This window comes from Aulonocara sp. 'chitande type north' Nkhata Bay, linkage group LG3 (genome assembly GCF_057382095.1).
Source record: "Aulonocara sp. 'chitande type north' Nkhata Bay isolate Kocher_YH1m ecotype deep benthic linkage group LG3, A_spYH_male_GT1.1, whole genome shotgun sequence".
NCBI classification, from domain to species: Eukaryota; Metazoa; Chordata; class Actinopteri; order Cichliformes; family Cichlidae; genus Aulonocara; species Aulonocara sp. 'chitande type north' Nkhata Bay.
The window spans coordinates 57920317-57992405 of record NC_141346.1 but is presented as its reverse complement, the minus strand read 5'-3'; the positions used below and the strand labels follow the sequence as shown (position 1 = coordinate 57992405).

Sequence of the window (72089 nt, the reverse complement as noted above, 5' to 3'; positions counted from 1 at the left end):
CTGAGTTCCAGCCACCTCATCAAAGTGACCAATCACATTAGAATCCTGTCCTGCTTTGGGCTCCGCCTCCAAACCATCCAAAGCGGGTTTATTTGCACCATGTATGCAGGTAAACTTAAACATCCATTCAGCTGCTTCAGAAGGAAAATGTCAGCTTGTGGTTTCAGTCACAGGAAACTCACAGGTTAGAGTCCAGCCAGAGGGCTGCTGTTGTTTATCTGTAAAGTCTTTACATTTACAGAAATAAATAATTATGTGGACACATCTGGATCATCAGCAAACATGAAACCAGGTGACCACCAGGACCAAGCTGACTGCTGACACAGAGTTCATACTCTAACTGCTAGCTGCTCTGCTAGCTAAGTTAACTGATGTTAAAGGTCAGAGTAAAGAAATGACGTGATGCTGCTGGGAGTGACACCACAGACTAGCAGCATTTAGTTACTCAGCATATAATGCAGTTAATCTGAAATCTCTTTTTCTCTCTGAAACAAAGTGACAGCAGACTGAGTCAAAGACAGAAACCTTATTGAAACACCAAATATTCCCCGGCTTCACTTCCTGATCCAGGATTCAAAGAGGACGTTGCACTTACTCAGCTTCTTCCCATGAACGTCTTCCCTCTGCAGCTCTGCTGTCTGGACCAGGTCTGTGTAGAAACAGAGACAATCTTCTGCTTCATCAGTCCTCTGTGTCTGCAGGCTGAAGTCACATTAAACACTTCACACCAGCAAAGAGTCTGAAGCTCAAAGGTCAAAGGTCAGCTGCTGCACCTTGTGTGATATTGTTTGATCAATAATTAACCTGCAGCAGGTTTCTGCTCCAACTCCGACACACTGAACAACCCTGAGAACAAATCAGAGGATGTGGGTGTGTCTGCAAGCTTCAATAGTATTAAACACCTCACACCAGCAATGAGTCTGAAGCTCGCAGGTCAAAGGTCAGCTGCCACACTGTATATAATATTTCAATATGTATACAACCTGACTGTGGGCGTGTGTGCAGCCATAAACAGTTTAAACATTAAACACTGAACCATAAAAGAAGCTTAAGCTGCAGCTCACAGGTCAAAGCTCAGCTGCTGCAGCCAGTTATGACTTTACATAAATCATCATGTTTTCCCTCTCAGCACTTGGGCTGTTTTGACTCAGCTACACTATGGCAAATGGCCAATGGTTCCACAGCTGTTCTTGTTGTGTTAGGGCTGAAAAGCCCGACTTGTTCTCCTCTGCAGGTCATCAAATGCACCACAGAAGTTTGTATTTGCAGAAGCCTGTGTATGTTTGATGGCTTTATTATTCTCTGTTCAAAGACAATAAATGTGGAAAATGTCTCATGTAGTATCAGCGTCATTTAAAAATGACTGCAAACATTTAGAGAACATGTGCTGCTGTTTGTCCTTGTAACAGGGCGGCCCTTAGCGGCTGGAAACACAGTGAGACAGACCAAGGCAAGTGTAGTGGAACAAAGTATTTATTTGCTATATGGCTCTCCTTACAACAATTAACTTGTCGAGCTTCTTCACAGCACAAAAAATCCACCTCTAATGACAACTGGCAGCCTTAAATATGTTCAGCTGTCACAGACTTAACCATTATTCCACTCTCAGGTAAATTCTTAAATCCCAACCTTCCACCACAGTATACAATATATTAATTAGAATAAATAAATACATAAATACATTTCCACATTTACATATTAATAAATATTTCACACTTAATGTTACACCAAACCCAATATTATAAAAACCCAGAAACCCAAGCACAAAAAGATTCACCACACTCTCTTTACCAATGGTCTCTCCCGGAACCTTTAAATGGTGTCTGGACCCCAGGGGAAACATTTGCCCAAACACCTTGAAGAGGACACAGGCAAGAAAGGTGAGTAATCATTAACTTACAAACACTTATTTGCACCACTTTTATCCCTAGATTTCACACACACGTTTGCATTAGTTTTCCTTACTGGTAAACCTTAATCACAATCTCAATCACCATTCTTCTCTCCTGACAGACAACCACCACATTCCTTGATGAGGAGCAGCTGTGCAGGATCTGAAATAAGGCTACCAACTGATTTTAAAATTCCCAATAAATAGTCAATAAATATTTAAACTTCTTGTGTGCAAATCCATGCTTAAAGTGCAATGCTCATAAATTGCTTGATAAGGTGCTTTTAATAAAGTGAAAGGTGTGCTCTAAAGTGCTATACATATAATATAAATAAATACAGTCAAGTCTGTCCCGTATTCAGTAAGTGAAAATGAAATGAACAATAAAAGGTGAATCAAATGGACCATTACGGCAAGGCTGGGATGGTCAATTTGGTAAAGTAAATCCGTTGGGCATCTTTCTTTGCCTTTAGACAATAATTCTGATGGCAAAAGAGCCAAACGGGACAGGCACAAAAAAAAAAAAAAAAAATACAGTAAGGGAGTCCTCTTCCTTACATTTCCTCCTCCCTCTCTTGAGCGCGAAGTGCTTCAGTCCTCTGTCATCCTAGATAAACAATCAGCAACCACATTTGACTTCCCTGGCCTATACTGGACCGTAAAGTCATAAAGCTGCAAAGACAAGTACCATCCTGCAATGCGGGCATTTGCATCCCTCATGCGGTTCAACCACTGGAGGGGACGATGATCAGTCTCCAGAGTGAAGTGACGTCCCAGAAGATAATACCTCAAGGCCTCAATAGCCCATTTCATGGCCAAGCACTCTTTCTCCACCGTCGAATACCTCGTCTTCCTGTCGAGTAGTTTCCGACTCAGAAACACCACAGGCCTTCTTTCACCATCCACCTCTTGCTGAAGGACAGCACCAAGGCCAACTCCTGAAGCATCAGTTTGCAAGATGAATGGCTTGTTGAAGTCTGGACTGTGTAGAACTGGATGTGTGCAAACTGCTTCCTTGAGGTCTCTGAATGCTTGCTCACAGTCTTCTGTCCAACGCACTTTGTTGGGGGCTGAGCCTTTTGTGAGGTCATTCAGTACAGTGGATCGCTCTGCAAAAGAAGGTATGAATTTCCGGTACCAGCCTACTAGACCCAGAAAACCTCTCACCTTCCTTTTCGTTGTCGGAACTGGGAAGGACTGAATTGCTTCAATCTTTCCAACCTGCGGCTTTATCTTCCCAGAGCCAACTACAAAGCCCAAGTACTCCACTTCTCTCTTGGCTATGGAGCACTTCTTGGGATTGATAGTCAGTCCAGCCATTCTGATGGAGTGTAGCACCTTCTGTAGGTGAATGACATGCTCTTCCCAGGACTGGCTGTTCACCACCATGTCATCCAGATATGCTGCAGAGAATGCTGACACATCTCTCAGTACATGGTCCATTAATCGTTGGAATGTCGCTGGTGCACCTTGAAGCCCAAATGGCATGACTTTAAATTGGTACATACCAAAAGGAGTTTTGAAGGCTGTCAGCTCTCTCGCTTCTGGTGCCAAAGCCACTTGCCAGTATCCTTTACACATTGCTCAAACTCTTATAGCCTCTGGTGCCTCCACCTTATCATAAAAGCCTAAACATTCACATCCTTTCTCTCACACGGCGCCTAAGCTACGACCTTGGCTCCCCGTTTATCTGCTCCTGCTGAGATGGGGCAGAAAACTCCAGTATGTTCTGTTCTCTTCTAATCAGACCAATAAGGTGATGACTTTCTGCAAACAGTATTTCTTATAACTCAGCAGTATAATGCATCATGAAACAATATCATTCATCCACAATAAATCAGCAGTCTAATGTAATGCAAATCAGTTTAACAAATGCAATAGTTATCATCTTCTTCTAATTCAGGAGAATGATGCAAACTAAAACTACATAATAATTCACAATCTTTAATTAGGGGTATAACATGGCATAAAATAATATTATAATCTAACAATTCCCCCTGATGAGCTCGTTAGAATAATGAGCTCACCAACACCCTATAATCCAGTGTGGCCGGGTTCATCTCTTCTCACTCCTGAGGCCCTTTGTCCCCCTGAGGGGCGAACCATATGTGAGATGACCTCTGTGTTTGCGCAGTTCAGATGCAAGAAAAACTATTATTCCAACAATAGCAGGTACAGATGACACTCCCCAGTTCTCCCACAGCTTTATTTTGGTGCTACCTTATACCCTTCCGACGTACTCAGACTAGAACCTCTGTCCAAGGAGCTTTTAGCCTTTATTTTATTGCTGCAGCTACCAGTGTCTTCCAGTTGGGTGATCCTCTGCTCTTCATTCTTCAACCTCAGGGGTTAGACAACCCTTCAGTCGTGGCACAGATCAGGGGATTATTCTGCCCCGATTTCAAACAACGATCTGTGTATCCTCCAGAAAAAGATCAGGAACGCGTCCCCCTTTTTGCCCAAGAGCCTCTCGAACTTCGTTGGTCTGGTGTTCCTGGATTTCCGCCAACCCCTTCATGGTTATTGCTGTGTTTATGGGATCCATCCTTTTGTGGTGACTAGCTGGAGCCCAAACGCCATGACACTTGGACCCAGTTGATGTCTCGGCAGTCACTGTGTCTGTCTCTGCTGCGGAGGATCCTCGCATATCTGTGACCTCGTCTGGTGTCTGTCCCTTTCTCTGTAAGAGACAGAAAACCAAAACACCTCTCTTCCTAACCCTAATAATCTAATGTTGTTATCTACTGACCTTCTAGTGATTCAGAATTGGTCTAAAACATTCAGAATATCCCAGGGACTTATTCTAATCATATCCTATGTGTGTGTAAGCGTGTTTGCATTTAGCCCTCTGCACTCAAGGCATTTCCTACACTTTATCAGTCCGGACCATCACGCCGAACGAAGCTTATGACCTTCAAAAGGCCGAGTGCCAACTCATCATAAGCACATTTGCAAGGTGTGTCTGAAACTTATTGAAACCACTCTTTTTAACAAAAGATAAACAAATTAACAAATCTTCTAAACGCTATTCAGTTCATTTCAATGATTGATGCTTACACATGGAAATAATGATTTATGCTTCTCACTGATTCTCTACAAAAGACCGGAAACTTCTCGGGCCGCTATTAGCTTAAGCTTTACCATCCCTAAGTTATTAAAGACACAAATGAAGTTATAAAAATGTTCAAATAATCCTTGTTTGATGTTAAAACTCAACTCCCCCCCCCCCCCCTTTTTTTTTGACACATTCCAATGTGTCAAATCAACGGAGCTAGAACATTCAAAGAAAAGGTTAGGCAGCTACAAGGTTTCCCAGATTGTTAAGTTGATCTGCGTATGATGCTCTGACTCAAGTATATAATCTTAAATGAATGTCATTTAATTAACTGCCACTATTTAAAACTTAGCTTAAAGACATAATTGAATAAAAATCACAAAGAATAACATGATATCAATGTTATGTAAGCGCGTGCGGCCCTCTATGCTCGAAGTCACTCCACACCATAGATCAGCCAAACATCGCGTTGACTGTAGCTTTTAACCCTTATTAACTTGAGCACAACTCTATAATGAGCAACAAACTGCAATATGTCTGAAAATGATCATGGTTACACCTGCAATAGAAGATCGTATGATTATCCTGACACCTGTAAATAGAAAATTAACCTGCGGTTATAACAATCACTGGCACAACTGTTAGTACAATGTCAAAAACTTCAATAAATGTTTAATGCAATGCTAGTTATATGATTCTGATGCAATAATAAAGCTGATGCCAAAATAAGAGTAAAACACCCCCTTTTATCCCGTTTCACTTGACACATAAACGTTTATAAATGCCTCTTTTAAATCTTATTTCCCCCTGATCTCCCCTTACTGACCACAGCAGGGGAAACTCCGCTATGAGTCAACCATGAATGCAGCTCACCTGATTCATCACTGAGCTCCACCGTCACTGGCGTCTGACAGGGTGGCGCTGCATACTCTTCCTTTAATGTCACTATTTTCAACCTGTTGATTAGAGTGCTTAAACCTGAAGTCGACTACGTCCACAACAAGTCAATACAGCTGTAAATGTGGCCAATTATCAATCTATTACCAATCAATAACAACAGATCAATTTTATTTTATGCATGCTTTCAGTCAACCACTCACCCAGAGGATCTCCAATCCCAGAAAATTCCTTCTCCTCAGTCAATGAGTCTGTCCTCCTTCCATGGCCTGGTAACTGGTCCATCCAGAGCCATATGATCTCAAAATATACATACAACAAGCCAAACCACACCTTGGTCACACCAACCCTTTTCCGCCCTGAAGATGTTCAACGCCATCTTAGTCTGGACTGTCAAAGGTGACTTTAACGCTGGCTGTTCCGACAATCCATTTTATAACATTTCCTGGTCAGATTCGCCAATCTCTGCACCAGGGTTTTAAACGTTTTGCCATCTTCATTAGTTTTTATTTTTATTTAGCTTCGACTCCAGATTTTCAATTTTTACCAGTTGTAATCAGTTTTTACCAATCAGTCGCTAGTTTAGTCTAGTTTTTATTTTCTGAACATCCTTAATTTCAGTTTAGTTTTGATTAGTTTCAGTTATAGTTTTAGTTGTGTTTTGCAAAAATTAAGTGTAACCAAATCTCAGTTCCATCATATCAATCATGCTCTTCTGCTTATCCTTGGGTATTGAGACTATTAACTCTTGCAGCACCGGGTGTTCCTAATTTTGGTTCAAGTGAATTGATAAACTTTTTGAAGGCGATTGACTCACACAATTATTTAGATGTCCCAGTCCTGTTGTCTCGGGACGCATCACGCTGCCTTATCTGGGGTTAGCTGTTTTCTGGGGATGCTGGTTAAGTGGGGGAGCTCTTCAAGGAGGGGGGGGGGGGGGGGGGGTGTGCTCCCCCTGATGAGCTCTTCAAGGTAAGCTAGGTTAACCTTCTTGTGTGAGCTTTTCAAGTGCACTTCAAGGTTTGTGGGATTTTTAGTTTTATAAATGTCCCTCATAACCCCCTGATGACCCAGTAATTCATTTTTGCACACTGTAGTACACATTTAGTTTTTTTCTTGTAGCTCTCATACTCTACTTGCCACTCCTCTAAGTCCTGATGTTTCTTAGAGAGGACAACAGTACCTTTAAAATTATATCACATGTGTGGGGGTGTGGCCTTGCCAATTGTTTTCCCACCTTTTCAAAATGGCTGGCATGCCCACCAGCACATTTTAAGGAAGAAAGAAAGGTAAGCTTGATATTTACATTTAAAATGTTTTGTTAAACTCAGATTTTTATTAATTTTCAAAAAATAAACATCTAGTAAATAATTTGAGGGGTCTTTAAGAATTAGGCTTATTGAGTTTCACAGAGAACATGACTAATTTATTAATGTGTACTCTAGTGCACGTCGGGACTTTGTACTTATATTTATTTCACTTTTTCCTAGTAGACAACTCTTTGACAAAGGCAGAGAGAATTCTTAACAGAATAATTGAGCGAGATTCAAACAGAGATTTTTCAGAAGATGAGAGTCATGTGAGCCAGATAGGAGAGGGTGAGAACCCAGGAGGAGCCACACAAAGATTATCGAGATGCAGTGGCAGATGTGATAGAGAAAAACACAGGGCCACCTGAAATCTGTCGTCCTATCCGGTCCAAAACCAACATGTAGGAGAATCTGGAATTTTTGCTTTGAGTTAAAAATAAAATATGGGTAAAATGCAGGAATGATTTCCAGTATAGTAAAAAATAAGAGTCGCATTTATAGCTGAATCCATGACACCTGATTGTTTCTACACGATCACGTCTTTGCTGAAAGTTATCAATGATCTCAATGTGCAAAAAGAACTCCCAGTATCTGGAGTTCAAGCTCCTCTTGGCTGAGAAACCAGGGACAAACATGTGAACAAGACCTGAATAATACCAGTAATGAAGAGTTCTCTCCAAAAATCAAGAAAAGGAGGCCCCAATCAGATGAGAGTGTAGCAAAATATGGTTCCCTCCACTTGCCTGAGATGGTTAACAGTCCAAGGCATTTCAGTTGTAGAATGGTTGGGTGCAACAGTAAAACATATGTGAGATGTGGGAAGTGCCAAATGTTCCTTTGTGTCTCCAAATAAAAAAATCACAGTACTTCCTCAGATATCATAAATGAATTGATTTTTGTGAAATAGAAAGCCCAGTGCAATCACTTGTTCCTGAACCAATGGCTTACAGCTAGTGAAGTGTCAGTGACTTCTAAGTTGGTCCCTGATCTACATTTTTATTATTATATTGTTATATAAATAAGTTTTAATATCCTGCTTACAACAAATTCAGTGGAGCTTTTAATTTTCTTAAATAGCTCTTGAATTTTGTTAGTTTCACATTCGTGATCAATGAACTCCCCTTGTGCACTGTAGTGCACATGTTGTAAAATTTAAATAAAATTGGTTAAAAACAATTTTGTTTTTGTAATGTGTTTTTTTTACCGTCCCAACACTTGATTTATCTGAAAAAGAAAAAAAGAAAAAGAAAAAAGGAAAATGCTTTTCCTTTTTTTCTTTTTTCTTCCTCCCTGGGTCTCAGGAGGACATTGTGTCTATCTTACTTTTAAATTGCTGACTATTTCAAGAAAGCACCCAAAAGACGGGGACCAGTGTTTATCATTACATATCTCCATTTTGAGTGTGGCAAGTCTATCATTCCCCTGTTATTCATAGACCTCAGTGGAGGTTTTTGTTTTTTTGTTTTTTTTACCTCTATAAAAGTTAATTGACTCTTTACAGTGACCTGCTATGGTTAATAATAACCTGCTCCGTCATGAGTGGAATCAAACCTTTTCTTCACTTTAGCATTTAACATTCCCAACCATATAATATGATACATTAATCGAACTACAGCTACTAAAAACACAATTTTCTTAATGCAAACATCAGTAACTCAAAATTAGCAACCAAAGGGTTCAGTCTGCAGTTCACACTCATGTGAAGCTACAGCCTCCCCCCTTAGTCTCTATCATCCTTCTGTTCTTGCAAAAACAAAACAAAGCAAGACAAAACATCCACCCTTCTTTTACAGGCTGGGTGAATTGTTGTGGACATTCACTAATCCTAAAGTCGGTACCGTTTTTGTCTCAATATCAAGTCAGTTAAACTTTTAGTCGTCAGTCCGTCACAGTCCAGTCACATGCATACATCCACACACATTCATACCAGATATTGCTGATAATGGAGTCTCACGCGCAACCTATTCGAGCCTCCATCACCAGCAAGATGACGTCATCATTTTGAAGGAAACAGTTCCTTGTTTTTGGACTGGATTGACTCGCTGCAATCCTTTTAGGCTCGGGACTTCTCATTCGATCAGTGTCCCATATAAGTGAATTTCTCCCAAGCTCATTATAATCATGGAGAAAAATACTTTGCGACTGTTTTCAGTAAGAATATTTTATAGCGCTTTAAAGTTCAATCTCTCAGGCCTGGATTAAAGAGCTGATTTGTTAAATCAGGAACTCACAAAATACCAAAATATCACCACCGGTGGATCATACAGTGGGGCAAAAAAGTATTTAGTCAGCCACCGATTGTGCAAGTTCCCCCACTTAAAATGATGACAGAGGTCAGTAATTTGCACCAGAGGTACACTTCAACTGTGAGAGACAGAATGTGAAAAAAATATCCATGAATTCACATGGTAGGATTTGTAAAGAATTTATTCGTAAATCAGGGTGGAAAATAAGTATTTGGTCAATAACAAAAATACAACTCAATACTCACCAAATACCAAACAGGTAAGGTGTAATTGAGCCATAGTGCTTGGTCTCTTTGTCCGATGTAAATCAATTGCAGTTAGAGGCTACATTAATTTTCTTTCTGTAAGCACTTATTGAAATCATCTGAGCACATTACAAGTACATATTTGCTTACTCTGTATGCTCAAATGTGACCCGTTATGGCCACTAGAAAAAAAGAGGAGGCCCGAAAAACAGGTGGGGGTCCTCCACCACCACCACTCACAGAGCCTGGCCACTTGGCTTCCACATTTGTGATAATGTTGGCAGCATCACATATGATCTTCACAGTGCAGAGAACACAAATTAGCATCCATTACTATAATGAAATGATTTGTTAGTTTGAAATGCTACAGGGAACTATGTACCTGTACATTAATGCTGTGGAACGACTTCCTGTTCACATAGTCTCCTTCATTTACTGAAGGAGCAATGATTGGAATGTGAGTGCCATCTATACAGCCAATCACGCCTGGGAACCGTGAAAATAAATGTAAAATTTAAGTAGTAGTTCAAGTATCACCACACCATGAATTAAATTTTGTTCATCCTGCTACCTGCAATTTTGTGGCATCCCTCTTTGATAAATCTTGTGGGTCTATGACCGGGGAACACCACAGACGAGTACAGGAGACGTTTCAGTGCAACTGTAACATTCCTGACTGCCCGACAGATGGTAGCCTTGAAAACGTGCTCAGCGTCACCAATATTATACAGAAAGCTCCCGTTTGCAAAAAACCGAAGTGCAATACAAATAATATGTACAGAACTGAGAGAATGTCCACGATGTGTCACATGAGCAATATTAGGCCTGAGGATGTTATTCAAATAAATTATAGATTGTGCTGAAAAACGGTAACGTTCACACAGGAAATCATCAGGAAATGATAAAATGTCCGAACGCGCTCTAATCACTCTCTCCCGGCGGAGAGCTCTGCGGAGAATTTGGGCTTCAACATCTACTGGCTCTTCAAGGAAGGAGCACGCCATGTCTGACACTTCCTACAGTCAGGTTTCCGACACAGAGGCGGAGAACGTCAGGGTTAGTTGAAGTAAACCTGCTAGGGAGCAGGTTAGCTTCACGGAGTGTGTCGTCATAGTAACTCACTCAGGATTAATCTAAACTCGCTTTGTGAAACCGAAAACCCAGAGTTTTCGTTAACTCAGGGTATACTTACTCAGAGTTTGCACTAAACCGGCTTCCTGAAATAGGGCCCAGATCTAAATCCAATCAAGAATCTGTGGCAAAATCTGAAAACTGCTGTTCACAAACGCTGCCCATCTAATCTGACTGAGCTGGAGCTGTTTTGCAAAGAAGAATGGGCAAAGATTTCAGTCTGTAGATGTGCAAAGCTGGTAGAGACATAAGGCAAACCGGATTATAAGGAGCACTGTCGATTTCCAGAAAAATCAAAGGACTGATTTTTAGAGTGCCTTATTTTCCGAAAAGCACAGTAATAACATAATAACAACGGCCCGCTAGCATGCTCTTGGTTGCTGAGGGCTATGCTGTGGCTGAGCTGCAAGATTAACTCTGCAAAACCAACTTTCATCAAGTAACAGGGCTCTAGAGTGCAACCAATTTGGTCGCAAATGCGAATCCGTGTAAATGAGAGCAGGTACACTGATTCCACACAAAGACGTAAACACAGAACGGACCGACGCATCAGAATCAGCTTTGTCTTTCTCGGCTTTCTCACCCGACGGCTCGTAGACGGACACGCTGTCGGAGCTTAGCGATCCTGATGCGTCCGGTCCGCGCTGCGATTACGTCTTCTTGCGCTGATTCTGAGCTGCAGGTTTTGTCTCTCCAACCAAAATTCACAGAGCCAGCAGCAAAAGAAGCAGCAAACTGCGCTTCACATTTGATCAATGTCATTAATTTTGCTGTTTTGCTTCCACGACTATTAAAATCACACTCCATGCACAGCTAGCTCTCTCTCTATCTGTCTCTGTACTTCAAGAACAGTTTCCCGTCTCCAATCTCTGTTTTCTGTATTATTCATGCGCTTATTACCCACCAGTCTACCGTTGTTTTTTCCCTGCTAATATTAGCATCACACGGCACAGCTTCTGTATCACGTGGTATAAGGCTCCGCCCTTGTCATTTGTTGAGCAGGAAGAGTGAGCACTTGGTTTCATGCAGAGTACGTCCCGGATCAAAATGCAGTACAATCGTCGTCGTCTTTTTCTTTTTCTTTCTTTTAAATCGTCATTTGGAAATGAGATCGCAAATAAGTTTGAATCGAGATCGCGATTTTCTAACGATTAATCGTGCAGCCCTAATCCTATTACTCGACTAATCGCAAAAATAATCGGTGACTAGTCGACTATCAAAATAATCGTTTGTGGCAGCCCTAATGCACACAGGGAAAAGTTAGAGAGGAAAAGAGAGAGCAGGAAATTACTCTTACTCTTAGGACGTATATGGCCCAACAGGCCTCGTGATACAGATGAGCTACATCCTCCTGGAAAGCAGCTGCCAATACAGTCTCCCCCATCTGCTGGAAGGCAGATGCTTCAAAACAGAGTGAGAAGTAAAGAGAGAGGGAAGGAACTCAAACAAATTAACACTATATTTTATCTTTAATAATCATATATATTGCTTTACCAAAACAGCTTGTTTTTGTGTTTTTTAAACTACCATCTCTCTTAAACCAACTTGAATTGAACAGTGAGCACAGCCACTAAGTTCTATGTAACAAAAATACAGGGATGGGAGGGAGGGAGACGGTACCTGCACTGACGTTTAAAAAGAAGGAATAGGAGGAGGAGGGGTGGAGGTGGTGGAGCTCTCCGACAGGGGGAAAACTGAGATTTCAGTAAAGCTCAGTCCAAAGCACTTTCCTAATGATTTCCCTGTAACATTAGTCCTCGAGGTCCCCGTCACAGCAGACTACTGTGAGCGCCACCAGACAGTTAATGAGACAAAAACGAGACGCTCTTACAGCCAGGAGGATGCTTCCAGATGACGCTTGATTAATTTGATTGATTATCTGTGAATAAGTCTTGAGCCTCTCCTCAGTTCTTTATATTTTGCCTGTACTGAGCCAGATGTTCTTCTTCTTCCTTTCTTTAGACTTTCTGAAGGTCATTTAAAGTTTTTCTTTGGACATTAACTGCTTTTTCACCCATTTTCAGTCCAGTCTTTGTACCTGATCGCTTTCAGAGCGATATTTTTGTTTTTTGGGGGGGTTAAACCACTTAACCTAACTCAAGGGGACAAACCCGAGTTGTCAAATACAATACAAAACACACAACTTAGCAAAGAACCAATTTTAAATTTTATCTTTAGGGACTTTGTTACTAGCAACCTGTCACAGAAACACACTATTTAATTTCTTTGGATTGGGAAAGTAGAAGACAGAAAAAAAGGGGACAAGCTGAAAAATCTATCTACAGTGGAGGAACAGTACCTGAAAATCATGTCAAAAAAATATTCAGCAAACACCTGACACAGGACCTGAAAGATGCACTTGGTCCTTCAGTTGATCCATCTAGTGTTCACCAAAGCCTCATCTCATGGTGTCAGTGAAGGGTGGCTGTCAAGAAGCCATTATTAAGGAAGGGAACAGGGAGAAAAGGCTGAGGGATGCCAAATTACACAAGAACTGGACTGAAAATCAGTAGCAGCAGGTCTGATGGAGTGATGAACCAAAATTTGACAGTTCTGGTTCAAATTGTGGTAATATGTCTACAACCACCTGTAAACTACTGTACAGCTCTGCCATAGTTTGGGTCTGCATTTCAGCCAGGGTGTTGGAGATTTGGTCAAAATTGATGGAATTATGAAAAGTACCACCAGACTTTGATGCACCATGCAATACCATCTGGAAAGCGTCTGATCGGCAGCAGCTTACTAAACACATCGAAACACCATCATTCATGGACTGACCTGAGCCGTGTGGGATCATCTCGGCAGAGAATGGAACAAAACGGCAGCTGATATCGAAAGAAGAGCTCTGAATGTCCTTAAAGAAGCTCGGAGAACTATTCCTGAAGACTACTTAAAGGAATTCCAAAGAAATGTGCCTAAGAGAGTTCAGGGCGTGCTGAAGATAAAGATGCTCAAGCTCATTACCTCATTATATCAACTCTGTTTTTGCCTTTTATATTGTATTTTCATGTAAACTTTTCAAATTTAAACTGTTGCACCCGTTTCCCATTACCCAGCAAGTTATATGTTAGAATTAAGGTGTGGCTCAAACTTTTGCACAGTCCTACATTTCCCATCTATAAAATGATTTGACACCTGATAAACCTTTAAAAGCACTGACCTGCCTCTCCAACTCTCTGTTTTAAACAACACGCACTTACCAGCAGTTGTGTTACCTTTTCGTCAGGTTAGTGGCTCAGACCTAAAACAGCCCAACATTATCTCTAATTCAGGTCTGGACCCAAGCTGACCCATTAAAGTACGTGTTTATTTGTACTTGTGTACTCAGGCATAAATTAGACTTTTCAGGTACAAACTAAATAACACAAAGAGGAGCTTATGAATAAGAATGAAACTGAGAGGCCCACTGCAAGAAGATACACACCCAAGTGCTGAGATTGTAAAGATGAAAAGTGAGCAGAGGAAAACGAGCGTTTCAGGACAACGAGGCGGTTTCCTCTTCTTCCCATCTGGCAGCCTCACAGCGGGGAGTTATGAGGTAGCCCCAACCTACCTCACATCTCCCCGCTGTGCAAGAACGAGCTTAGCAACACAAGCATCCTTTCTCTTTCGCGAGTGCATACGTGCACATCTACAGTGCTGCATGCCAATGAACCCATTTTCTTGGAGCACCTACACAAGCTGCAATCTACAGATCGTGTTTCACAGCGCTACAGCGAGAGGCAAACACCTCCCTCTGTTTGTGCTTCATTCTAGCTTCGCCCTTCTCTTCCCAACCACACACACCAACACCTTCCTCTTGTGAATTTTATTTTAATCCTTAACATAAAGACGGCTATAAATTAGGATAATCAAACTTGATTTATTACCTCCTGCACCCCCCCACTGTGTGTTCAACAGGAAGCTAAAGACTGGTGCTGTTAAAGTGTTCAAAAAACAGCAGGAGCTCGGTGTGAGGCTACAGTGGGCCAAAAAACACAAGATGACCTCCAGCAAGGACAAAATGTATCTGGACGTCTCTGTGAGCATCTGTCTCACTGTGTAAGTGTAGCACAGTGTCTGTGTGTGCATGGCTGGGCAACAGAGACAGCACAACTGAAAGCCAGCACTCAGACGAGGACCCGGTGCATCGTCTGTCTCATCTCAGCCAGTTTACTTACAAACTCTTTAAGTTTGAATTTTAAAGCCGACAATGTGCACAGGGCAGTGATATTTAAAATGAAGGTAAACTATTCCAATCTCTGCAGCCCCAATTGTGTATCTCACACACACACACACACACACAGTCCTGAATTCATTACTGAAGTCTCATCCAGACGTTCAATGTGCTCTGTAATTAAATTGAGATGTGGGGTCAAAATTCCCACCTAGATTGAGTGAGATGAAATAGAAATCGGCTCTCCTCTAACTGACTTTATAGAAATAATTACATAAGCTGCATTTATAACTGTTATTAAATAACAGCAGCACACGAGAACTGAAGTGTAATCCCAGCACATTTCGCTTCGCTTGCACTGATTCTTTAGAGATGACGACCGTGGTGGGTAATTAAGGGCAAACAATATACAAGTGGCGTGAAAAACGGAGGCTGCATTACCTTTCCAAAGCTTCCTTTCCCGATGGCCCGCAGTATCTGGAAGTGGTCAAAGTTCACTGTGGAGAAAATGAGAAGCAGTTAGTGAGAACGTGTCAGTTTGAGCTGAGCTATAAAACAGGGAACATGACATGTACAGCACTGTGCAAAAGTCTTGAGCCATCCCTCATTTGCTTCCAGGGATCCGGACTTCCCTGTAATCTTTAAAGTGGTATTAAGGAATAGCTCTCCAGGCTTTTTAAAGTGTTTCTGATTTTTAATCCAGGGCTTGTATTTGACCACTTTTTGTCTGTTAAGACCCTTCACACTAATCTCTGAAACATTCAAACATAAACAGACACCTAAGTCACGGAAAGGACCAGAAAACTTAACAAAGAACCAATTTTAAATTGTATCTGTACACATTTACTTGCAGCCTATTGCAAAAAAACAAAAGCCCACATCATTTGTTCTCACTTCTTTAGTTGAAGAATGCAGTTAATAACACCGTTAACACAGACTGACCTGGCAAAACACGAAAAAATAAGGGGGTGGTTCAAGACTTTTGCTCGGTACTGTATGAGAAATGGAAATGTGCACTTCACAATGTATCGCTGCACTTCGGCAGTACTGTGAAGATTAAATGGTTTTTCCTTCCCGATGCATGTGAAAGGTTAAGACTTACATCTCCAAATGTACTGGAACTGATTTGAACCAGAGGACTCAGCCACACTGTTACTATGTACTGCATAAACACGTTTACCGATGAAGGTAAATCAGACGCTGTCCTGACTGTGTGGCTAAATTTTGTGCTGAAAGCATCAAATCAATTGAATATGATTAACTTGCTATGAGAGGTTTTTACTCCAAGTGTGACTTTTTCTGGCTTCATACACCTTTCAGGGTCAAATTCAAGCACTTTGTGAGCACGTTTAATGTCCATTTTCAACATTTTCCAGCACATTACCATAAAAAGGATGCATATTTCACTTCGCATCACCTGAGTAAGACCACGTGAAAGGCCAAATTAATAAGTCTTCTCATCAGATATTGATGCTTCTTTCTTATGTGACACAAAAAACAGGAGGAGACAGATCTTTGCTTGTGTTGTTTTTTAAGTTCATTCATTCAAAACTAACTGTAAGACGCTTAACTACATTGCAGTCTGTGTTATTGTTGTAGACCTAATTATCACCTTTAAAGTGTTTGTGCTAATAACATCATGTAGAGTAAGACAGGCATAGAGAACAGCACTGACTGGGAGAGGCTTTGAACAGATGACATACTCAGATCAATTCAACACTTTAGACTTTAAAAATGCACAAGCGTCTTTCAAAAACCCATTTATTTAATCTATCATCATTGATATTGATATTATTATGTACAGTTATAATGTACAGTTATAATGTACAAGCACGTGTGTGCGCATGCGCACATATGAGAATCCCTTCGATCGCTTGTGACGCGGTAACTTTGCTTTGATCCTTTCTGACGTCATAACTTTGCTTTGATCCCAAAACCCATAAATAGGAGCGCTCACCTTTTACTTTATGCTTAACGGACGTTGACCTGCAGCAACTGAAACCCTTTCGAGAAGTTTTGAGAGCAATTTACGAGAGAAACCAAAACAAGTTCAGTTTTGTTTCTCACCAATCCACAGCGCAAACAGACACATTACACCATGTCAGCCAACCCATCCTTCGGCTCAGATGAGCTTGGAATATCTAAAGGGACCATTTTGGGAGATCACCACATGGTGGAGGCTTTCCTTGGAGAAGGAAGCTTTGGTGTTGTAACGAAATGTCGCGATACAAAAAACAACAAAACGGTTGCTATTAAAGTCAACAAGAGCGACCCTGAAATTCTGCTCCAGGCAAAACTGGAAATTTTCATCCTGGAGCAACTACGACGCTTGGATCCAGACAGGTGCAACATTGTCGAATGGAACGGCTATTTCCTCGATGGAGAGCGCATTTGCTTGAATTTCGAACTCCTCGACCAAAGCCTGTCAGACTACATAGGGGACCGGAATAACCAAGGTCTCCCAATGAGAGAAATCAGGCCAATTTTGAATCAGCTCGCAAATGCTCTGTTCCACCTGGGTTCTGTGGGAATAGTGCATGCTGACCTCAAACCTGTCAACATCATGGTTGTGAACCGCAGTGAGTCTCAAGTCAAAGTCAAACTCATAGACTTTGGCATCGCATGTAACACCTCTGCAGTGATTCCTGGTGACTGTGTGGGGACAATTGGTTATTGTGCACCTGAGATTATGCTTGGCACTCCATATGATGAAGCAATTGACATGTGGTCTCTGGGGCTGGTAGCTGTGGAGCTTGCTACAGGGGTGCCTCTCTATCCTGGGGAAGACGATTATGACGTTTTGAAATTCATAATTGAAACCCAGGGTCAGCTACCAGATCATCTTCTAGAGTCTGGCTTGTACACTGACAGCTATTTCATCGAGGATAACCACAACGAACAGCGCTGGACATTTAAGACCCCAGAACAATTTCAATACGAGACAGATTATCGATCCAAGGAAACTCGATATATAAAACTTAAGTGTCTCGATGACCTCGAACAACTGCTGAAGGTTAGGCGAGGACCGGAAAATGGCCAAACATTATTTGTAAGGCTAATCAAAGAAATGTTCAAGTTCAAGTTCAAGTTCAACTTTATTGTCACTTCAACCATATACAGTTTAAAAATACACAGTGAGGCGAAACAACGTTCCTCCAGGAACCAAGGTGCTACAAGACAAGTTAGTGCAAAAAAAATAAAAAAAATAATATATAATATATCTAGTAATAATATTGTGCAAAAGAGCATTTACAGGTTGGTGTGTGCGATGGTTTGGTGGTGTAGGTCAGTGTGTTTGCGCTTTGTGTTGGTTAGTCAGTCCAGTCTCAATGTTTTGAGGTATTTGAGTTAAGCTGAGTGATAATGTTAGTGTATGTGTGTGTGTGCGTGTTTATCAGTCAGTCCCTTTTTGCTGAGGAGACGGATGGCTTGTGGAAAAAAGCTGTTGCACAGTCTGGATGTGCGTACCCGAATGCTTCGGTACCTTTTTCCAGATGGCAGGAGTGTAAAGAGTGTGTGAGAGGGGTGTGTCCGATCAGCCACAATGCTGGTGGCTTTGCGAATGCAGCGTGTGGTGTAGATGTCCTCAATAGAGGGTAGAGAGACCCCGATGATCTTCTCTGCTGTTCCCACTATCCGCTGTAGGGTCTTGCGGTCTGATATGGCACAGCTCCCAAACCAGACAGTGATGCAGCCACTCAGGATGCTCTCAATAGTTCCTCTATAGAAGGTGGTCAGGATCGGTGGTGGAAGCCGGGCCTTTCTCAGTCTTCTCAGAAAGAAGAGACGCTGTTGGGCTTTCTTGTGCAGGGAGCTGGTGTTGAGGGACCAGCCGAGGTCCTTCTCCAGGTGTACACCCAGGAATTTGGTGCTGTCAACGATCTCCACAGAGGAGCCGTTGATGCTCAGCGGTGAGTGGTCGCCTCGTGTCCTCCTAAAGTCAACAACCATCTCTTTTGTCTTGTCAACATTCAGAGACAGGTTGTTGGCCTTGGATGCAAATCAGCGCATAACACCCTCGGAGGTTCTGAAGCATCCCTTTTTCGACCCTGGCCTCTCAAGGAGAACCCCCTGCACGGACATGAATAGTACAGGAGAACTCCTTGTGCTCTCTCAGCAGCCTTCAAGCTGGAAAAGTCATGGATCGCAAAAATTCAGCTGCAGTTTCCAAAACTCAGTTGAATTTCCTCAAAAAAGAGACATCAACACCTCAGCCAACCCATCTGCCTCTGAAGATGATCTTCAAATAACGAAAGGGACCATTTTAGGAGATCACCACGTGGTAGAGGCCTTCCTTGGAGAAGGAGGCTTTGGTTTGGTAACCAGATGTCGCGATACAAAAAACAACAAAACGGTTGCTATTAAAGTCAACAAGAGCGACCCTGAAATTCTGCTCCAGGCAAAACTGGAAATTTTCATCCTGGAGCAGCTACGACGCTTGGATCCAGACAGGTGCAACATTGTCGAATGGAACGGCTATTTCCTCGATGGAGAGCGCATTTGCTTGAATTTCGAACTCCTCGACCAAAGCCTGTGGGACTACATTGGGGACCGGAATAACCAAGGTCTCCCAATGAGAGAACTCGGGCCAATTTTGCATCAGCTCGCAAATGCTCTGTTCCACCTGGGTTCTGTGGGAATAGTGCATGCTGACCTCAAACCTGTCAACATCATGGTTGTGAACCGCAGTGAGTCTCCCGTCAAAGTCAAACTCATAGACTTTGGCATCGCATGTCCTGCTTCTGCAGTGATTCCTGGTGACCGTGTGGGGACAATTGGTTATTGTGCACCTGAGGTTATGCTTGGCATTCCATACGACAAAGCAATCGACATGTGGTCTCTGGGGCTGGTAGCTGTGGAGCTTGCTACAGGGGTGCCTCTCTATCCTGGGGAAGACGATTATGACGTTTTGAAATTCATAATTGAAACCCAGGGTCAGCTACCAGATCATCTTCTAGAGTCTGGCTTGTACACTGACAGCTATTTCATCGAGGATAACCACAACGAACAGCGCTGGACATTTAAGACCCAAGAACAATTTCAATACGAGACAGATTATCGATCCAAGGAAACTCGATATATAAAACTTAAGCGTCTCGATGACCTCGAACAACTGCTGAAGGTTAGGCGAGGACCGGAAAATGGCCAAACATTATTTGTAAGGCTAATCAAAGAAATGTTGGCCTTGGATGCAAATCAGCGCATAACACCCTCGGAGGTTCTGAAGCATCCCTTTTTCGACCCTGGCCTCTCAAGGAGAACCCCCTGCACTGACATGAATAGTACAGGGGGACAAAACCTTGTGCTCTCTCAGCAGCAATCATCGTTTGGGTGGCCAGAATTCTAGGGGAGCTAGAAAATTCTTGTGGAAAAAAAGCCCAAAACAATAACATCAACAAAAACAACCAATGAATATGGTCTTAAACTTGGGCACAATTTGGCTTGAAATCCATCAACTAATCTCTCAATATTCAAAGCGGAACAGCAGACAACTTACCATCACATCAGTCCTTCAATCAGACCTACAACAAACGTCTTCCTTCTCTCACCCCAACCGGTCGCAGCAGATGGCCGCCCCGACCTGAGCCTGGTTCTGCCGGAGGTTTCTTCCTGTAAAAAGGGAGTTTTTCCTTCCCACTGTCGCCAAAGTGCTTGCTCATAGGGGGTCATATGATTGTTGGGTTCTCTGTATGTACTATTGTAGGGTCTACCTTACAATAATACATACAGCCTTGAAGTGAGTGGTGATGTGATTTGCTGCTGAATGAATTGGGAACTAATTGGAAATCTGGATATTAATTAAATAAACCTGCTTTGAGCATCAATTAATTGTTGTTTGAAATTCTTTATAAATATATAAATATAGTGCCACTCTTCTACTGTTTAAATTGCAACTGTTTAAAACTGACTAATTTATTCATACACTTGAGCATAAACACACGCACAGTAAATGGCCTGTATTTGTACAGCGCTTTACTTAGTCCCCAAGGACCCCAAAGAGCTTTACACTACATTCAGTCATTCACACATTCACACACTGGTGATGGCAGCTACATTGTAGCCACAGCTGCCCTGGGGCGCACTGACAGAGGCGAGGCTGCCGGACACTGGCGCCACCGGGCCCTCTGACCACCACCAGTAGGCAACGGGTGAAGTGTCTTGCCCCGGGACACAACGACCGAGACTGTCGGAGGCGGGGCTCAATCTGGCAACCTTCCAATTACAGGATGAACTGCGAACTCTTGAGCCACGATTGCCCTATATACACATATACTTTACAGTACTAGTCAGTGCTTACATACTAGTTTTTTTCCCTACTTTTTCATGCTTACTGGTACAAATGCCTGTTACTAGAGTTAAATGCTATCAATGTATTCCCACAGTTATGGAACTGTACAAATGCATACAAAATAACGCTCACGTAAACATAACTGTGCACTAGTTTGCCCTTATTGCTGCAGTTTGTTTCAAGTTGTTCTCTCACACACACACACACACACACACACACACACACACACACTATGTAACGTTTCAGCAAGAAAATACCGCCCCTCCCCCCCACAGTGACACCACCACCACTAGTCTGCACAGCTGACATGAGGCAGCATGGATCCATCCTTTCATGCTATTTATGCCAAATTCTGACCCGACCATCTGCATGTCAGAGCAGAAATCAAGACTCATCAGACCAGGCAACATTTATCCAATCTTCTCATGTCAAATTTTGAGAACTGTAGCTTCAATTTCCTGTTCTTAGCTGACCAAAACGCTCTTCTGCATTCTTTGGTTGCAACAAATGGTTGTATGAGCTACGGTTGCCTTCCTATCAGACATTTTTCTCTGACCGTTGACATCAATAAGGCAGTTTTTCCAAGAGAACTGCCTTTCACTGGATATTTTCTCATTTTTGTCACCGAAAAGGGTGTCTGTGTTACTTCTTGTCTTATATATATTGTCTCTGTTTTCCTCTGTCCTTTGTCAGTGTCTGTTCACCTACCCCTGTGTCTCCATATTCCCAGTGTTCAAGGTTTCCGAGTGTTTTCCCAGTTTAGGTTTTCATGGTTGGTTCTGTTTGCTACTCAGCCAGAATAAACAGCTCGCTCTTTTTAAAAGTAGGCTCCAGAATGGATGATGGCATGTTCGCATGTCTTTATGCAACACTGAGTGTGCTGAACTAAAGGTAGGCCTAGTTTCATTTTCATGGTCATTATTATCATGACAATGATTACGCCTTATTCTGATTATTTCTCCCTTTTGGAGATGTAACATTTACATGAGGGGAGTAGGAACATTTCCCCCTAAATATTTTTAGATACATTTTTGTTGAAGTCACTGTTTTTGTCGTATTGATGATGCAGCTAGAATAAGTGCTTTTAAATAAAAGAATAACCATTCAAAGTGCTCAGTGGTGAAACTGTAACTCTTTCAGAGTTTGACAGCTGGACAAGTGATGCCGTATTTAAAGAAACATGAGATGAGTGCAGCATATTATCTGAACAGAGATCATTCAATGAGCAAGAATAAACACTGAAAGAGAAACACTTCACTGTTGATTATCATATGAAGTCTAATAAAAGCTGTTAATCTGTTAATATCCTGCTAATCTGCATACAGCAAATACAGAACATGCGACTTTAAAGCATCCAGCAAAGTGATAACTGTCCTCTGCCCACTAAGTAGTGACTCTACAAAAGATTATTTTTAATATCATCTTTATATTATATTTAGTTATTCTCCAGCGCAACAATGTAAGGAGCTCTGTGATTGGTTAGGAAAGGACAGACTGGCCACCTCGATTTTTCTTCACTGCACATTGATCCATAGCTTTGCTCTGTAAAGGCTAACAAAGTGCTTTTGCTTTACAAAGACATTCAGCGTCGGTATTCACTCTTTTAAAATGCCACTGAACACTGGAGTGAAATGGAGCCCTGATCCTCAGAGTTTTATTGTTGCTAACATTTCTTATAGATAGCACAGATAGTGCCCCACTGCAGTAATCACTCATGTCTAGATATTCCTGTTAAAAAGGAGTTTTTCCTCCCCACTGTAACATGGCAAACATAGCAAACGGATAATCCAGCTGAAGCTTCAGACAGCCGTCAGACAGTGAAACACTGCCATCTGCTGGACGCGAATAACAAAGACGCTGCTTTGACGGGTGAGGGAGTTTCAACAAGTCTGCAACGACTCAAGCATCAAACTACAGAACTATTCTAGCGGACATGGTGCTCTAATGACTGCTTCATTAACGCAGGTCAGAAAGGATAATAGAAACTCAATAAATTATGAAATACAAAACTTACTGGTTCACTGCACACACAAAACGTCTCTTATTAGCACAACACTGCTCAGGGCTCAGAGTATATTCCTTATAACCTATTAAACCTCAGCATGTTATTTTGAAGTTTTACAGGTGAAACAGCCAACCAGTGAAGTTACCTGTAATTTCAACATTGAGCTACAAAAATGCTTTTTTTTTTTAAACTTTTTTTTAAAATTTCTTTTTACAGTTTTGCAATTTTACACAAGTTTTATCATCAGTGTCACAATGACTGCTGCTAAAATTGAGTATGAGCTTTTTGTTGGTCTGATTAAAAGGTTAAATGTAAAAGCATAATTTAAACATGTGATGTGAGGTCATTAATTACAGTGCAGGTGTCCTGCTTTAGGATCATAAATTAATACTTCCAAAACAGTAAAGTTGTAGAGAATCTATGTTCATTATCGTTGCTAATCATGGAAAGACAAAGACGTCAGACTCTGCTGAAAAATATTACACCCTCCTACTCTCTGCACACAGCGGTCTGAGGGACCTTCCAGGATCGGGGATTTTATTTATTTTGTTCTTTTTTGGTCTTACTGGTTAGTAGGTGGTGATTTTGTACCTGGTGATCTCACATTTGGAACAAAAATTGCTGTGGAGCAGATTAGGTTCAAAGGATAACTTGGCTCTTGAAGTTAGCCGGATAAGACAGCGTTCTGCTTCACAGTTGAGGCCTCAGAGAGTTGTTGCTAACCAAAGTCTATCTTGTACGGCCATGCAGCATCTTATGACATTTTGTAACCTGAGCAGTGAAATGATTGCTGTTTTAGTGCACATACACAGTGTGGGGATCAGTATCAGGACAATAAAGTTATGGTGCAAAAAGCTGCATCTGGTCAGAAGGAAAAGCACGCACACTTGGAAGACTTGACCATTTGCACAAAATGAATGGCTGACACTGGACAGATGAGAGAATGTGGATGGTCACACCCTCGTGCATTAAAGAGGGCTTTCAGTTCATTGAAAACACAAAACCAAACACACAAAAGACACAATGAGACAGCTGATCAGTTTGCTTCACTAAATCATCGACACAAGCCGTGTTGTAGAGGGTACTGCAGCCGTGGCAGGTTATCATCTTAATGTGGCCCTGACACTCCATCGTACGCCACAAAGCTGTGAATAAATGAAAAGCAAAGAGGCATCATCACTAACATAATAACTGTAGAAGTTATCCCACTGCATTACATTTATCAGGATATCGTAATAAATGCTCATCATATGTTGCTTTGACCCATCATTGTTGTCATTAATATCGGTACGTGACACTGGACACTTCCTGTCATTCATATGTCATGACTTTATGATCAGTGCAGCAGCTTGAAAATAACTGCTTGGTTAACAGCAGGTGTACAGGCAGGTGCTCTGATCAAATAACATGTTTGGCTAAAGAAACAGAAAATAAAAACATGTAAATAGGAACACCCACATCTCTACTTCTTCTTCTATTTTCCATTTCACACTTACAAAAAAGTTCTCCTGCGTAGGTGTTGAGACAAATATATGTCAATTTAATACTTCAGACAGGCCCCAGAGCAGGTCTGAACAATTAGTCCACTTAAAATCAAAACTGCAATTTGAAACCATGCAATTAGCAATTTTGCAAAGAAAACTTGGCTAGGCTAAGCTAAGCTAACTGTTAGACAAAGTAGAGGAGTTGGAAGAGTAAAGGATTCTGGTTAACTCCAGTTCAACTTAACATTAAATTAAACTGACAAATATCATGTTTATATTCATATCTTAGTCTTCTGATGAGCTCTATCTTATAAATCTATTAGACTCAGACGAGGTCGGCACAGGGACAGGCCTCGGGGGTCCAGGCCCACCCGGTGAAGTGCTTCTTCCCCAACATCTTCTGATGTACTTCATTTATACATTTTGGTAATGAAGTACTTAAACTACCACCTCACTGATTAGTTATTGCAGTGTGAGTTCAGTTCAATTAATCAGGTCACAGTAGTTTAGCACTTCTACAGCAATCATGCAACCAGCATGACTGAGGAGGACACTGGGTGGACGGGCTTTGCAGGTCAGACTTTGAAACTATCTTTTATTGTCATTACGCCAAAAGCAGTGAAATTATATGCTGTCCCATTCAGTGCAAATAAAGAATCTGTGTTTACTGACAGGACAAAGCACTGAACATGATTTCATCTGTTAACCTGGACAAATTCCAAAACAATTCCTTATTATTTCTTTTTCTTAAGTAAAACCAGTAAAAGCTTCTACTTCAAAAATATGGACTTAACACTGAGATCCTGATATTTTAGACCAGTTGAATTCAGATGATCTTTTTTAGTTCGTTCAGTTTGCTGGTTCTAACGACGACGGTCTTCATCAGTTTTAATGTCACTGTGACTCATATCTCTGCATGGCTGTTTTGTTCTGAGTGCACTGTGACAATTAAGTTAAGATCCGGTGATCAGCACAGCAGCCTGGGAGTGACTGCTTGGTTAACGACAAGGTTTACAAGACCTGATCAAATGTCACACTGGAAATATTTTGCAAGTGAAACAGCAAATGAAAAAATGTAAATATGTTAACTGGACCACCTACATTGTTTCGAGAGCAGGGGTGAACTAAAGAGTGCGACCCATCACTTCAGTTTCAGCATATAATTTCTATTTAACACTCAAAAAAATCTGTTGTACAAGTATTAAAAATATATTCACAAATGAAATTGACATGCCTGAGATGAAAACATTACTCATACAAGTTGTCAGGTAAAGTCTATAGCACTGTTACATCTAAATATGGACACTGAGCTGGGACGATGTCACAGATCTGAGTCTCTGCACCTTCACTATACGTTTGTGTATGTCAGGCCTGTCCTGTATCTCTCCACCACCTGATCCAACACACCACCAAATCCTGATCAGCTGATCATCTCTGCTCCTCTAATCACCTGAATATCCAAGTATCCGAAAGTGTCCATCCATCTGACAATACAATTGTAAAATCGATCACTGACCTGTGCCCTAATGTGTTCTGTGCACTTGTGAACACACTTCCTTATGGAGTACGTTTATTAAGGACACTCTTTCATTAGCACACAGGTTCAATAACACAACAAATAACCTCCAATAAACCTTTTAATAAACTGTCATTGGAGGCTGATGCGTTCTCGCTTGGCTTGTTTTCTTGTTGTGTGCCACACAGAAAATAAATGCATGGTGTCTTAACTCACTGATACGGGGATATCAATGAGCACAGAGTCCAGCCAACGATGGCACAAAGTCAAACCTCCTTCAAGGAAACTGGAGAGTCCAACACTGGCATTGAGGCTACCCCAACAATATCAATATGGTGTAACTTCCTGCTCTAACTCAGGCTCCTTCCCCACAAGAAAGATGATATTTTATGTACTCGAAGTCAGACCTGGAATCTGCGGGTCAGACTTCCTGGGCCCCCGACCCCTGACCTCTGAGATTTTCATGTCTTGTATTTTATAATATTTATCTTTTGTTCTCCTGCCAAAATTGTAAACACTGTCATCATGCCATATTGCACTGTTGTTCGATCAGCTTCATTAAATATACTTTTATATATACTTTTATCCTTTGTTTTGTTATACATCCATTTAAACCCTCATATGAAATTATTACAACCAACTGGTAGTAAAACAAAAATAAAAAGATTGTTCAACATTTTAACTGCAAATGGTCAAAACACTCACTTTATTTGCCAAAAATTATACTTAAAAAGGGGAAAAAAGAAGTGTTAATAGTTTATTTGAAAGGTCAAAATATACCAACACATCTTTTTATTTTAAATCTATTTGTTTGTGCATTAATTTTTTTTCTAAAGCCAGATGTGGAAAAACAGGCTGCATCTACATGCAGGTTCTTGTGGTCAGTGGTCATCATATTTGCATTATCTTTCTGAGTCACAAGCAGGGAAGTGTTAAAGTTTCCTAGAAGTGGTGGGCCAGTGATGTAGGTGTGGATGCAAAGGATTATTTGAGGTGGTGCTGATCAGAAGTATAAAAATCAAAGTGTCCAGATCCAAACACACTTTGTTCCTCTGTGACAGAAGTGAACTAGAACTCACAGCAGCATCTGAACTGCAGAAGAGATCTCTGCTCATCTCCGTCTGCATTCCTCTTTTGCTAAGAACTTATTATGTATCATTTAAAATGATTTTCCTTTTAAAGCTGGGCAGCAGGCTCACGTTGAACATCTCCATAAACTGTCATAATTCTGCTGCTACACTAAACACTGCATTCGGTGAGCATACTAAACTTACGTAAGCTGTATATTTGCACGGTGAGAGACCTGTTTTTGCTGATTTGTGTTCAAATACAACAAGATCTTATTTAAACTGACTGTCAGATGTTGCCTATCCAGTTATGTAATGAACCCACTATATACATGAACCACAGACCCTTCACCACATCTTCATCACCTGCTGTTCCAGACAACCAACTTATACCTGAACCACTGCAGGTTAATCATCATCATTAGTAAAGGAAAAAAAGGTGAGTGTCTTATTATTTTTATTTTGCAGTGTGTCATTGTTACTACAGAGCACACTGAAACATGTGACAGGAAAGAATAACTGAGTGCAGAAAGGCTTTTATATTAAATCGGATTTAAACTTTGTTCTTAATGAACCGGATCTATTATGACCTGGACTTTTATCTATAAAATGGGCTTGTGAAACCCAGAGGAAAACTCTCTCAATATATCTGTAGATATAAATATATATTTATCCAAATCACATCAAGTAAAAAAGGCAAAATGACAAAATTAAAAAAAATAATAACAAAAAGTATAAATGAAAACACAAAATTTTAAGGCAAAAACAAATATCTTGATGTCTTAATACGATGAATATAAAATATAAAGTAATACAACAAGGTTAAATATCTAAACATTTAAACTACTTCAGCTTTTCAAAGCTTCTTTTTCCAGTTGAAAATGACATCATCACGCCTGAATCTGCTTCCAGGAGCCGTCCAGATCAGGCTTGTTCAGGATATTTAGAAATCGTCCTAACAGTTGAAAAATAAAAAATAAACAGAGAACAAAGTAATATATATGATTAGAAATAAATAAAAAAGAAAACTATAAATAAAACGACTTCTTTCATTTAAAGAAAAAGGTCTATCAGTCCTCTTGTCGTGTGTGTTTGCAGCTCACAAAGACGACTTGCTGAGCTTCAGGATCCAAAAGGATGTATCTGCCAAATTCTTAATGTGGAAAAACGTCCATGTGTTTTCTTCTCCAGGAGACGATGAAGACACTGTTTGTCTGCATGATGCTCGTGCTGCTCTTTGCTTCCGGATTTTCCAAAGTGAACAATTTTCAACCAAGCGAGCACCGACCTGAAGAAACACCTTATGAAAAGTTTAGAAGACAGCATGTAGATGCTAAGATGACTGAAAAGCTGTGTAACACAGAAATATCAAATAGGAATATCTACAAAATTGACAACAGTTGTAAGGAAACCAACACATTCATCCTCAGCATTCCAGCAAAGGTCAAATCCATTTGTAGAGGTGATGGGAGCTACGATGAAAATAGCGGCATGACGTATAGTACCGCAACGTTTCGCATAATTAAATGTAAGCTAAAGCATCAGGGAGCCAGGAAACCCAGCTGCCAGTATGAAGGCAGGCTTCTCACCAACAGGATCATTGTGGTGAAATGTGAAGGGAAGTTACCTGTGCACTTCAATCGGGACCTTCTACCCTCTGAGCGCAACGATGGCGAGCAACTATGAGGAAAGAGTGGTGTGGAGGGGGGCGTGGTCTGCGATGCTGCTGCAGGTCAGATGGATGTACCTGCGCTGCATTTGCTATCACGCCTCGCCAACTTAAAAGGCTTTGTGCTGTCTGAGTTGTTGGTGTTGTGGATGTGTTGGCTGGCAGTCCACAGACAGACTGATTTACACAACTGTGGAAAAAATAAAATTAATAAATAAAATAAATTGGAAAACATAGATGTGTCATTATTTCATATAGATTTCAAATAACATACCATTTGATGTCAACATGGTTTAGTTGCATTTGCAGTGCTCGTGCTGTTATATTCTTATGATTCTGTTCATTTTATGAGTGTATCCTTCAGCCTTGCTTCACATATTTACTGCTGCTTGATCAGCTTTAGTCCTGCTAGCATCAGCACAGGTAGAAACAGATCACACATCAGAGAATCGGCCGTGCATCTAAATGCAAATGGAAACTAAAAATGAAAACATAGATAACTGAGCTGAACTTCATAGATCTGAAAGTTGACCAATGCATACATAGTGCTAAAAATCAGGTATCGGGAAAACACATTATTTTATATTATGCTGAAGTCAATTGTTATCCTTTTTTAAAACTATATCATATAATAAAGTCTGTTTTGAAGTTTACTATGGTAAAAAAAATATTTTAAGGCTCTTCAGATATACTGTAACTTCATAGGTATGAACCATCAAAGCATTTTCATCATGAATATAAAACTTCATTAGGTAGATCTGTTCAAATACTCATTAATGCAAATATCTGATCAGCCAATCACATGGCAGCAACTCAATGCAGGTGTAAAAGGTGAGGTCTAAAAAGAACCTTTAAGAAAATATGAATCATCTTAATCAGTCTTTAATTATGAAGCAATGGCCTAACTCCCTCTGACAAACAGACCTGTGGCAAAATTTATAAACCACTTTTGACTTTTTCCAAGGTGAACATTGTCTGGCAGCAGGTGCCCTTCCCCTCCCAGATCACGGTTCATATCTGATTTTCAGCTCTAAAGTTTATTTTTCTCTTCATAACAACTGTGCAAAGGATGATTTCTGAGGATGATGACTCATTTAAAATGCTTGGATGCTGACAATTATGCAGAGTCAGGCATGGAAAGGCTGCTCTTTGTGACAGGTGGGTGCTGTCATACATGGGTGTAGCTGCCAGCTGTCCTCGAGGCTTCACCTCTGCTAAACGTGTGTCTCTGAACTTGACCTGGTCTCATAAACTCTCCTGTGATTTTTATTTTGCATCCTTGGTTATTCAAATGAATGATTAATATATTAATATGAATCTATACAGATTTGTCCACACTGGATATGACAGTAAGAGTTAGTAAAGCTCTGTTAACGTGTCCCTCTACAGCCTGTTGTTTCTTAGTTTCACCAGTGAAACTGAATTAAAAACAAAACATAGATGACATATTGTCGCCTAGGCAACCACCAAGCTCCCAGTGCCTACAGACATTCACTAAAACATGCTGGTCATTGGATCGTTTGAATAAATACCTTTAACTAAATATCAATGTTTTCGACATGTCTTAGTTTACATTATTACACAGTTATTATGAGAGAGCATGTCTAATATTTTTCCACTAAACAGTCGTCTTCTCCTTTGGTTTGTTTGTAACAACCATTTATAAAAACTTGTGTTTTGCTTTTGTTTTATTTTTAACTGCAATTCTGGTCGAGTAGCTTTTATAGTGTTAATTCAACATATACTACAAAATAAAATGACTTTTTTTAAAGTGCATTTGTGGACATTTTATTTTCAAACTATCCAATCACAGAATCAAAGGCACAAAGCCTGTGATGTCATCAAAGGCACAAAGCTTGTGATGTCATCACATTCTGTCATTGGAAGGAGAAATTCAGTCAACTGTAGCAACTCTTTGGTGGCAGAACTACAAAACAACCTGTTTGTTAAAACCAAGATAAGGAAGACACAGAGACGCAGAAGCAGACGCTGAAGCAGACGCAGAAGCAGACGCTGAAGCAGACGCATATAAAATGGCAGAAGCACAGATGGAAGTGGTCGTGAGCCCAAATATAACAGTTTTGCAAAGATCGGAAAATGACCTCAAAAAAGCCCAAACACCAAATCCTGAAACACGTCCTCTGGCACAAGTTCAAACAGAAGTGGTCGTGAAAGGCAAGAAAAAAAGGGGGCAAAAACAGAAAAGAGTGGCTGAAGAACCCAGACGACCGATTACTCGGGCGTATGCTCGGGCTCTTCTAGAAGCCCAAAACAACGTGGCTGATGGAAGCAACCTGAGAAATGAAGAAGTGTCAGGAAACCCTGAAGGAACCTCTGAAAGGGAAAACCCTGAATCCCTCCCTATGTCAGAACCAAAGGACGACGTGAATATGGAGACAGAGGCAAACATGAATAACGCCAGTGGACAAAACCCTGGGCCAAATGGAGGGACGTGGCAACATCAGCCAAATCCCAGATTTATACCCCATCATGGCAGAGTCCAGTATGATTCATGTTGTGAGATTGCTGCTCTCAGGCATCAACTACAAGCTTCCCAAAACCACCAGAACGAGCTTTACTGGAAACTGGTAGCTGCTAATAAGAGGGCTTCTTATTACCAGTCTAAGGTGACCAAACTTCATGCACAGATGATCGCCGACAAAAAACAGCATGAAGAAACAATTAAAGAGCTCATAGAGCAACTGGAGGAGGCTAATGATAATAATAAGCCTGATAAGAGCAAAACAGAGGTTCAAGCAAAGGACAACCAAGCAGTTGTCATGCTGGATGACATGATCCGTGTCCTGCACGAAGACGTCAGCGACCCTACCACAGAGCAGTGTGTGGATTCTTCTACACAAACCACAGAGGCTTCACACACGGACTGTGTAGGTCTGAAGGAGGCTCAATTTGAAGTCCAATACAAGACTCAACAAGAGCAAATAGGAACACTCCAACAACAGCTCCTAGAAGCTCAACACCAACTCAAGGAACAGGAAGACAAACATAGGCAGGACCAGGAGACACTGAACATGGAAATCAGTGAGCTTAAATCCCAGCTCTGCTCCAACAAGGAGCTTCATGACATGAAAGTAGAGACTCTTTATCAAGAGTTGAAAGAAGTCAAAGCGTCCTACATTAAAATCACACAGGAGCAAAATGAACAAAATTCCAACACAGCAAATGGAAAATCTGAGCTTCTGGTGGAAAAAGACACCAAAGAACAGGACAAGGAAGAAGAAGAAGACTCCCTGACATCAACTGAGATGTCTCTGCATGACTCTCTACAACAAACAGAAGACAGAGAGAAAACGATAACTACCAATCCAGCTGAACTCGAAACTGAAGCTAAGACTGTGCCAGAGAAAAAACCCAAGAAGAAGAAGAGGAACTGGTTGCGTCGGCTTTTCAGCTGTACCAGTCCACAGACAGACTGATTTACACAACTGTGGAAAAAATAAATAAATACAAAAATAAATAAATAAATTGGAAAATATAGATGTGTCATTATTTCATATAGATTTCAAATAACATACCATTTGATGTCAAGATGTTTTAGTTGCATTTGCAGTGCTCGTGCTGTTATATTCTTATGATTCTGTTCATTTTATGAGTGTATCCTTCAGCCTTGCTTCACATATTTACTGCTGCTTGATCAGCTTTAGTCCTGCTAGCATCAGCACAGGTAGAAACAGATCACACATCAGAGAATCGGCCGTGCATCTAAATGCAAATGGAAACTAAAAATGAAAACATAGATAACTGAGCTGAACTTCATAGATCTGAAAGTTGACCAATGCATACATAGTGCTAAAAATCAGGTATCGGGAAAACACATTATTTTATATTATGCTGATGTCAGGGCTCTGAGTGCGGGCAGGTGGAAATGTGGATCCAAATGCAGGACTCCGAGACGAAATGTAACTAAAACCACAGCTTTTATTGCTGGCATGAAACAAAAACAGAAACCAAACCATGAAACCAAGCAGGAACACACAGGCAGGGTCTGAGGGTACGACGCGACACCAAGCGTGGGAAAACACAGGGCTTAAATACACAGGGTAGTAATGAGGGAATGGGCCACAGAAGGGAGACACAGCTGGGGGAGCTGAACTTCATAGATCTGAAAGTTGACCAATGCATACATAGTGACAACACATTATTTTATATTATGCTGAAGTCAGTTTTTATCCAATTTTATAACTATATCATATAATAAAGTCTGTTTTGAAGTTTACTATGGTAACAATTCATCTTTTTAGGCTTTTCAGAAACACTGTAACTTCATAGGTATGAACCAACAAACCATTTTTCATCATGAAAATAAAAAATAAATCTAAAGGAGATAAACATCACAACTGTTCAACCAAGCATTAAGTCCATTTTGAAACAAAGAACGATGTACACTCAGCCAATCACATGGCAGCAACTCAATGCAGTGTAAAAGGTGAGATGTAAAATAAAACAATTAAAAATATTAATTAATCTTAATCAATCTTAAAATATGAAGCAATCTTCTAACTCCCCTTTACATACAAAGCTGTGGCCAACCTTACAAACCATTTTGAATTTTTTCCAGCCGAGGCGTTCAAAATAACCAAACTGCTAATAGTCACGGTTTAATTTGGGCAGCTGCCTGCCTAATATAATGTAAAATCATCACAATATTTTACACAAAGAGAGTAAATGTATCCTTGTACTCAGCTAAGACAGCTGGGCTGCTGTGGCTTGTGTTTATGTTCAGAGTGACATCTGATTTAAAAGCAGACTGTCATGGTTGCGGCTGTGTGCAGGCAGGATGAGGACCCAAACGCAAGCTCACGGAGGCAGGAATGAACTCAAAACACAGCTTTATTGCTGGAGAGAGAAACCATACAACCTAAACGAGGAAACTATAACGTAATACACAGAGAAACACACGGCCATGAATGAGGGAGAACGCGACACAGAACTGAGGGAGACGCAGACATAAATACACAGAGGGTTAACGAGGGAAGTGGGAGCACACGGGGAACACAGGTGACACTGATAATCATAACAAGACACGGCAGGAGTGAACGCAACACTGACGGGAGACTGTCAAAGTAAAACAGGAAGTACACGGAGGTTCAGAGAGGAGGAGAGACAGCACGGGGAGAGCACGGACATAACGGGCTGGGAAAACATGGAATAAAACTCAAGGAGGGGAAACGAGGGCTCACAGATACACAGAGGGGCACACAGGAGGTAATCAAATAAGGAACATCTTAACAGAAACCATGGCATAAATAAAGAACAACACACAAAACATATGAAAACTAAGAATGCTGGGCCAACATGGCCCAGGATCATGACAGACAGCAAAAGACACTGAGCAGCATATCAGTCAGCATGGGAAAAATGCCATAGATTTAAGGAACCAGGCTAAAATAATTGGTTTCTAGTGGGTTCTATTGTAAGTGCTCTATATTTCAGCATGACATACTGTATGCATCCTACACTGAGAACCCTTGAAGCTGATCATCAGGGTATGCTGTGTACTTCTTACACAGAAGATAAAATAACATGCAAAGATTTTAGATGGTTGTGGTTGGTCCTTACACACAGATGTAAGGTCAAAAAAAAAAAAATCACCCACAATGGATCGTTCACAGACGCTGGTCCAGTGGAACCCACTTCCACAAAGGCTGCAACTGCTCTGGCAGAACAGGAAGCATCAACTACAGAGTAGCTATTTTCATAATTAAGACATCAACTATAGGTGTTCCCAAAATGTGCCATGTTGTCTGCACACCTGACAGTTCAATAAGTCCTGTGTTGATTACAGATGGTGGTTGTTTCCAGAAACAGCACTTGCATAAAACAAGTACAGAGCACTTTATGAGCCAACCTGCTTCTTTAATGAGCATTTAGGTTGTTTGTATTCAGTGTTCACAGATAATATGCTCATTAAAAGGGGGGATCCACTATGTCCTTCTTCACAATCCTGTCTGCCAACTTTAAGAAGAAATCAGAGTGACGCAGAAGCTTTAAAACAGTGTTCAGAATAATCAGTGATGCTTTTATCTGAACTGATGACAGATAAAGATGAACGTGAGTGTGGCAGAAGAGTAAGTTCTCCCTCTTTCTTGGAAGTATACAAAAGTCTGTTGTTTCTAAAAAGTTCATAAACAAACAACAAGTTCTTACAGAATGAGACGTGAAGCCTGGAGACGAGCAGTTCAGACACGCTGTTATTAAATTCTACCTGAGCAGGTTATAGTTCACCTCAGTTACGGAAGAACAAATAACACTTGGCTCTGGGAGCTTCAGTTTTTATACACTGTCGTAGCACCACCCTAAGCCATCATTTGCATCAACACCTACATCACTAGCCCAGCAGTTCTAAGAAACTTCTCTGTTTGTGGTTCAGAACCTAATGTGACACCAATGAGCACAACAGCATGCAGCTGCAGGTTGTTGTTCATACCTGGCTTTACAATAAAGAGCCATGTTTGCAGGCAGCTGTTTGAAGTTTTGTGTAAAATATCATTTTTATAGAAATAAACCAAATGTGTCTAAATATATTAAGTAAACAATCAGAATAAGAACATTTTGAAATAAAATCCAAAAACTGCATCTGGCTTAGTTTTTGTTGAATAAATAATGACTCTGTGTAATATGTCATGTGTTGTATATGTAAGTTGTATTTGTACAATGAAGCCAGGCTTTCTTTGTGTTAGCTGCCTGACAAAACCTAAAACTCTAGTCAGAGATTGCAGGTGTCACAACAGACATGATCAGCTTTCTCTGTCGATCCTATCTTTCTGTTTCACACTCTGTGCACTCATAGAAAAAAAGCTTTAAAAAAACAATCACATGACTCTTCTTCCACACAACATGATCCCTGAGTGCCGCCTGCTCCAACCAGACATGTTCTCACAGCGACGATGGTGATAATTAAAATCTACAAAGAACGTGATAAACATTATTAAAATGCAGCACTGTTAAAGCAACGTGATTAATGCTGCATTAAAATGAGCCTTTAGCACATAGAGATGATTCAACAGTTTCATTTGACTTCATTGTTTCTAAGGCAGATGCTACACCAGTGAAGGTGCACTTAGTTTTCACACACTGCTTCTGCATTGTGTCTTAGTTTTAGTGGATTAAATAATGACACAGTGTTTGTTTGTTTTTCTTTAGTAACAAATGACCTCAGACCAGCTTATAATATTTTATAAACAAATAAGCATAAATGCATAAACTCAGCCTGGAATCACATGGGATAAACATGGGATGTGCATTTTTTTTATTTGTTTTGTGTTACTGAGTCTTGCAAGAATGCCAACCTTACCAGCAGCAGCTTGGTTTTTTTGTTTGTTGTTTTTTTAATTGAATGAGTGCTGAAAGTTGAGCAACAGCTGTGACAACGAGAGAAGATGGAGCCAATCAGAAACAACTGTGAAAATGTACAATATGCAAGCTAAGAAAGCAAAGTGTAGCAATGTTGCCATCATTTTTGTTGTTGTGGGATTTTTTTCAACATTCACTGAAAATCACTTCTCTCATATTTCCTCTTTATTATTTTCATCACTGTTTAAGAAACGTAACAAAGTCTTATAAAGCATCTAAACCAGCATCATGAAGTGATGTTTAAAGATGGCAGCAAGCTCACAGCATCTCTCAACTCAAGAGCAACATTCAAAGTGCACAGGCTGAAGGAAATGATTGATTTTATCACATGCAATTACAATACGCCTTTTCATCTGTATCTGGATGTACAATGGGTATCGTTGTTTGTCCCAGCAGTTTACAATACAGAATGTGCACGTCTGTGGGGCTTTTATAAAGATTTCTATTTGCATTGATACGATTGCTTGGATCACAAATTGTTCTAACTTGATTAAAGTCACCAATGATAAAGGTATTCTTGCGCTTACAGTTACCATTATTATCTCTGTTTGCTATCAGATCATCACATCCCCCTTGTGGGATCATGTTGATGATCTGCTGGTTTTCTGAACACGTCCGTTAGTCATGCAGAGCACAGTGCCAGAGAGCGCCACCAGCAGGAACATGGAAGTCTTCATTGTATTTCTATATCGAAAAAGTAAACAGAGTGAATATATAAATCAGTATTATTTCATTTCATTTATTAACTTGTTTATTTTTCCATTTTCCTAAATGTTAATCGTGCTTAACTATTAAAGTAAAAATACAGATAGATAGGAAACTCTCTGAAAAGTCAAACTGTTTTCAGTGAGTTTATATATTTGCCAGAGGAAAGGTCAGAATCTGCATATCTGACCACTTTGAATCAATTTATATCTAAACAGAAATCAGTAAAAGTTCAAATCAGTTTATCAATATCCTCACTTATGAGGATATTGATATCCGTATAACTGGAGTTATTATAGATGTTCATACATGACATTTGTGAAAAAGGCGAGGGTGTCAGGGTCCCTGTGTCTACCCGCTCGCCTCAGTGTGGCTACATGTGTTTTTTTGTTTTGATTTTGTCCCCGCTCTCTCCCTCCCTCCTTCTCTCACTGCCTGGGCGGAGCTCATCTGTGGGCTCCTGCCCTTGGCCCACGCACCTGGTGACACCTGTGGCTCATCACCCAACAGTGTTCCAGTCCCCTTATAAGATGGCAGCCCTGTATTTCTCGTCGCTGGACCGTTGCCGACTCTCGTCAGTGTTAACCCCAGCTCAGTTCGTTCTCGTGTTTCCCTAGCGATCTTCTTACAGTAACCTTTTGCATCTCTGTGAATAGATTTCCCTGGACCTGCCCCTGTGTTACCTGAGCGATCAAGTGTGTGAGGATTGGAGCGAGCTTTTGTGTTTCTTGTGGAGTGTGAAGAGGAGCGTGGAGCGTGGATGGAGTGAGGACTTTGGAGCGTGTGTGGACTGCAAGTGTCTTTCCCCCCTCCTGTTCGTGTGTGGATTCCCGGAACCCGTCTTTTCCCCACTGTGTAAATAGATCACCTGGTGCTTCTGTAAATAAAAAACCTTTATTGTTCCCTACTCAGAGCCTACGCGTGAGTCCGTTCAGTCCCGTTGTGACAGAGGGTAAGGACGTAAATCGACTGGTAAAGAGGGACTGGTGAAGAGTCTGCAGCCGCAGCACCGATCCATCTGTCCATCTCCTGTTCCCTTCTCTGATCACTCGTGAACAAGACTGCGAGTTTTGTAACTTAATAAAAGCAGTAATTTGTTTGCCAGAGGGCCCCTTCCACGTCACACCCTGTTCTTTCCTTCTTGTCTTATATGAAAATTCACTTTGTGTAGCTTTTTGGGAAATTGTTAAACTTCAGGAAGATTCTGAACATGCCCCATCGTTTAGCCAGCTCTTTGGACCTAAGCAGGTTCAGGCCTGTTGTTGTAAGTTTTATAAAACGATCTCATTTAAACGAATAATCCAGCTGAAGCTTCAGACAGCCGTCAGACAATGAAACACTGCCATCTGCTGGACTCGAATAACAAAGACGCTGCTTTGACGGGTGAGGGAGTTTCAACAAGTCTGCAACGACTCAAGCATCAAACTACAGAACTATTCTAGCGGACATGGTGCTCTAATGACTGCTTCATTAACGCAGCTCAGAAAGGATCAAACATATCAATAAATTTTGAAATTAAAAAATTACTGTTTCACTGCACACACAAACCTTCTCTTATTAGCACAACACTGCCCAGGCCTCAGAGTGTATTCCTTATAGACTATTAAACCTTAGCATGTTATTTTAAAGTCTTACAGGTGAAACAGCCAACCAGTGATCCTAACTGTAATTTAAAATATTCAGCTACAAAAATGCTTTTAGCAAATAGTTTTTTATGACTGTGCTAAGATTCAATACTAGATTTTTGCTGGTCTGATTAAAAGGTTAAATGTAGAAGTTTTGGGATCATATATTAATACTTCCAAAACAATAAAGTTGTTGTAGAGAATCTATGTTCATTATTGTTGCTCATCATGGAAAGACAAAGACATCAGACTCTGCTGAAAAATTTTACACTCCTACTCTCTGCACACAGCGGTCTGAGGGACCTTCCAGGATCGGGGATTTTATTTATTTTGTTCTTTTTCGGTCTTACTGGTTAGTAGGTGGTGATTTTCTACCTGGTGATCTCTCATTTGGAACATGATTTGCTCTGGAGCAGATTAGGTTCAAAGCATGAGTTGACCTGGCATTATGTCTTGGATTACAAAAAAATCCCACATTAAACCTTGAAGTTAGCCGGATAAGACAGCGTTCTGTTTCACAGTAAAGGCCTCAGAGAGTTGTTGCTAACCAAAGTCTATCTTGTACAGCCACGCAGCATCTAATGACGTTTTGTAACCTGTCACTACAAAGGAGCAGTGAAATGATTGCTGTTTTAGCGCACACACACAGTGTGGTGATCAGTATAAGGACATTAAAGTGATGTTGCAGAAAGCTGCATCTGGTCAGAAGGAAAAACAACACGCACACTTGGAAGACTTGGCCAGATTTGCACAAAATGAATGGCTGACAGTGGACAGATACAAGGATGTGGATGGTCACACCCTCGTGCATTAAAGAGGCCGTTCACAAAACCAAACACTCAACAGACACAATAAGACAGCTGATCAGTTTGCCTCACTAACTCATCTACACAAGGCGTGTTGTAGAAGTAGAGCAGGGCGATATGGCCAAAAATATTCATCACGATATAAATTTGAAAATGTGCGATAACGATATAACTGACACGAGACAAAATACTTTACAACTCCACTTCATTTGTGCAAAAAATAAACAAAACCAATCAATGTATTTTCACTTAAATAAGCAGCTGCTTTTCATGTGCATTAAACTTATATAAAAATGTAACAGTGCAAATGCAAATTCCTCCCTGACAGTTTAACCAAAAGGCATTTCCAGTGGAAACTGGCCGACATATCCTCAGCACAACCATGTATAATATCCACAAAACTTAAAAAGAGGTTAAACAAACACACAGTACAGTGATATTATGTTGAAGCACAGTACGTATCACTCCGCGGGGCTCCTGCCTACGATAGCCGTAATGCTCCAACAATCCATCAAGCGGTGCGGCTTCGTAGCTTAGCAAAGTCGTACTAAAACATTTGACAGATTTTCGAGCGCCGTGCACATAAAATCGTTTCCAGGTCAGTAAACACAACCAGGATTCATACAGTGGCTTGCAAAAGTATTCGGCCCCCTTGAACTTTTCCCCATTTTGTCACATTACAGCCACAAACATGAATCAATTTTATTGGAATTCCACGTGAAAGACCAACACAAAGTGGTGCACACGTGAGAAGTGGAACGACAATCAGACATGATTCCAAACATTTTTTACAAATAAATAACTGCAAAGTGGGGTGTGTGTTCAGCCCCCTTTGGTCTGAGTGCAGTCAGTTGCCCATAAACGTTGCCTGATGAGTGCTAATGATTAAACAGAGTGCACCTGTGTGTAATTTAATGTCAGTACAAATACAGCTGCTCTGTGACGGCCTCAGAGGTTGTCTAAGAGAATATTGGGAGCAACAACACCATGAAGTCCAAAGAACACAGCAGACAGGTCAGGGATAAAGTTACTGAGAAATTTAAAGCAGGCTTAGGCTACAAAAAGAAACAACGTCCCACGGAGCACTGTTCAAGCGATCATTCAGAAATGGAAGGAGTATGGCACAACTGTAAACCTACCAAGACAAGGCCGTCCACCTAAACTCACAGGCCGAACAAGGAGAGCGCTGATCAGAAATGCAGCCAAGAGGCCCATGGTGACTCTGGACGAGCTGCAGAGATCTACAGCTCAGGTGGGGGAATCTGTCCATAGGACAACTATTAGTCGTGCACTGCACAAAGTTGGCCTTTATGGAAGAGTGGCAAGAAGAAAGCCATTGTTAACAGAAACCATAAGAAGTCCCGTTTGCAGTTTGCCACAAGCCATGTGGGGGACACAGCAAACATGTGGAAGAAGCTGCTCTGGTCAGATGAGACCAAAATGCAAAATGCTCTGTGTGGAAAACTAACACTGCACATGACTCTGAACACACCAGCCCCACTGTCAAATATGGTGGTGGCAGCATCATGCTCTGGGGGTGCTTCTCTTCAGCAGGGACAGGGAAGCTGGTCAGAGTTGATGGGAAGATGGATGGAGCCAAATACAGGGCGATCTTGGAAGAAAACCTCTTGGAGTCTGCAAAAGACTTGAGACTGGGGCGGAGGTTCACCTTCCAGCAGGACAACGACCCTAAACATAAAGCCAGGGCAACAATGGAGTGGTTTAAAAGCAAACATATCCATGTGTTAGAATGGCCCAGTCAAAGTCCAGATCTAAATCCAATCAAGAATCTGTGGCAAAATCTGAAAACTGCTGTTCACAAACGCTGCCCATCTAATCTGACTGAGCTGGAGCTGTTTTGTGAAGAAGAATGGGCAAAGATTTCAGTCTGTAGATGTGCAAAGCTGGTAGAGACATAAGGCAAACCGGATTATAAGGAGCACTGTCAATTTCCAGAAAAATCAAAGGACTGATTTTTAGAGTGCCTTATTTTCCGAAAAGCACAGTAATAACATAATAACAACGGCCCGCTAGCATGCTCTTGGTTGCTGAGGGCTATGCTGTGGCTGAGCTGCAAGATTAACTCTGCAAAACCAACTTTCATCAAGTAACAGGGCTCTAGAGTGCAACCAATTTGGTCGCAAATGCGAATCCGTGTAAATGAGAGCAGGTACACTGATTCCACACAAAGACGTAAATACAGAACGGACCGACGCATCAGAATCAACTTTGTCTTTCTCGGCTTTCTCACCCGACGGCTCGTAGACGGACACGCTCTCGGAGCTTAGCGATCCTGATGCGTCCGGTCCGCGCTGCGATTACGTCTTCTTGCGCTGATTCTGAGCTGCAGGTTTTGTCTCTCCAACCAAAATTCAGAGCCAGCAGCAAAAGAAGCAGCAAACTGCGCTTCACATTTGATCAATGTCATTAATTTTGCTGTTTTGCTTCCACGACTATTAAAATCACACTCCATGCACAGCTAGCTCTCTCTCTATCTCTCTCTGTACTTCAAGAACAGTTTCCCGTCTCCAATCTCTGTTTTCTGTATTATTCATTCGCTTATTACCCACCAGTCTACCGTTGTTTACAGCGCTGTGGCTGCTGTCTTTTTCTTTTTTTCACTTAAATGACCTCGGACAAGAAAGCCTATTTTTTCTGTTGTTCAATACTGAAGAAATTTAAACTTCATATGCAGAACATTGTAGAATATTTTTAAGGTTATCTGCTATAAAAAGCCAGACCAGGAAAATCTCCTTCATGTTTTTCTGTGTTTTATTCTCAGTTACTTTCACACAAAGGCATCTGCTGTGATGTTCACAATTCTGATGAAGTCAGTACTGATAAATGATCAGAGTTATAATATTTCTGACTGTCTGAGGCTAAGTGGAATCGAATCGGGACTTTGAAAACCGGAATCGAATGGATTATAGAAATCAGTGATGATACTCAGCCCTAGTGAGCAGCCTAGGCACGACAGAAGTGGATGTAGCTGTAATAGGAAAAGAACTATTGCTAACTTTTCTGTTAAGGCCTGATCCTTCTGAAATTCATAGCCAGTGCTCTGACACGGTGTCATCAATCTTTGAATGCTGAAAAAGCACAGTGTATCCAGAAAAACACATTATATTATATCAATTATTATAAAATTTGTGTGCGCCTACCTTTTTAAAGTTAGGCGTACCGGTACGCCCATGGCAAAAAGTTAGTCTAGAGCCCTGCAGTAAAGACGAGAGTTGGTTTTGAAAGGTGCAAAGAAGGGAGGGATGAGAAGTAAAAAGCAGCTACTGTCAGTCTTTACAGACAGAAGGACTGATTGGCCGTCTGGGAGCCCAACGGATGTTAAAAAAAAGAGAAAAAAAAGTTGAAAACGTTGAAGGTTTGATCATCTACTCCCTCATCTCCATCTCGTTTTTACTCCCACTCATTTCCAGCAGCCGTCTCTGTTAGTCTGCCTTCCCATTTCCATCCTAATGAGGATTTATTCCCACTGAAGCAGCTGCACGGCGCAGGGAAAGAAGACGCAGGAACCGCACGCTGAGTTCATCCACAACTTCTGACCTTCCCTGTCTCTCTCCATCCACCTCTCTTCTATCCGTTTAGATGTTTACCTGTCCATGTGACTGTTGACATTAGGAAGCTGTCACTAAACTGCTGTCGCTGCCAATGACTGTCATGTCCCCCTCGAGTGTTAGCCCCCCTCCAGAGCTCTAAAGCACAGGCTTTAATAAGCCCGGCAAGAGAAATGCCAGCTTCCTATGCAGCCTGAGTTGAGAACATTGGAGTGACAAAGAAGAGGGGGGCAAAAGTCTGATGCACACTAGGGCTGCCACGATTAGTCGACTAGTCACGATTACGTCGACTATCAAAATCGTCGTTTGAAGCTTTGTAAGATCACAAAAGACGCAGGAATAAGTAGTAGGATTTAAGAGTGTAATAACGGACTGAAACAGAAGATGGCAGCACTGCATGTACAAGGATGCCAGCTGCCGTTAAACCCCGAAGAAGAAGAAGCTGTGTCCTAGAATTCATAGCGCAGCCCAGCTCAGTTTCCAACAATGGCGGCAGCTAGTTAGTTTTAATATTACTCTTATTATTCTTTCTGGGTCACAAAATAAACGTTTAACATGTTTTCAGGCGAGAGTGTAGCTGTGTAAACCTCAAATATCTGCTCAGTTTATCAAGACACCACATATTTCAAAAGCGCTCCGACGTTTTCAGAGACGTCTGTTAGTCACTAGCTCGATAGCTAGCCGGGAGCAAGGCTCATTAGAGCCGGTGAGAACACCGGAATCCCGGCAAATCGTTTTCAAACCCACCGCCGTCTTTCGCTACTCAGGTTAAACATGATATAAGTCACTTAGATAACTTAAAAATGTTATTGTTTGGCTTTTTTTAGTATTTTATTTGTCCCTGAGCAAATCGGTTTGGCTAAGATTAAAGTTATAGTTTTTACACAGCTGAGTAAACGTCAAGCAGACAACTGATTATCAGAAGTGTGAGATGCTGGAGAATATACTCCGGTGTCCTGTTATATTTTAGATAGCAAGGAGCAGACGGCTGAGGTTATTAAACTTCACCGAAACAATCTGCAAATTTCATTAAAATTTAATAAACTATCATCTTGTCTTTATTTTTAGTTAGCACATACCTGAAACACTTAAAGCTGTAAGCTAATGATAGTTATATAAGAGCAGATGCTGCTGGTGCAATAAGCTGTACATTTTACGTACAATGGATGATGATCTGATTTAGGGCTGCACGATTTTGCATAAAATGAGAATCACGATTTTTTGGCTTAGAATTGAGATCACGATTCTCTCACGATTTTCTTCCATCCATCCATCCATCTTCATCCGCTTTATCCGAGGCCGGGTCGCGAAGAGGCTCTAAGAAAAGAGGCCCAGACCTCCCTCTCCCCAGCCACCTCCTCCAGCTTATCCGGGGGAACACCAAGGCGTTCCCAGGCCAGCCGAGAGATATAATCTCTCCAGCGTGTCCTGGGTCTGCCCCGGGGCCTCCTCCTGGTGGGACATGCCTGGAACACCCCACCCAGGAGGCGCCCAGGGGGCATCCTTGTCAGATACCCGAACCACCTCAGCTGGCTCCTTTCGATGTGGAGCAGCAGCTGCTCTACTCTGAGCCCCTCCCGGATGGCCGAACTTCTCACCCTATCTCTAAGGGAGAGGCCAGCCACCCTTCGGAGGAAGCTCATTTCTGCCGCTTGTATCCGCGATCTCGTTCTTTCGGTCACTACCCACAGCTCGTGGCCATAGGTGAGGGTAGGGACGTAGATCGACCGGTAAATTGAGAGCTTCGCTTTTACACTCAGCTCCCTCTTCACCACGACGGACCGGTGCAGCGTCCGCATTACTGCAGCTGCAGCCCCAATCCGTCTGTCGATCTCCGGCTCCTTTCTCCCATCACTCGCGAACAAGACCCCGAGATACTTGAACTCCTCCACTTGGGGCAGGAACTCATCCCCGACCCGGAGTGGGCACTCCACCCTTTTCCGGCTGAGAACCATGGCCTCAGATTTGGAGGTGCTGATCCTCATTCCTGCTGCTTCACACTCGGCTGCGAACCGTTCCAGTGCGAGCTGGAGGCCCTCACCCGATGAAGCCAACAGAACCACATCATCCGCAAAAATCAGAGATGAGATTCTGAGGCCACCAAAGCAAAAGCCCTCCGCCACTTGGCTGCGCCTAGAAATCCTGTCCATAAAAATTATGAACAGAACCGGAGACAAAGGGCAGCCCTGGCGGAGCCCATCACCCACCTGGAACGAGTCCGACTTATTGCCGGCAATGCGACTCAAGCTCTTGCAACGGTTGTATAGGGATCGAATGGCCCGTAGCAATGGGCCAGACACCCCATACTCCCGCAACACCTCCCACAGGACACCCCGAGGGACACGGTCGAATGCCTTCTCCAAGTCCACAAAACACATGTAGACTGGTTGGGCAAACTCCCATGCACCCTCAAGTATCCTCGAGAGGATAAAGAGCTGGTCCAGTGTTCCGCGACCAGAACGAAAACCGCATTGTTCCTCCTGTATCCGAGGTTCAACTAGCGGACGAACTCTCCTTTCCAGCACCCTGGCATAGACTTTCCCAGGGAGGCTGAGGAGTGTGATCCCCCTGTAGTTGGAACACACTCTCCGGTCCCCCTTCTTAAAGATGGGGACTACCACCCCGGTCTGCCAGTCCACAGGTACTGCCCCTGATCTCCACGCAACATTGCAGAGGCGTGTCAACCAGGACAGCCCTACAACGTCCAGAGCCTTCAGGAACTCGGGGCGGACCTCATCAACACCAGGTGCTCTGCCACCAAGGAGTTGTTTAACTGCCTCAGTGACCTCGCCCCCGGAAATTGACGGGTCATTCCCCTCATCCCCAGACTCTGCTTCCTCCTCGGAAGACGTGTCAGTGGGATTAAGGAGGTCCTCGAAGTATTCCTTCCACCGCCTGACAATTTTCTCAGTCGACGTCAGCAGCGCTCCCCCAGCACTATACACGGTGCAGGTAGAGCACCGCTTTCCCCTACTGAGAGGCCTGACGGTTTGCCAGAATCTCTTCGAGGCAGTCCGAAAGTCTTTTTCCATGGCCTCTCCGAACTCCTCCCACACCCGAGTTTTTGCTTCAGCCACTGCCCGAGCCGCATTCCGCTTGGCCTGTCGATACCTGTCGGCTGCCTCCGGAGTCCCACAGGCTAACCAAGCCCGATAGGACTCCTTCTTCAGCCTGGTGGCTCCCTTCACCTCTGGTGTCCACCATTTGGTTCGGGGATTACCACCACGGCAGGCACCAACCACCTTGCGGCCGCAGCTCAATGCAGCAGCTTCGGCAATGGAGACGCTGAACATGGTCCATTCGGACTCAATGTCCCCAGTCTCCCTCGGAATGCTGTTGAAGCTCTGCCGGAGGTGTGCGTTGAAGATCTCGCGGACTGGGGCCTCTGCTAGACGTTCCCAGCACACCCTCACTACGCGTTTAGGTGCGCCAGGTCTGTCCAGCGTCCTCCCCCGCCACCTGATCCAACTCACCACCAGGTGGTGATCAGTTGACAGCTCAGCCCCTCTCTTTACCCGAATGTGTCCAGAACATGTGGTCGCAGGTCTGGTGATACGATTACAAAATCGATCATCGACCTACGGCCTAGAGCGTCCTGGTGCCACGTGCACTTATGGACACTCTTATGTTCGAACAGGGTGTTCGTTATGGCCAAACTGTGATTAGCACAGAAGTCCAATAACAAAGCACCGCTCGGGTTCAGATCAGGGAGGCCGTTCCTCCCAATCACGCCCCTCCAGGTCTTGCTGTCGTTACCCACGTGAGCATTGAAGTCTCCCAGCAGGACAACAGAGTCTCCAGGTGGAGCACCTTCCAGCACCCCCCCCCCCAGGGACTCTAAGAAGGCTGGGTACTCTGAACTGCCACTCGGCGCATAAGCGCAGATGACAGTCAGGACCCGTTCCCCGACCTAAGGCGCAGGGAACAAACCCTCTCGTCCACCGGGAAAAACCCCAACGTACCGGCAGCAAGCCGAGGGGATATTAGAATACCCACCCCAGCCCGCCGCCTCTCACCAGGGGCAACGATTTTCTTTTCCAGTATAAATATTTATTGCGCTTATTAATTGCACATCAACTTCGTAACAGTTGAGACTGAACATAAAAACAATAAATAAACATAAAAACAACAAATGTCTCACGTTTTGTTGTTGCCGCAAAATGTTGTACTGCTTGAAATTCCGTCTCCACCGTTGCTCGACACTGCGTGTATAGAGCAGGTAGTGCAACAATAGAAAAATAGTTGCGGGATGGCACTGTGTAGCGTTTGTCTAGGGTGTTGATCATTTTTCTAAATCGCTCGTTTTGCACAGTGTTGATGGGAGCCATATCTTTGATCAGGTGATAAGTGATAGCCTCCGTAATTTCTTTGTGCCTGCGAGAGTTCGACGGGTATAGGGAAGCGCTGTATAAGGTTCCCGTTATTGATGTTTGGGTGGTTGACCGGGACGGATTTTCTCCTGTCACTTTCTCGTCATCCCTGACGTGCTCTCCGTTGTTTTTTCCCTGCTAATATTAGCATCACACGGCACAGCTTCTGTATCACGTGGTATAAGGCTCCGCCCTTGTCATTTGTTGAGCAGGAAGAGTGAGCACTTGGTTTCATGCAGAGTACGTCCCGGATCAAAATGCGGTACAATCGTCGTCGTCTTTTTCTTTTTCTTTCTTTTAAATCGTCATTTGGAAATGAGATCGCAAATAAGTTTGAATCGAGATCGCGATTTTCTAACGATTAATCGTGCAGCCCTAATCCTATTAGTCGACTAATCGCAAAAATAATCGGTGACTAGTCGACTATCAAAATAATCGTTTGTGGCAGCCCTAATGCACACAGGGAAAAGTTAGAGAGGAAAAGAGAGAGCAGGAAATTACTCTTACTCTTAGGACGTATATGGCCCAACAGGCCTCACGATACAGATGAGCTACATCCTCCTGGAAAGCAGCTGCCAATACAGTCTCCCCCATCTGCTGGAAGGCAGATGCTTCAAAACAGAGTGAGAAGTAAAGAGAGAGGGAAGGAACTCAAACAAATTAACACTATATTTTATCTTTAATAATCATATATATTGCTTTACCAAAACAGCTTGTTTTTGTGTTTTTTAAACTACCATCTCTCTTAAACCAACTTGAATTGAACAGTGAGCACAGCCACTAAGTTCTATGTAACAAAAATACAGGGATGGGAGGGAGGGAGACGGTACCTGCACTGACGTTTAAAAAGAAGGAATAGGAGGAGGAGGGGTGGAGGTGGTGGAGCTCTCCGACAGGGGGAAAACTGAGATTTCAGTAAAGCTCAGTCCAAAGCACTTTCCTAATGATTTCCCTGTAACATTAGTCCTCGAGGTCCCCGTCACAGCAGACTACTGTGAGTGCCACCAGACAGTTAATGAGACAAAAACGAGACGCTCTTACAGCCAGGAGGATGCTTCCAGATGACGCTTGATTAATTTGATTGATTATCTGTGAATAAGTCTTGAGCCTCTCCTCAGTTCTTTATATTTTGCCTGTACTGAGCCAGATGTTCTTCTTCTTCCTTTCTTTAGACTTTCTGAAGGTCATTTAAAGTTTTTCTTTGGACATTAACTACTTTTTCACCCATTTTCAGTCCAGTCCTTGTACCTGATCGCTTTCAGAGCGATATTTTTGTTTTTTGGGGGGGTTAAACCACTTAACCTAACTCAAGGGGACAAACCCGAGTTGTCAAATACAATACAAAACACACAACTTAGCAAAGAACCAATTTTAAATTTTATCTTTAGGGACTTTGTTACTAGCAACCTGTCACAGAAACACACTATTTAATTTCTTTGGATTGGGAAAGTAGAAGACAGAAAAAAAGGGGACAAGCTGAAAAATCTATCTACAGTGGAGGAACAGTACCTGAAAGTCATGTCAAAAAAAATTCAGCAAACACCTGACACAGGACCTGAAAGATGCACTTGGTCCTTCAGTTGATCCATCTAGTGTTCACCAAAGCCTCATCTCATGGTGTCAGTGAAGGGTGGCTGTCAAGAAGCCATTATTAAGGAAGGGAACAGGGAGAAAAGGCTGAGGGATAACAAATTACACAAGAACTGGACTGAAAATCAGTAGCAGCAGGTCTGATGGAGTGATGAACCAAAATTTGACAGTTCTGGTTCAAATTGTGGTAATATGTCTACAACCACCTGTAAACTACTGTACAGCTCTGCCATAGTTTGGGTCTGCATTTCAGCCAGGGTGTTGGGGATTTCGTCAAAATTGATGGAATTATGAAAAGTACCACCAGACTTTGATGCACCATGCAATACCATCTGGAAAGCGTCTGATCGGCAGCAGCTTACTAAACACATCGAAACACCATCATTCATGGACTGACCTGAGCCGTGTGGGATCATCTCGGCAGAGAATGGAACAAAACGGCAGCTGATATCGAAAGAAGAGCTCTGAATGTCCTTAAAGAAGCTTGGAGAACTATTCCTGAAGACTACTTAAAGGAATTCCAAAGAAATGTGCCTAAGAGAGTTCAGGGCGTGCTGAAGATAAAGATGCTCAAGCTCATTACCTCATTATATCAACTCTGTTTTTGCCTTTTATATTGTATTTTCATGTAAACTTTTCAAATTTAAACTGTTGCACCCGTTTCCCATTACCCAGCAAGTTATATGTTAGAATTAAGGTGTGGCTCAAACTTTTGCACAGTCCTACATTTCCCATCTATAAAATGATTTGACACCTGATAAACCTTTAAAAGCACTGACCTGCCTCTCCAACTCTCTGTTTTAAACAACACGCACTTACCAGCAGTTGTGTTGCGTTTTCGTCAGGTTAGTGGCTCAGACCTAAAACAGCCCAACATTATCTCCAATTCAGGTCTGGACCCAAGCTGACCCATTAAAGTACGTGGTACTCCTTTTATTTGTACTTGTGTACTCAGGCATAAATTAGACTTTTCAGGTACAAACTAAATAACACAAAGAGGAGCTTATGAATAAGAATGAAACTGAGAGGCCCACTGCAAGAAGATACACACCCAAGTGCTGAGATTGTAAAGATGAAAAGTGAGCAGAGGAAAACGAGCGTTTCAGGACAACCAGGCGGTTTCCTCTTCTTCCCATCTGGCAGCCTCACAGCGGGGAGTTATGAGGTAGCCCCAACCTACCTCACATCTCCCCGCTGTGCAAGAACGAGCTCAGCAACACAAGCATCCTTTCTCAAGCATCCATACGTGCACATCTACAGTGCTGCATGCCAATGAACCCATTTTCTTGGAGCACCTACACAAGCTGCAATCTACAGATCGTGTTTCACAGCGCTACAGCGAGAGGCAAACACCTCCCTCTATTTGTGCTTCATTCTAGCTTCGCCCTTCTCTTCCCAACCACACACACCAACACCTTCCTCTTGTGAATTTTATTTTAATCCTTAACATAAAGACAGCTATAAATTAGGATAATCAAACTTGATTTATTACCTCCTGCACCCCCCCACTGTGTGTTCAACAGGAAGCTAAAGACTGGTGCTGTTAAAGTGTTCAAAAAACAGCAGGAGCTCGGTGTGAGGCCACAGTGGGCCAAAAAACACAAAATGACCTCCAGCAAGGACAAAATGTATCTGGACGTCTCTGTGAGCATCTGTCTCACTGTGTAAGTGTAGCACAGTGTCTGTGTGTGCATGGCTGGGCAAGAGAGACAGCACAACTGAAAGCCAGCACTCAGACGAGGACCCGGTGCATCGTCTGTCTCATCTCAGCCAGTTTACTTACAAACTCTTTAAGTTTGAATTTTAAAGCCGACAATGTGCACAGGGCAGTGATATTTAAAATGAAGGTAAACTATTCCAGTCTCTGCAGCCCCAATTGTGTATCTCACACACACACACACACAGTCCTGAATTCATTACTGAAGTCTCATCCAGACGTTCAATGTGCTGTGTAATTAAATTGAGACGTGGGGTAAAAATTCCCACCTAGATTGAGTGAGATGAAATAGAAATCGGCTCTCCTCTAACTGACTTTATAGAAATAATTGCATAAGCTGCATTTATAACTGTTATTAAATAACAGCAGCACACGAGAACTGAAGTGTAATCCCAGCACATTTCGCTTCGCTTGCACTGATTCTTTAGAGATGACGACCGTGGTGGGTAATTAAGGGCAAACAATATACAAGTGGCGTGAAAAATGGAGGCTGCATTACCTTTCCAAAGCTTCCTTTCCCGATGGCCCGCAGTATCTGGAAGTGGTCAAAGTTTACTGTGGAGAAAATGAGAAGCAGTTAGTGAGAACGTGTCAGTTTGAGCTGAGCTATAAAACAGGGAACATGACATGTACAGCACTGTGCAAAAGTCTTGAGCCATCCCTCATTTGCTTCCAGGGATCCGGACTTCCCTGTAATCTTTAAAGTGGTATTAAGGAATAGCTCTCCAGGCTTTTTAAAGTGTTTCTGATTTTTAATCCAGGGCTTGTATTTGACCACTTTTTGTCTGTTAAGACCCTTCACACTAATCTCTGAAACATTCAAACATAAACAGACACCTAAGTCATGGAAAGGACCAGAAAACTTAACAAAGAACCAATTTTAAATTGTATGTGTACACATTTACTTGCAGCCTATTGCAAAAAAACAAAAGCCCACATCATTTGTTCTCACTTCTTTAGTTGAAGAATGCAGTTAATAACACCGTTAACACAGACTGACCTGGCAAAACACGAAAAAATAAGGGGGTGGTTCAAGACTTTTGCTCGGTACTGTATGAGAAATGGAAATGTGCACTTCACAATGTATCGCTGCACTTCGGCAGTACTGTGAAGATTAAATGTTTTTTCCTTCCCGATGCATGTGAAAGGTTAAGACTTACATCTCCAAATGTACTGGAACTGATTTGAACCAGAGGACTCAGCCACACTGTTACTATGTACTGCATAAACACGTTTACCGATGAAGCTAAATCAGACGCTGTCCTGACTGTGTGGCTAAATTTTGTGCTGAAAGCATCAAATCAATTGAATATGATTAACTTGCTATGAGAGGTTTTTACTCCAAGTGTGACTTTTTCTGGCTTCATACACCTTTCAGGGTCAAATTCAAGCACTTTGTGAGCACGTTTAATGTCCATTTTCAACATTTTCCAGCACATTACCATAAAAAGGATGCATATTTCACTTCGCATCACCTGAATAAGACCACGTGAGAGGCCAAATTAATAAGTCTTCTCATCAGATATTGATGCTTCTTTCTTATGTGACACAAAAAACAGGAGGAGACAGATCTTTGCTTGTGTTGTTTTTTAAGTTCATTCATTCAAAACTAACTGTAAGACGCTTAACTACATTGCAGTCTGTGTTATTGTTGTAGACCTAATTATCACCTTTAAAGTGTTTGTGCTAATAACATCATGTAGAGTAAGACAGGCATAGAGAACAGCACTGACTGGGAGAGGCTTTGAACAGATGACATACTCAGATCAATTCAACACTTTAGACTTTAAAAATGCACAAGCGTCTTTCAAAAACCCATTTATTTAATCTGTCATCATTGATATTATTATGTACAGTTATAATGTACTGTTCATCTCCCTTAAATAAACAGGCAGCCTTAAAGTGTGAAATAGTCACTTGTCTACTGTCTCAGTGGCTGATAGTGCCCCACAGGCCTCAATGTCAGCTTGAAGCCATCATGTTTCAATTGTTTAATGAGAAACAGATTTTGAATGAAAGCGAGGAAACTTCGGTAGCACAAAAAAGTGCCTATTCTTTGTTCCCATACGGTTCAGTCATATTACCGTCATTTCCCCCTAAGCTGTTCCCAAAGACACCAGGTTAATACTTGAAAAGGCTGCAGCGATACACAAAAATATCATCAATATTCTGTTTACTTGGTGACAACGTCGCTTTTAGCCTTCAATCAGAAAGCCTGACGTTGGCTAGTTAAGCATCGGGCTAACGTTTAACGCTTTCACTTGAGGGAAGTAACTCGTATTACTGCTACTGCTGTGTAATCTTGGTTCAATTCACAGCATATTCTACAAGTTACCCTGCAATAACTAACTGTTAGAATAGCGCCACCGTATTGTATCGCACTGAGTGCACTTCAATCCTTTATCCCGCGAGTTTGCTAGCTAGCAAAATAATAATACCAATTTGAAACAAATAACATGTGTAACGTACACACTCGAGAAAATTATTTACTAGTACTTACGCAAACTCCCCCGTTGTGAAAACGTACAAATCCTTCTTGTATTTTTCGTTTTCCAGCAAACACTCATTAAAACGGCCTCCAGGCACATTAGCGCACTCACCCCCGACTGATCAGGGAGGGGGTGAGGGGTCACACACTGAAACAGACTAACGTGCAGAGGTACAGCCCAGGCAGAGAAATGTTGCTTTTAGACTTTGCGACTCGTTTTATTTCTCTATCTGATAAGAAAACTATTCAATCAGATAGTTATTTGTGGTGAATGAAATACGGTTACAGTTTCAAGAAGTTTTAAGCACCAAATCCGAAATCCAAGCACTGCAATATTAAAATCCAATTCAATTTCTTGTTTGCTCCGAAATCTACGACATGACTATATACAGAAAAGCTTGACATGGTATGCAAAAAAAAACCCGAAGACAATACAAATACAAATACATGAACAAAAAAGGTTTTAACTGTCAGTTATGTCATTTTAAAATTTTCCAAAACTAACATTTTCTTTGATTGACTGATATTAAATTGATTAGGGTCAAGTTTAGTGTGAACAATATTACACAAACAAGCACGTGTGCGCATGCGCACATATTAGAATCCCTTCGATCGCTTCTCATATGTGCGCATGCGCACATATTAGAATCGCTTCGATCGCTTGTGACGCGGTAACTTTGCTTTGATCCTTTCTGACGTCATAACTTTGCTTTGATCCCAAAACCCATAAATAGGAGCGCTCACCTGTTACTTTATGCTTAACGGACGTTGACCTGCAGCAACTGAAACCCTTTCGAGAAGTTTTGAGAGCAATTTACGAGAAAAACCAAAACAAGTTCAGTTTTGTTTCTCACCAATCCACAGCGCAAACAGACACATTACACCATGTCAGCCAACCCATCCTTCGGCTCAGATGAGCTTGGAATATCTAAAGGGACCATTTTGGGAGATCACCACATGGTGGAGGCTTTCCTTGGAGAAGGAAGCTTTGGTGTTGTAACGAAATGTCGCGATACAAAAAACAACAAAACGGTTGCTATTAAAGTCAACAAGAGCGACCCTGAAATTCTGCTCCAGGCAAAACTGGAAATTTTCATCCTGGAGCAGCTACGACGCTTGGATCCAGACAGGTGCAACATTGTCGAATGGAACGGCTATTTCCTCGATGGAGAGCGCATTTGCTTGAATTTCGAACTCCTCGACCAAAGCCTGTCAGACTACATAGGGGACCGGAATAACCAAGGTCTCCCAATGAGAGAAATCAGGCCAATTTTGCATCAGCTCGCAAATGCTCTATTCCACCTGGGTTCTGTGGGAATAGTACATGCTGACCTCAAACCTGTCAACATCATGGTTGTGAACCGCAGTGAGTCTCAAGTCAGAGTCAAACTTATAGACTTTGGCATCGCATGTAACACCTCTGCAGTGATTCCTGGTGACTGTGTGGGGACAATTGGTTATTGTGCACCTGAGATTATGCTTGGCACTCCATATGATGAAGCAATTGACATGTGGTCTCTGGGGCTGGTAGCTGTGGAGCTTGCTACAGGGGTGCCTCTCTATCCTGGGGAAGACGATTATGACGTTTTGAAATTCATAATTGAAACTCAGGGTCAGCTACCAGATCATCTTCTAGAGTCTGGCTTGTACACTGACAGCTATTTCATCGAGGATAACCACAACGAACAGCGCTGGACATTTAAGACCCCAGAACAATTTCAATACGAGACAGATTATCGATCCAAGGAAACTCGATCGATAAAACTTAAGTGTCTCAATGACCTCGAACAACTGCTGAAGGTTAGGCGAGGACTGGAAAATGGCCAAACATTATTTGTAAGGCTAATCAAAGAAATGTTGGCCTTGGATGCAAATCAGCGCATAACACCCTCGGAGGTTCTGAAGCATCCCTTTTTCGACCCTGGCCTCTCAAGGAGAACCCCCTGCACGGACATGAATAGTACAGGGGGACAACTCCTTGTGCTCTCTCAGCAGCCTTCAAGCTGGAAAAGTCATGGATCGCAAAAATTCAGCTGCAGTTTCCAAAACTCAGTTGAATTTCCTCAAAAAAGAGACATCAACACCTCAGCCAACCCATCTGCCTCTGAAGATGATCTTCAAATAACGAAAGGGACCATTTTAGGAGATCACCACGTGGTAGAGGCCTTCCTTGGAGAAGGAGGCTTTGGTTTGGTAACCAGATGTCGCGATACAAAAAACAACAAAACGGTTGCTATTAAAGTCAACAAGAGCGACCCTGAAATTCTGCTCCAGGCAAAACTGGAAATTTTCATCCTGGAGCAGCTACGACGCTTGGATCCAGACAGGTGCAACATTGTCGAATGGAACGGCTATTTCCTCGATGGAGAGCGCATTTGCTTGAATTTCGAACTCCTCGACCAAAGCCTGTCAGACTACATTGGGGACCGGAATAACCAAGGTCTCCCAATGAGAGAACTCGGGCCAATTTTGCATCAGCTCGCAAATGCTCTGTTCCACCTGGGTTCTGTGGGAATAGTGCATGCTGACCTCAAACCTGGAAACATCATGGTTGTGAACCGCAGTGAGTCTCCCGTCAAAGTCAAACTCATAGACTTTGGCCTCGCATGTCCTGCTTCTGCAGTGATTCCTGGTGACCGTGTGGGGACAATTGGTTATTGTGCACCTGAGGTTATGCTTGGCATTCCATACGACAAAGCAATCGACATGTGGTCTCTGGGGCTGGTAGCTGTGGAGCTTGCTACAGGGGTGCCTCTCTATCCTGGGGAAGACGATTATGACGTTTTGAAATTCATAATTGAAACCCAGGGTCAGCTACCAGATCATCTTCTAGAGTCTGGCTTGTACACTGACAGCTATTTCATCGAGGATAACCACAACGAACAGCGCTGGACATTTAAGACCCAAGAACAATTTCAATACGAGACAGATTATCGATCCAAGGAAACTCGATATATAAAACTTAAGCGTCTCGATGACCTCGAACAACTGCTGAAGGTTAGGCGAGGACCGGAAAATGGCCAAACATTATTTGTAAGGCTAATCAAAGAAATGTTGGCCTTGGATGCAAATCAGCGCATAACACCCTCGGAGGTTCTGAAGCATCCATTTTTCGACCCTGGCCTCTCAAGGAGAACCCCCTGCACTGACATGAATAGTACAGGGGGACAAAACCTTGTGCTCTCTCAGCAGCAATCATCGTTTGGGTGGCCAGAATTCTAGGGGAGCTAGAAATTCTTGTGGAAAAAAAGCCCAAAACAATAACATCAACAAAAACAACCAGTGAATATGGTCTTAAACTTGGGCACAATTTGGCTTGAAATCCATCAACTAATCTCTCAATATTCAAAGCGGAACAGCAGACAACTTACCATCACATCAGTCCTTCAATCAGACCTACAACAAACGTCTTCCTTCTCTCACCCCAACCGGTCGCAGCAGATGGCCGCCCCGACCTGAGCCTGGTTCTGCCGGAGGTTTCTTCCTGTAAAAAGGGAGTTTTTCCTTCCCACTGTCGCCAAAGTGCTTGCTCATAGGGGGTCATATGATTGTTGGGTTCTCTGTATGTACTATTGTAGGGTCTACCTTACAATAATACATACAGCCTTGAAGTGAGTGGTGATGTGATTTGCTGCTGAATGAATTGGGAACTAATTGGAAATCTGGATATTAATTAAATAAACCTGCTTTGAGCATCAATTAATTGTTGTTTGAAATTCTTTATAAATATATAAATATAGTGCCACTCTTCTACTGTTTAAATTGCAACTGTTTAAAACTGACTAATTTATTCATACACTTGAGCATAAACACACGCACAGTAAATGGCCTGTATTTGTACAGCGCTTTACTTAGTCCCCAAGGACCCCAAAGAGCTTTACACTACATTCAGTCATTCACACATTCACACACTGGTGATGGCAGCTACATTGTAGCCACAGCTGCCCTGGGGCGCACTGACAGAGGCGAGGCTGCCGGACACTGGCGCCACCGGGCCCTCTGACCACCACCAGTAGGCAACGGGTGAAGTGTCTTGCCCCGGGACACAACGACCGAGACTGTCGGAGGCGGGGCTCAATCTGGCAACCTTCCAATTACAGGATGAACTGCGAACTCTTGAGCCACGATTGCCCTATATACACATATACTTTACAGTACTAGTCAGTGCTTACATACTAGTTCTTTTCCCTACTTTTTCATGCTTACTGGTACAAATGCCTGTTACTAGAGTTAAATGCTATCAATGTATTCTCACAGTTATGGAACTGTACAAATGCATACAAAATAACGCTCACGTAAACATAACTGTGCACTAGTTTGCCCTTATTGCTGCAGTTTGTTTCAAGTTGTTCTCTCACACACACACACACACACACACTATGTAACGTTTCAGCAAGAAAATACCGCCCCTCCCCCCCACAGTGACACCACCACCACTAGTCTGCACAGCTGACATGAGGCAGCATGGATCCATCCTTTCATGCTATTTATGCCAAATTCTGACCCGACCATCTGCATGTCAGAGCAGAAATCAAGACTCATCAGACCAGGCAACATTTATCCAATCTTCTCATGTCAAATTTTGAGAACTGTAGCTTCAATTTCCTGTTCTTAGCTGACCAAAACGCTCTTCTGCATTCTTTGGTTGCAACAAATGGTTGTATGAGCTACGGTTGCCTTCCTATCAGACATTTTTCTCTGACCATTGACATCAATAAGGCAGTTTTTCCAAGAGAACTGCCTTTCACTGGATATTTTCTCATTTTTGTCACCGAAAAGGGTGTCTGTGTTACTTCTTGTCTTATATATATTGTCTCTGTTTTCCTCTGTCCTTTGTCAGTGTCTGTTCACCTACCCCTGTGTCTCCATATTCCCAGTGTTCAAGGTTTCCGAGTGTTTTCCCAGTTTAGGTTTTCATGGTTGGTTCTGTTTGCTACTCAGCCAGAATAAACAGCTCGCTCTTTTTAAAAGTAGGCTCCAGAATGGATGATGGCATGTTCGCATGTCTTTATGCAACACTGAGTGTGCTGAACTAAAGGTAGGCCTAGTTTCATTTTCATGGTCATTATTATCATGACAATGATTACGCCTTATTCTGATTATTTCTCCCTTTTGGAGATGTAACATTTACATGAGGGGTGTAGGAACATTTCCCCCTAAATATATTTAGATAAATTTTTGTTGAAGTCACTGTTTTTGTCGTATTGATGATGCAGCTAGAATAAGTGCTTTTAAATAAAAGAATAACCATTCAAAGTGCTCAGTGGTGAAACTGTAACTCTTTCAGAGTTTGACAGCTGGAGAAGTGATGCCGTATTTAAAGAAACATGAGATGAGTGCAGCATATTATCTGAACAGAGATCATTCAATGAGCAAGAATAAACACTGAAAGAGAAACACTTCACTGTTGATTATCATATGAAGTCTAATAAAAGCTGTTAATCTGTTAATATCCTGCTAATCTGCATACAGCAAATACAGAACATGCGACTTTAAAGCATCCAGCAAAGTGATAACTGTCCTCTGCCCACTAAGTAGTGACTCTACAAAAGATTATTTTCAATATCATCTTTATATTATATTTAGTTATTCTCCAGCGCAACAATGTAAGGAGCTCTGTGATTGGTTAGGAAAGGACAGACTGGCCACCTCGATTTTTCTTCACTGCACATTGATCCATAGCTTTGCTCTGTAAAGGCTAACAAAGTGCTTTTGCTTTACAAAGACATTCAGCGTCGGTATTCACTCTTTTAAAATGCCACTGAACACTGGAGTGAAATGGAGCCCTGATCCTCAGAGTTTTATTGTTGCTAACATTTCTTATAGATAGCACAGATAGTGCCCCACTGCAGTAATCACTCATGTCTAGATATTCCTGTTAAAAAGGAGTTTTTCCTCCCCACTGTAACATGGCAAACATAGCAAACGGATAATCCAGCTGAAGCTTCAGACAGCCGTCAGACAGTGAAACACTGCCATCTGCTGGACGCGAATAACAAAGACGCTGCTTTGACGGGTGAGGGAGTTTCAACAAGTCTGCAACGACTCAAGCATCAAACTACAGAACTATTCTAGCGGACATGGTGCTCTAATGACTGCTTCATTAACGCAGGTCAGAAAGGATCAAACATATCAATAAATCATAAAACACAAAACGTCTCTTATTGCCCAGGGCTCAGGAAGTGAGTGTGTTCCTTATAGCCCAACACGTTCTCACTCCCAACTCGTCAAACGTGTGACGCATGGTCAGGCTCCCTCTGCTTCACTTATGGACCATATGGACCACCAGGTAAGACCATTTAAACGGACAGCATTTATAGAATGACTATTAAAAGTCAGCGAGTGTCAGTAATGTTAATGTGGTGATGTTAGTAATACACCGAGTGCTAATATAACAGCTTTAAGATGCATTTGTAGATGTTATTACGTGTTTTACCGTCTTTATGGTGCTAGCTTAAAGTTACGGTGTAAACGTTAGCTTATATTGGAGGAAAGCTGTTACTGTTTAAACGATGTTAGCACAGAAATATTAGCTTCTGTCATGACTGATGAAGTTACTAGTTAATAAAGTTTCCAGTAAAGTGTTTAATCGCAGCCACAGACTGACAGCAAATATCTCGATTAGCTTCAGTGCATCTGTAATAAATATGTGCAAGTTTCAGTGCTTCGTTTAAACTGTATGATACTTATACTGACCCAGGGTCAGTGTAAAATACAATCCTAGCTGTGTGAACAAAGCCTGGCTGCTTTAATCCTGCATGACAAACCTCAGGATGCAGGTTATTATTACTCTTTCCTGCTGGCACACCTGTCACACCTGAGAGTCAGCTAGAAACTCACAGTGACGTGGACATCATGCAAAGACTGCCAGACTCTGTAATACTGCAAATGATCAGTGACTCAGGTTATCACTAAACTTTAAACGGCACCTCTGTGTCTCTGTGTGCTGAACATCTAGGATTGAGTCAGGCTGCATTGACTGCGGGACTTTAATGTGTTAAAAGCAGGTTGAAGACGGCTCAGAAACATTTGAAGATTAAAATTTAGCATTATGGCTGCTGGTGGTTTGTAAAGCCTCTACTCAGCTGTATTTTTGTTACTAATTTATGTTTGTTGTTGTTTAACACAGATTTCAGAAGAGCAAATATGCTTAATAGTTTAACTAGATTTCATTTGTCAGTGTGGGACTGCTGAGTCACCTGAAGAACTCATTTCATTCATTCTCCACATGATGTTCATTTACAGAAATGTTTCACAGGAACTGATTTCTCCCAAAGGGTGAACTAGTGTGTTTCCATAGATTACCTCTGTATGAATGTACTTCTTAAATGAAGGCAAGTGTTTGTCCTTTTTTGTTCCTCAGGTACAGTACGTGATATCAAGGGCAGGCGGTCATCACTGGGGGTAGACAAGAAGCAGACGTACTTCCAAGAGGGAGCTGCAGTGAGGTCAGAGGTCAGAATCTGAAACAGCTCAGGTTTATATTTTAGAGGTTATAAAAAATCAAAATGTATTATTTAAAGAAACCTTTAAATAATAGTCATAATTATGATTATTATAAGAAATATCAAACATTTAAGTGGATTTTCTGTTACACATATCGTGTTAGCCCTGCAATAAACTGGCAGCCTGTCTTTGTCCTGTATCAGCTGGGATAGGCTTCATCCTCCTGCAACCCTGAATTGGATACATTGTATTCCAATTATGTAATCTGATCATTTACAAACTCAAGGTATCTAATCAAAATGTAAGTGATGCCGCCCTTGACAGACAGGGAGATTTTATTCCTCAAAGACCATCATCCAGTCGAAGTACTAGTTGCCACGTGGTCAGTGTTCTCACAACCATTGATTTTATCTCACAACTTGTTTTCACCAAAGAATTTCAGTAAGTAAATATTCTTCAATCTCTTTTTCCCCCCAGTGTCTGCAGATCAGCATCAGTGTCCACGTGAAGAACCTAGTTATGTTGCCAGTGTCAACCCAACAAAAGGTACTTTACCTTCTTGTATATATTGTGATTCCTTTACTTTTATATTTGTTGTTATAGTTGAGTTAGGCAGGGCTTTTGTGCAGTCCTAAGAAACATACTGCCTAGAGTGTTTTTCACTTTGTGGAAGAGTTTCTTTATTTTTTTTCTGTTAGTGTGTGGAACTGAGGTGCTTCGTCAGGAGCTCCTTCAGTTGTTGGAGGATGGAGAAGAGGACGCAGCCATGACTTGTGAGACGTTGTCTGAGTCAGCTGCTACTCACTGGGCGATCAGAAACATGGTGTCCTTGCTAAAGTGGAAAGAGGCCAGGCCTTGTCTTATAGACAATATGTTAGCTACTCTGGATCCACAGTCACACCGTGTGTGTCAGTGTGGCAAACAAGTAGTTGTGAGGTGTCTGGACTGCCTGCATCTTCCATTCCTTTGTGCTGACTGTGATATTGCAGTTCACACACGCTTTGTCCTGCACAGCAGAGAGGCAGTAACAGGAGGGTTTTTGCAGCCTTCATCAGAGTTTCACAATCCAATAGGTACGGTTTTTAAGTCTTATGCATTTATTGCTATGTACTATGAGTGTGTGCTGATATTGTATATTTATTGTGTATCATTTAATTTCCAATTCTTTTTATATATATTGTGTGTTTTTAATGTTAGTTCGGCTGTTGCCTGTGCAAAGACCAGACTGTGTGTGACTGCCCAGCAGGTAACGTTGAGGTTTCACCCGGTGCAATTGTGGCTCTTGTAACCATAAATGGTAAGTTGCTCTTTTGTCACACAGTACATACACAATAGATGTGTTTGCAGGTTTTATTGCAAATTGTACATTGCTACATTGTTTTGAATTACCCTCGGCCCGCAGTATATGTGGGCACCTGTCAAAGGTCATTTGGATTTACCAGACCGCTTTGAAAACAACATGGGAAAAAATGAATGTCTTTGTTGAGCCATGACTGGATTTCTCCTTATCCTTCCTAAAGGCCGTTATAACCTTGCACTGCCAGTGGTGAGCTGCACCAGCTGTGGCCTAATGTGGTCCCCCTCAGTTAAGGACTTCCAGGGTGGTGGATATTGGCCTGGCACCTTAAATTTCTGCACCCTGTTTTCAATGGATGTCTTTCAGTCTTTCTATGACATTAAGAAGCTGCAGCAGGGATGTCACTTAAGGCCTTTGTCAAAGTGCTGGATGAACGAACAGCCCATTTTGGAAGGGTGAGTTTCTAAATTTGTCAAGTTTAAGGAAATTGTGCAAATCAATGTTTATGATGACTGTCCGTGAATATTCTGTTGTTTGTCCTCTACTTAAAAGACTGGCCGAATATCAGCTGATGCCTTCAGCAAAAGTTTCTTGGAGTGGAGTGCTGTAAAGTGTGAGGTGGACAGGATGTGCAAGGAGCCATGCTTTAGCTGCCCTGCCTGCACTCCAGACATGCTCGCCGTCTCAGTTGATGGAAACTGCAAGCTTTATCGCTTTCAATCAAATGCAAGGTACGTTATGCATTGTGTACATAAATCAAATATGGATTTGTACAAAAATTGTATTTTGATGTTTCTTTTCAAACAACTGTCACCGTGTTCGTTCAGCACTTCAGAGCAGGGGAACTTTGAAGGTGTCTTCATTGAGAAAGATGAGGAAGTTGCTGAGTTTGTGAAATACATCCAGAGACACACAAATGATGTAAGATACACATATATATCAGTGCTGTCAGCGTTAATCTTGTTAAAATGACGTTAACGCCATAACCATATACTCATACGTGTGTGTGTGTGGATACATATTTGGATGGGTGGATATTTATTTTGTTTTTCTCTTGGTGTTGTCGTAATACTATTTACTTGACTTTATCTTAATGTGTACTTCATTTTGAGTAGCTCACACTTGGATGTGCGAGGTATACTGCAGCTTGTAGTCTTGGATACGTTTAAGACATTTTGTTATAAGGTTGAATGAATTCAGCAGTCATGTATTGTGACCTCCTTTCTATAGATCAAATGGGGAGGTGCGTTTCAGGATGGGGCCGGTTCTACAGTTGGAGAAGAGGTGGAGCAAGTAAACAGTTTCCTGTCTAGGGCGGCCATCACAACGAAGTACATGTCTAAAGCAGGTGTGTGTCTGTGTGTGAGATTCCACTCAGTCTCCTGCTCATTCATTCTTATTTGTATACTAACTGAAATGCAGGGCGAACAGACATGCTGAGCCTCCTGGCTTTGGGCTGGAACAAAAGGAAAGTGGAACAACTGGGCCGCACTTTGAGCCAGAGATATCTAAAGGTCATTTTTTCAACACCCATTTTAATGTGTGTGGTAATGGGGGGGAAACACCAGTACTCTAAAAATGTCCATATGAATGACATTTATTAATGTATTCTTAGATCATAAGGATCTTTAGAGAACAAGTGGAGCCTGAATGCGAGCAGAAATGAGCTGGGTGTGGATGACGACACACTGCAGCAATGGGCTGAAGGTGAGTCTCAATATAATGCACTCGTGTATAACAACAGGACCCACCATGGCCTCATTAAAGAACTTAGAGTTAAGATCTTTCTGACAGTGTCAACAAACAATGAAAAATAAGCTTGTAAAAGCAGAATTGATGGCAGAGTTGTTGCGTTTGATCAAATTGGATTGGACCTGGGTTGAAGTGATGTCGTACTAGTTGGTTTTATAAAGCTGAACACCAACATACTTGTTATCTCATGATAATGCAGCACATGAAGGCTCCAGATGTCTTATAATGAATATCATCAAGTCAGTGATTACAGAGTCCACTGTAGTTTGGTGACTGTTACTCATCCTGTGTTCTGATTAATATTCCTCTCACTTAGAAACGGATCAAACTGATGGCAGCCTTGGAGCGTTGCAGGCACGAGTAGAGCAGCTTGTCGTCATCATCAGAGTGCGAACACAAAGTCTTTACAGACAAAATGGTGTCACAGTTTCTTTGAAACGGACCGTTTGATGCTCAGTTTGTACAGCTTGTACAGCTACTTTGTAAACAGAATAAAATCAGATCCAGGTTTGTTTAAGCTGGATGTGATTTGTTCTAGCAAACGAATTGATGAGTGTAGATTAAAATGTAAATATATGCATTATGTGAAGGTGTTCCTTTTTATGATTATTTACAGATAGCAACAAGAGGCGACACAGAATTCACAAGGTCATCTTAGATGAGAAGAAACGCTTGGCGGCTGCTGTTGACGACTACAACAAGGAAACAAGCAACAAAGCAAATCGTATCCAGTGATGCCCTCATGCAGAGCGACGTTTGGCCCTGGCAGAGCACAAGTGAACGTAAGCTCTTGATTTCTAAATATCCTTTTTAAACAAACTCCCAGTATCTGAGCAGCAGTTGAATGTTTTGTTCTTGAATCATAATATGCTGCTATGTTTTCCCATCTGATGTTGTTAAACTGCAGCTGCTGCTGACCTCCGGACAAAGAGAAAGGTCTTTGAGAAGGTGATGGCTGTGAGGCGCCTGAGAGAGGAGGAGATGATCCTTTGCAGGGAGATGCAGCATCACTGGACAGTGTTGCGAATGCGATCTGTGGTGTTGGGGACAATCTCCTCAGACTGTAAGCACATCTTTTATTTATTTATACATTTGGTGATGAATTGATTGAAAATAATAGCAGATGCTAAAGTCTTACTGGATCTTTTACCTATATTTGGGTTGCTAGCTAACACTGCCTTCTCCCTTAAAAAAAGTTTAATTACATGATCCTAACTCCTTGTGTTTATGAGGTGAGGTTTGTTTGTTTGTTTGTTTTACTTATATTTAATATTTTTGTTGTTTTTACAGCCTCCCTTGTTGGCATGTCGGAGGATGCACAGAAAGGACTCCATAGCCTGGTTTAAAAACAAAGTGAACTGAAAGCTGAAACGCTCAAAGTAAAGGACGTGTACAAGAGAATCCTCAGCCACCAACCACTCCTGGAAATGGACTCGGAGGAGGAGGAGGACATTCCAGACGATGAGAGTGATTTGAGCACTTCTGATGAAGACTGATTGTGTCATCATTGATGTTATGTTTGCTAGAATAAAAAGTTAATCACATCTGTTTAATGTGATTTTTATAATGTCTGTTTTAGAAATTGCTTATCAACAGACATTTTACATGTTGAGAAGAAAAATGTAATTCCCTTGGTGCAGTTGTTTACCCTGAATCATTCTTTCCCATCTAATTTAATGACTCGTGTACATGTTCAGATACAATAACATAATTGAATTCATGGGATGCTTTCTGGGCTGCTCAAATTACCACAAAATGTAAAAGCACCAGGCAGCACACTCACAAGGACATGTTTTGTTCAGTGTTTTGTTGAAGAAATCAACAAGTACAACTGAGATGTTTGCTGTAGTGGTGTGTTTGTTAAGAAGCATGCCAGCACACTGGTGAACTGACAGTCCCAGAATGCACCCGAGCCAGTGACTCGCCCCAGAACAAATGACATTAATTATCTAGAAAGACAACCGTGATCAAAGACTAAGTAAAAGAGTAGGAAACAAAAGATAAGGAAAGGTACTGTGGGGTAGGAAAGAAAGGCCAGAGCTGTGCAAAATGACCTCCAGCAGGCCACAAATATGCACGTCTGCTCAAACGGTCAGATACTGACTCCATGAGGGTGGTATGAGGGCTCGACGTCCACAGGTGGGGGTTGTGCTTACAGCCCAACACCGTGCAGGATGTTTGGCATTTGCCAGAGAACACCAAGCTTGGCAACTTTGCCACTGGCGCCCTGTGCTCTTCACAGATGAAAGCAAGTTCACACTAAGTACTTGTGACAGAGTCTGGAGACATATTGGAGAACCTTCTGCTGCCTGAAACATCCTCCAGCATGATGGTTGGGCAGTGGGTCACTAATGGTGTGGGTGGCATTTCTTTGGGGGACCGCACAGCCCCCCGTGTGCTCGGCAGAGGTAGCCTGACTGCCATTAGGTGCTGAAATTAGATCCTCAGACCCCTTGTGAGACTAAATGCTGGTGCGGGTGGCCCCGGGTTCCTCCTAATGCAAGACAGCGCTAGACCTCATGTGGCTGGAGCGTGTCAGCAGTTCCTGCAAGACGAAGGCATTGATGCTGTGGACTGGCCCGCCCATTCCCCAGACCTGAATCCATTTGAGGACATCTGGGACATCACGTCTCACTCCATCCACCAACTGCACCACAGACTGTCCAGGAGTTGGCAGATGCTTTAGTCCTGGAGTCTGGGAGGAGATCCATCAGGAGACCATCTGCCACTTCATCAGGAGCATGCCCAGGTGTTGTAGTGAGGTCATACAGGCATGTGGAGGCCACACAGACTACAGAGCCTCATTTTGACGTGTTTGAAGGACATTACGTCAAACCAGATGAATGATTCTGTATTGCACTGATCAAGGAACCAACCCAATAGGAGCTAAAGGCATCCTCTTCACATTACTTAACATAGTGAGTTTATACTATGTTTAATGTGCATTTTCTTCATCAGTCTAGAACATAACATGTTAGCGCTCCCTGGTTCTTTTTGGAGACAGATCCTGAGACAGCAGGCAGCTTTGGAGAACTCATGCCAGCTGTGGTCATTAAGGAAAACTTTGATTTAATATTGATTTCATGACAACTATCCTCAGGCACATATTCCTGGATATATACAATGACACGAGTAGACACTAACCCCCAGCAGTCTGGTCCTATGACAGCATAACTAAGGGCTGACCTGAACCAGCCCCAACTATAAGCTCTATAAAGAAGTGAAGTCTTATGCCAACTCTTAAAAGTCTTGACCATGTCCACCTCCAAAACTCATAATGGACTTTGGAGGTGGACAGCTATCAAGCTCCTCACAGAGGAGCAGCTTGACAGCTAACAGCTCCCAATTTAGTTTAGTCCAAATACATGAATTCAAATTGAGGTGATAACTATTTATCAACAGTATGAATGTCTGTTCCCGTCCAACAAAGTTGTTACTACATACCATGTTGAGCAGGGCTTCCACTTGACTTTAACTTCTTCTTTTTCCTGAAAAACATGATATAAACAAACAATTAATTCAGAAAGACATGCAGGTTGCATACAAAAAGGAGCCTACAAACATTTGTGTACTGTTGAATGGCTCAATATATTATACAGTTAGTTTACAAAAACATAAGAACCACTACAATGCTTGTACTGCCAGCATCGAGTGCATGTCAGCAAAGCAACACTGCTTACATTGTGGCTCACAAGCTCCACTCCTTTTCATCAAAACCAAAATTTTATCTACATTCTGTTTTTTACACTTTAAATCCCAGTTAGGTTAAATATTACCAGTAGCTTTTCAGATAAAACAGTAATAAAGTCCTAATGGTTTCATAAATCTTCATATTTTTTTTCATATAAGCATCGGGGACAAGACTGTCTTGCAACTGTTGAGGTCACTAGTGTGCGCCCTATTTCTTCCAGGATCACTCTTCATTTGTAGGTTTTAGTGGACTCCTACTACTGTGAAGTGGTTTTCATGGGACAGGGGCTTGTATTCCAAGATCTGGGAGATTGTAGAAATGAGCAGTGATGCCCTTCTTGCCATCTTTCCAGAAATATCAGTGATCTGGAAGCTGTTAGGCTGACTTACAGCAGCAGCACTTTCTGCACCTGCAGAAACTCCAGGACACATTTACTAACAGTGTTTGTTGCTGTGTGTGCTGCAGCTGCAGCTTTGAATTTCTTTTGAGAGCTAATATTTTGGCTTTGGTGTCTTGTTATGAAATGTACAAGAGTAAGAGTGTTAGCATGTGTGTCAAAGCTACGTTTGACTGGGAAACTCAAAGCTCAATAACCTGTATCAACAACAATTCACTGCAGCCTGTGTAATATTTGATGCATCATAATTTATTCCAGTCTATCTTGCAAATACATGTTTGCGTTGCAATGTCATGCACAACACACACAACTATTAGAGCCTTAAGATCAAACCTGCGTCATTCTTTTGGTCCACTGCAGTGTAGCAGTCAAACAAGGAGAAGTGAAGTGGCCCCAAATGGCCAGGATAGAGATCAGAGGGTTAATGCGTAAAATGCATAAAAATATTATTGATTACAGGATAATACATTAATGTTAATATCAACAATAAGCTTTTTACTCTGAAGTTACAAGTATAAACAATGCTGTTACATTTACACTTACATTTTTTACTATAAGTATGGAAACAAGTGAACAGCATTTTATAATAAGTTTAACTGGAATTCTGTACACTGAAAAACAAACAACAGATAAAAAACACAAACAAACAGCCAGTGCCTTCATCTGTCCATTAAATGTCAAACATCGCTTTGACCTGTAGTCTCTGCTCGTCAGCACATGCTTTTAAAAAGAGCTCCATGTCCTCTGCAAACTGAAAAACAAAGAGGAAGAAGTCCCTCTACACAAAAACACTGTGGATGACAGGCCAGGCAAACATCTATTGACCTGTTTGAATGCCTCCTCATCATGTGAGCCTTGAAGTTTTTTTGTAAGAAGACTAAGACCACAGTGAGGACGTTTCATTTTCATGGACTTTCCACAAGCCCCAGTTTCATTTAGCACAGAGGGTGGAGCACATGAATGTTCTACCCAAGATTCAGGAAATGGTTTAGATGCTGGAGACGAGACATGGAGAGGGAGACGAGGCTCCACGGAGAGTTCAGTGGGGAGCAGTCCTGAATGCTGACATGACAATAATTGCCTTGCCATATCCCCACGCTGTATGACTGTCATGTTACAGAAGGGCAGTGAAAGTGCACCGGCACATCATTTTGTCTGTAAGAGAGAAAAAAAGAAAAAACATGTAATTTAAATGTAGTTGTATAGAATGCAGTCAGTTTATCTAACAATCAGATTGTACATATTAACAAAAATATCCAAGCCGTCCTCAATAATGAAAGCAAAATGGTGTGGATCACAAGAGCTGTCAGGAAATGTGGTGAACAGGAAAAATATTTAATGAAAACACTTTTTTCTCTCGCTGATGAATGAACTGAACTGTACAATGTGAAAAATAACTTTTAAGTCAACAAAGACCTGCAGAGGTGCTGAAAAGAAGTGCATATTTATGACTTTAACTATGAGGTATATTTAATACCAACATACCTTTGAAAGGCAAAGCACTTTGAATGTGTCCATTTATATGCTGCTCAATCTTTGCCCTGACAGCAGGGCTGAGAGTGGGGCACAGAGGGCAGTGAAACAGCCAACACGTGGTGCATTCCTGCAATTCTGGCCTGGAGGCAGAACTCCAATTTGATATTTGCATCTAAAACAGAGAGAAAAACAGATAAACACCATATACACATTTAAGTTCAGGTTTTAGCAGAAATAACACGTTACAGTTAGCATGTAAGAGATTTGGGAGAAAATTCTTTACAAAAACATAATTTACAAGAAACTTTTATTTGTGACATACGTATCTATTGACATATAAAAGACAACTGAACAAAGGCTAACTAACATCTTGGCAATAAAGCAGAATAAATAGAGAATATTAGTATTTATACATATATAAAACTCTCTGTGACGACCTTTACAATGTTTTTGCAGGTGGAATGAGAGACATGAATAAAGTGCAATATGCAGTAAATGGAACAATGTGCATTGATGTTACAGATCGTGAAAAGTAGTGAAGTGAATTTGTTCATAACAAGCAAAAATCAAATACGTTTGAAACTGACCACTAAATGCTAACCAGAGGTGTCAAAAGTGCACATTCTTACTAAAGTTTAGATGCCTCGGGGGTCTGACCGTTGTTGTAGCGCTAACAAAGTGCCAACGTAATCAGTGTAAGCAAACTAGATGATTCCTACAATTATATAATTATTAACGGCAAATTTAGACATGAAAGACTCTGTAACAACCTTTACGATCCACTTGCAAGGTTTCCACAGTCGATGGCTGTATCCCAATTCAGGGTCTGCAGCCTTAAAGTTCGCAGCCTCAACGGTCCATGAACTCTGAACATCTGAACTCTGAAGCATGAACTCTGTGTCAAAGATTCAAGCTGCAGTTATTTATATTTCCTATCACCTTAAATCTTCACTCAAAGACACTCAAGTATCTGTGACAGTGTGTATATAGATGTATCATATATAAGAGAGAAATATTGTTATTTTAATATGTTGGCATTACTAAATGTGGCTCAATGCTTACATATATGTGTAAAAAGCAAATGTACGAGCTGTGATAACTGTGTCTGATAGAATGAAGAGTAGACTGATAAATGAAATATTCCTTTATTGGGTGAGAAAATCAGACCATGTCATAACTGCTTTAAGTCATACAGAATAGACATCAGAGCCTTAAACAGGCTGACTTCTGCTAAATGGGTCAAACTGGGCAGAAAGTCTACAAACACATAACATCCTTATAGAATATGATGTAACACTATAGATCAACTTAGCTCAGAATATATAAAGCAAATAAACAATTACAGCAATATGATGCAACAAACACAGCAGTGCTACTGATCCAAAATACTCAAAGCTTCATAGAACTGAAACAAACATTTATTTTTAGCTCCATTCTGCTGCTGATACAGACTTTAGGTTTCTGAACATTAAACTTGTTGCTGCCTTTCATAGTGTGTAACTTGAAGGCCCTGAGTACTTTCTCCCACACTGGAAACACTGGAATGACAACATTATTTGAACATTACCTAATAAGACTGATTCAGCACAGACAGTTATGTTAAACTTTCCTAGCAGTCCTTCACAAACAGGGAACAGTCTGTCTATTCTCTCCATCTGTCAGCTGCTGCTGGCTCTTCCTCCTCCTCTTCCTCACACACTGCTGAGTTTGTCCTGGTGGATCATCAGGGCTGCAAAGCCTCACAGATGATGTGCAGCAGTGGGTCCCTCAGTCTGTCCTCACTCTGGACACTTGCAGTCGTCACACATGGAAATCAAATGTGTGATAAGGTGCAGGATTCAAACACAAGTGTGACTTATAAACACATGTTCATACTTTTATTCCACAATCAGAGAGAAAGAAACAGAGAGAGAGTGCAGGCGATTTTTTGCTTTTATGGGCCGATCGATTTTTTTTTTTTTGGAAGGGTATAAATAATGAAAGGTGTTGGATTGGCCAATTGGTCATGATCGACTCTGGGCTGGACCAATTACAGCCGAGGAGGTCGGATGCACCCTCCCCCTTGTTTAGCAATCTTATAGATGAACTAAAGAAAATGGAGAACAAAAAAAGGAAAGAAGGTGCAGAAAAAATTAGGGCCAAAAAGAAACAAGCCCTTCAGGCAGACGCTGCCAAATGTGTAAAAATAACTGAATTGTTTGGCGGTAGCTGTGGCATAGCTTCCACAGATTTAGCAACATCAGCAAGTGGTGGAGGCCAGCAGGTGGATAAGGGAAAGGGGAGGCAAGAGGAGGAGAGACCCGAGGCCGCCACCGGTCATAGTGGCAGAGGAACTGAACTTCAGGTAAGAAGTTATGACCTGCTGTCTATCTGTGTCAGATATAAACCAAGTTTAGTTGTAGTTTGTTTTCGTTGTGCTGACTTTTTACAGTCGCTTAGAATAACTGGTACTAGCTAGCATGACGGAGTTTATATACTGCTGGGCGGGTGCTATGAAGTTACTGATAGTAAATTTTATTTTATGCTTAAGGTTAGTTTCTCAAACTCCTCAAAATCTTAACAAATTGTGCCAATCCTTACATGTTGCACCAGGCTGATTTATCATCAAAAGTGGAGAAGTCTGTGACAGAGGAGACAGAAGAGCAGCAGAGAGAGATGGAGCAAGAGAGAGAAATAAAAGAGCAGGAGATGGAGATGGAGAGATGACTTTATGTCATCCATGAGGGATGCATTTGACATATGTTTCACATATTATAGCCCAACAAGTTACTTATAGCAATTTAAATACGAGCAATCACTTTTTGGCAGACAATCACTTTTTGGCA

General features: G+C 41.8%; 1 protein-coding gene and 1 long non-coding RNA gene across 3 annotated transcripts; both read left to right on the top strand.

Annotated features, from left to right (window-relative positions):
- The first annotated feature begins 16931 nt into the window (after positions 1-16931).
- Positions 16932-56864, top strand: LOC147336282 (uncharacterized). Its single transcript, XM_086285323.1, has 3 exons — positions 16932-18000; positions 18913-20256; positions 55209-56864. The coding sequence occupies exons 1-3, from the start codon at positions 17030-17032 to the stop codon at positions 56425-56427; spliced, it is 3534 nt and encodes a 1177-aa protein (XP_086141449.1). The 5' UTR covers positions 16932-17029; the 3' UTR covers positions 56428-56864.
- A 2389-nt stretch (positions 56865-59253) lies between these two features.
- LOC147336281 (uncharacterized) lies at positions 59254-63533 on the top strand. 2 transcript variants are annotated; one of them, XR_015128266.1, is made up of 4 exons: positions 59254-59494; positions 60569-61724; positions 61849-61948; positions 62172-63533. It is a non-coding gene; the product is annotated as an uncharacterized LOC147336281 (long non-coding RNA). The 2 variants fall into 2 exon arrangements; XR_015128265.1 differs by having other exon boundaries at positions 59255-59494; positions 61849-63533.
- The last annotated feature ends 8556 nt before the right edge of the window (positions 63534-72089 follow it).

Excerpts from the sequence above, each read along its gene's own strand:
- LOC147336282 (XM_086285323.1), top strand. The coding sequence starts at position 17,030 with ATGTCAGCCAACCCATCCTTCGGCTCAGATGAGCTTGGAATATCTAAA. Across the intron at positions 18,001-18,912 it reads GTAAGGCTAATCAAAGAAAT|GTTGTTGGCCTTGGATGCAA; the intron begins GTTCAAGTTCAA and ends ATTCAGAGACAG. Across the intron at positions 20,257-55,208 it reads CTCTCTCAGCAGCAATCATC|CTGGAAAAGTCATGGATCGC; the intron begins GTTTGGGTGGCC and ends GCAGCCTTCAAG.